The following is a 72,089-nucleotide window of genomic DNA, read 5'->3' as shown; positions in this document are numbered from 1 at the left end:
AAAATGAATTTTCAAGTTGCACAGATTGGGTCATAAGAACAAGCACTATGCAAAGGATGGATAGCAAACAAAGGTAGTCACAAGGTTAGGACTCAACAAGGAGGCGATCCGAAGATCAAAACATAGCGCAAAAGAACATAGCGTAATTGACAAAGACAACTGAGCAGGGGACTCTTTCTTAACTTCCATATACGCCTTGTGTCCACCAAGGTAATTACTAGATAAGGATTAACATGAGACTTGGTCTTGCCAAGCAGTAACATGAGATTCAGACTGATAACATCCAGAGACTTGAAAGAGTTGGAGACAAAACAAACGAGATTCGAGGGATAGAGCCAATGCACTGACTAGAGATTTAGTTGATAAAACAATGACATGATCTGCGAGGAAAAGGTTCCAAAGCCAGGGTAGATAGCGATTAGCAGTTGCACTAAATCATCAGTAGGAGAAGGAGCAATAAGGTCCAACAAGGATTTTTGAGCAGGGTCCTCCCACACAGGAGCGGGACAACCACGACACATGCAAGCATTCAAGGGAACTAAGCTTGGGCCTAAGGTCAAGCAAAGGCATGGATAAAGGTCTTCATAGCTCAACGTTCAAGGGCTAGCAACCACATGTATAGGCTTAGGTTCCTAAGAGAGAACTCAATTGGAAACGACAACCATGAGATTATCAAAACTTGGATGTTGTTCCAGGATAGCGCTCTTCCACACTCATATGCTTACCAAGGACAAAAGGGGTGACAACTACGACACTACCTAGATAACGAGCATCCACACATATATCCTATTCTTAAGCGAGCATTTCGAAACACTCAATCCAATTAGCTTAAGCGACTATTACTAAGCACAAAGCTCGCACATAACAAGTAGACACCTATAGCCACACCACTATACATAAACTTGGTAGTAAGGTGATGTTATCTTTTTATTTCCTTTTTACTGAGTAGGTGGATATCTCTACAAAATAAGTTTTACTTACATTTAGCTTTCAAAGGGGTGAAGTTTTTGCTAATTAATAACTTGTCATCTATTTCCTTTGGAAGCAAACATACAAGGCAAAACTAATCACCCACTACCTTCAAGCATAGCTATTCAAGCAGCATGGGACAAGGCATTTTGTCTAGCTTCACACAGGGAAGATAGTAACATCACATTGATCACAAGTTACTTAGTATTAGAATAAAGTGAGGGAAGCATATTTATGCACAAGCACAATCATGATGCATGCTCGTCCTATTTGTCCTCACAAATTTGCCAGCCTAAGGTGGCAATCATGTTCTATGTTAGTGGCATAACACGTACTCTCTCGATATATAGCTAGTCGTCAGCTACATTCAATCTACGCATTCATGGTTAGCGTACCTACAGGCAAACTCATTGCAGCCTATCCCCACAAGAGATAAATAAGCACACAATGAAAGCAGTAAACTAAGATACTCTCTATATATACATCCCTAGATGTACATACTTCGGTATCCATAGCTACCCAACAGATATACCCACAATTAAGTACCTTCATATATACATGTGTGTAACATGTAAATATTCTAGTAACCACTGCTAACTCTCCCCTAGACCTACAGTTGGACTGGTCATGCTCTCACTAACTCACACTTACCTGGGTGTAGAGGCAATTGAATCCATACATTACCATTCAAGCGAATGGCATCCATACAATAGCACGCCATATGGACAACGAAAGTAAAAACCCCCATGTTAGTACTTAGATAGCCACCTAATAGTCCTTAACTAGGCATAAAGGAGGATGTCGCTAGCATAGTTTTGCAAATAAGTTTTGACAAATTTGTCTGTAGCTAAAGTTTTAGTCAAAATAGGATTTTTAAAACCAAAACTTTATTTTTAAAACTATGTACATGATAGTATTATGCTTAATCTTGCTCTGATGCTAACTGTGATAGAACCGCCCAATTTATACAAGATCAAGTACGGCTATCCCCGTTTAGCACGTTGACGCGCACATACTTTCACTTATGTAAACCCGGTAGTCCGCCGAGTGTCACGAAGGACCTCGGTAAATCAACATCACAACCAAGATCGCTTGCTTAAGCAAATACACATCACATACGCAGAGTTGCAGCGGAAATAATATTACAAATGGGTTCACAAATAATAGTACAAGTTTGGGTTTCAAAACCGCTTAGTGAAAACAACATAGCTTTCAAATGATTACTTTAATATAAGTTCCAAATACATTGCTAGCATAAGTGACATCCTATGACAAAAGCATATAGATGAGAAGTAAATATAGAATCACCGAGCCCACCGGTGGTTAGCCACCATCTTCAATAGGCCAAGAACTTCACCTACAATATGGTGGGATAAACCCTGAGTACTTGAATATACTCAGCTAGACTTACCCGTCATAAACCAGAAATAAAGTGACACCAAGGATTATGCTAGGCTTTATTAGTGGATCTTGCTAGACAACCTCTTTGCATAAAAGCTTGAGTAATCATTAGTATTATTAACCTATACTAGCAGTGTCTTTTAGCCATTTCCTACCATCTATATTAGCACCTGTACTAATCAATCACTTGATTAAGTTGCAAACAATAATAACCATATTAGGTATTTCATGGCTCATTATTATTATCATCATCATCATCATCATCATTTAACCATATCTTTAAATTTAGTGAATCTACTGTTGCCGCTGCTCAGTCAGGTTCTCACTATCCAAGAGAGACAGCGATTCAAATCGATTCCTATCTAGCTAGAGGGGTATTCCTAACACAAACTCTGCTTCCCCCGTTAGGATCGCAATCAAGTCACCTTTGGTACAACTCAGGAGAAAAAAAGAAAAGTCATGGGTCTGGACAGCGCTATATTCTCAAGGGTAACACTCTGCTAGGAAGTGCAGGAGTTTAAACACCTGACCCTTGGACTCATGCTAATGTCCCCAAGCACATCCTTACTTCCTCTAGAATGCGCACGTCCCCCCGGCTCCCTGCCTGAGTCGAACTACTAGGCTTCACGGTCGAAACGACTTATCCGGCCAGCTAAGTGTTAGGCTGCATTCAACATGACATGAGGACGTACAGCGTATCGGTCCTTAAACGACATAGACGGAGTCACTATGTCCAACCCTACACAAGACTCCGCCCAGTCTTAATTCATTATTAACATGGTTCTTTTCAACGATAGCAAATATAGCCAACCGTGACCCACCTCATCCTAAAGCTCGTAGGTGACAGGAAATCACCTGACTTCTACCGCACTAAGCATTTAACCCATTCCTAAACTTAAATAGGATTCAAGTGCGATATCTGGACAAGGATAGATATATAATGCAACAATTGGTTCCAACCAATTCCTATACTTAATGCATCAGTAACAATAAAAGATACTCAAGATATTTGTAAAAACATAGGAGACTTAATATGCTCTGGGGCTTGCCTAGGATCCCACACTAAGTCAATGTTAGTTAGACGACACTCGCTAAGTCCTTCCATCTTCGGGATAGGTTCACCATGCACCTTTCTCGGGTTCGGCTCCAACATCCCATCCAGGCACGTGGTTCATCTAGCATACCTAATTGAGATACACGATGCAAGTACATGAATGCAGGGAATGGTAATAAAAGATGCATCACATAAAACATTCAAGACAAGCACAAGGCTACACCACATGACATGAGTACTTAGAGAGCAAGCCTATTCACATCAATGTCCAACATAGAGATAGCAAGTACATCAAGCATGGCATATTAGATTACTTAAGTTCTATTCAAATCACTTTAACTTACCAAGTTTAGACAACCTAATATACAATTGCTCATCTTCAGTTAAGGACCTAGCACCTAAACAATCAACAAGAACAATGCTACAAAGCATTCACATTTCAGCCAAACTAGGGACTATATAGCAGCATAGTAAACTGACCATAACTGGAGATTTACAAATCCAAATGACATGAAACAAGACAATTTGGAAATATTATGAAATTGTCTACAATTCATATTTAATCATCCCTAGCATGATTCCCAAATTAAAAGGGCCAAACAGTTACATTTATCAAATCTAGTCCAGAAATTCCAAGAAACTACAATTTCTGATGACCAACTTACAACAATCATAACTCACAAAATATTTGGCCAAATGCCATAAAATTTAACACAAGATGGTTAAGTTAGTTATGTACAACTTTCTTATTATCATCATAAGATGATTCTATAGATAACAAGGTCAATTAATCCAATAAATGCATCTCTGTCTAAAACATGGATAGAATCTGACATGCCAGTTTAAACAGCTATAAATGGAGTTCTACATGTCCAATAAATGGGGTTATAGACTTTTTAGAAAGCTTAGCAAATTATAAACAACTTTGTTGTAAACACCTAAAGCTAATTCTACTATTAAGGAGGCCCCACAGTGCCAACAAGGAAACCCTCTCTAGGGTTTGGGCAGAAACAGCCACAGAGATTTAAGCAAGTATAACTCAAGATTTACTTAACCAAAAATCATGATATTTAGCTTTTTGAAAATCTTAATAAAATTACTACAACTCATGTATTATCATAAAGTCATGATTCATAACTTAACTAAGCCAAATAAGTTCAAACATGCAGGCCTATTTAGAATAAGAGCAAAGCAACACTAGGGCATTTGTTATTTTATAGATCTTAAACTATCAATTCTAAACTCCTGAAATTTTTACCAGGCATCAATCATCAGCTGGTTAGCACTCCATAAAAATTTCACATTTCTTTGAGCAAAAAACTACATCTATGAAAACGACAAGGCACAACTAGTATTAAAAACCTAACTGCATAAATTGATTTTTATAGCAAACTATTTAAACTAAAGCATGCCATATTATAGACCTAGTTCATAGAAAATTTCACAAGGATTCCAAAAAGTCTTTATTTGCTATTTTAGGATTTTTCTACAATTTACTACTGATTTTCCAAAGTTTATCATCCAAATCTATAAAAATCCAAAGAAAAGCAATGTAAATCATGCATCAGGGACCCTGCAGTTTTTAGAAATTAAACACGAACAAAAAGATCCTTTTAGGTACTGTTCAACTGAGTCATGGATTCCTCACTTAACCCCCTATAAAACTTCCTATTCACGCGCGTGGTCCTTCGTCTTCTTCCTCACGACGGCAGCACAGGGAGCGGCCGGACTCACGGCTCCGGCCGGCTGAGGCGGCACCGATGGTGGGGAGTGGTGGCATAGGGAACCATGCGCACTGGTGCAGGGCTTCGTCATGGCCCATGGCGACCTGCAGTGGCCCAGCCACGCATGAGCGAGCGGCCGCAATGGCACAGCGTGCCGGTGGTGGCCCGAAGGCGGCAACAGTTGGCTTCCTTAAGCGATACGGAGCGGCGCATGCTGGCGAAGACACCACGGTGCACAGGAGAGATAGAGGGGGCTCAAAGGATGAGTGAGGGGCAGTGGCCGCAAAGCCCAGTGGCGATGTCCATGGCGGCGGCATCTAGGAGCATGCACGCGACGCTAGAGAGCGAGGGATGGAGAGTGGAGTGGCGAGTGAGGGATGGGGAAGCTCAGGCGCTCGGATGGAGGAGCTAGGGCACGACAGGGCGGCAGGACATGCGGCAGTGGCATGCGGCAATGGTGGGAGCACACTCACGCATGGTTGCCACGCACAGGCCACGCGGCATCCTTTGGAGCATTTCCGCGAACACCTGGCAGGTGACGGAGTGGGCATGGTGGAGCGTAGGTTTAGGCTAGCTACGGGCCGATTTGGTCCATGGGCCCAAAACAAAGTTTTCTGTACTCCTCCCGCTCTACAACTTTTATTAAGACACCCAGGTCATTAAAGCTCCAGGTTAGCAGTTAATCACCCTCCAAAATAGTAGTGTCATTATGTTGTCGACAAACAAGGAAATCCAAACTTGAGGGTCAAAATGAAGTCAAACTTAACCTAACTTTTTGTATGCTCTTCTCCACCATATATACTCCAACTTTTATTTTGGGGTCAAGTCAAGTTGCTTAATGAAAACACGAGAACGCGAGATGCCGATGTCGACGACGAGTCGATGATGAATTCTAGACTTAGAAAAATTCTAAGTACCAAAAACAGTTGCCGATTCAAAGTTTGAGCCTCGATTTAACTTAGTTCCAGGTTGATCTGGCTCTTAGTCCAAAAACAAAGTTTGATCTACTCCACTCCAACTTCAACTTTGATTTCAGGTGCAACTCCATGCAAGCACTGTAAGCCATATTCCAAACCAAGTCAAAGTAGCATCATGATAAAGCTTAAATTAGAGTTCTTGACCGATTGAGGCATTTTCTTGACTTCTGCTCAACATGAACCCTTCATGACTTTTGTTGTAGAGTTCAATTAGAGTCATTTGGGCAAGGTAGAAATGTTTGGTTGATGACCTATAATTCCATTCACTTAATAAAGCAATCCAAGAAAGATTTTAACTTATCATTTCATGTGACTTCTTGATTCCAAACTTCATGAAACTTTTCCACAGATCAAGGTGGATGTATGTTGATGTAATGTATATGAAATAAGCATGTTTAACATTACTCATGCATAATCATAACAAGGATCCACATCTAAGCAAAGGTGTATTGTCCAAGTTTAAGTTGGAGCTCACTCTTGTACATTTGATCTTTCACCACTTAACATGTCATGGTTGAGCTCAACTAGTAACAAACACTAGGGGTGTTACAGTGATGATCGACGGTGACGACTCCGGTGCCAACAGCTACCCTAACGCATTCCTCTTGATCTCTCGAACACACTCATGGTGATGGTTGATTGGCTCAGGCACAACAACATGCCCACTGGTGACCATGGCGGCATGGTGGAGCTCCGACGAGGCGGTTATGTGCAACGGTGAGCTCTCCGGCTACGCAAGCTACTCGTACACCTTCCTCTCACCCTCACAAACCTAACCAAGGGGTCGGTCAGGCGAATTGGCGCTAGCGGCGCAACTGCCCGCGACCATGGTGACCCGGCAGCACTCTAGCAAGGTAGAGGTGACCATTGGCAAGGTCACCAGTGGCACAAAGCTGAACAACACGCTCAGGGCGCTAAAAAACATGCCTAAAGGGTTTGTTGGCACACACGGCCTAGCTACTCATGTGACCATGGCCGCGGCAGCTCAGCAAAGCACGACATGCCGGTGCAGTGGCGCTCCGACCACTATGGCCTGGTAGAAGTAAAATAGACAATGGAGTTAGCTTCAGCAGCTCACTATGACTTTAGAACGGCTGCTGGTTGAGACAGAGGTGTGGTGGAGCTAGGTCACTGGCGTCGAAGTTGATGGCGGCGACGCAAACTCACGGACATGGTGACATTCCGATGCGTCTAGAGATCGACTGTGAAAACCATCAACACGATAACCAATAAGACACCATGGTAGAGCTAAAACACAAGACAGTCAGGAAAGGGAGGCGCCACATAAAGCTACTCATGGCAGCGCTATGAACATCGTTGAGGAAGATGATGGCCTGCGGGTGGCTCCGGCGATGAGGGACGGTATGGCTTGGCTCAAAAGGTGCACAAGGGTGAGGGGAGCATGGCTGCGAGATGAAGTAGATGGTGGGCGAGCAGTGGCAGAGGAATTTCTAGTGAACCGGTGGTGCTCAACAGCGATAGAAAAAGGAGAAAGACAAGCTCGACGGCTGGCATGGCACTTAAGGGTGATGGAGTGGCTTTGGGGCATCCAGCAGCTGCTTGAGAAGCATCGAGGTGAAGCAGCTACGTGTCATGCACACGAAAAGCAGCAAGCAAGGGCGGTGGCTGGCGGCAAGAAGCTCGGTGGCTCTGTAGCATCCTGATAGGGCCTCTTCTTCTCTCTTTTTCTCCCGATTCCAAACATGAACTCGAGAAGCTCCAAGAATAAAAGTTGTTCATCATACTTCAATCTTCAACTTTGCTTGAAGAATCTCCTCTCAATTCTAACTAGATTTGAAGATCTAGGCTATAGAAGAGAGGGAGATTGAAACTGATAACCTGAACTTTTAGTTAACAGTTAGGGTAAAGGAAAAAACAATTAAGTTGGTCCCTTTGGTGAAATAATTGGTGATTAATTAGTGAACAAACAAATCAACCAATAACATCATTATGAAGTACAAACTTTATACTTCAAAGTGGTGCCATTGCTTGAACAAGTTTATTTATGAAATTCATTTTAATAATTTCCCCAAAACTAAATCCAATGCCGCAATCTAGTCACTTAGTGAAAATGACTGTTGAAATTCAAGTTTGAATTCAAATTTGAGGCTCAAATTTTAAGGATTTGGACTTCAATTCATACTCCATACTTGACACTAGTGTAATGCACCTACTTTACACATCAAAGTTTATTATAGCATAATTTCAAGTATTTTAGTGAAATTCAAAAATAAAAAGTCACAAAGTACCTTAAAAAGGGTTTTTGGTTTAAGCACATTACATCACATATGCATTGCATTACTAACAAGTAAATATTAATTTTAGTGAATGCAAGACATGGTTAGCTACTATGGATAATTAACATGCATGATGATGACATGATCAAGTTTTAGTGATGTTTAACACTAGGGGTGTTATAGTAAACCTAGCCCATCATGTTAATTTTTTCTTCCATTTTGTACGCACAGTTAAAATAGAGAACATATACATGTGGAACCAAGTTATTTGAACCAAAATCACTCATGATTAGTGGGGGCAAGGTTACTAATCTTTCATCAGGTCCAAGATAACCATCGATTTGGTGGAGAGCGACATAATGACCTGGCTTTATATCATAAAGACCTAAACCTTGCTTATGAGAGTCTAACATAGGGGTATGCTAAGTTCCTAGAATGAGAGAACCGACTGATGGACCTGTAACACCCTAGGTGTTTGTCACTAGTTAAGCAGTGGGTTTGATCTCCAACATGACAAGTTTAGTGGTAATCAAGAGCTCTAGTTCAAACTTGTAAGTGGTGACAGAGGTGTTGGGATCAACTCTCTAAGAATGAGCCCCAACTTAAACTTGGACAACGCACCATTGCTTCTATGTTGACCCTTTTTAGAGGTATGCCTTAGTAATGTTAAAAGTGCCCCTTTTATGTGCCTCACATCCATTTCCATCTACATTGACTATTAGAAAGGTTTCATGAAGTTTAGAGCCAAAAAGTCACATGAAATGATAAGTTACATTTTGCTTAAATTGCTTCATTAAGCAAATGGAAACATGGGATGTCGACCAAACCTTGCAACCTTGCTCAAATAGTTCTAATTCAACTCATGAACAAAAGTCATGAAGGGTTCGTTTTGAGCAAATGTCAAGAAAATGCCTCAATCGGTCTAAAACTCTAATTTAAGCCTTATCATGATGCTATTTTGACCAAAGTAGAACTATAAGCTTTGTACTTGTTTTTGTGTTTGACCCTAAATGAAAGTTATAGTTTAGTTTGTGTGCAACAAACTTTGTTTTTGGATCATACTCATAATCAGCTTGGAAACAAGTGAAACAGAGGCTTGAAGATTGAATTGGCTACTGTTTTTAGCTCTCAACAATATTCTAAGTCTAGAAATTCAGTAGCACTGATGATTATTGTGTCGTGTTCTCGTGTTTTCATTAAACAACAATGTTTGGTCCTGAAATAAAAGTTGGAGTTTATATCTTGGAGAAGGACATACAAAAAGTTGGAATCAGTTTGACCACATTTGACCAAGTAATTGAAGCTCAAACCCAGCAAAGTTTAATTCGGATTAAGTCGCTGATAGTGCCATTTTTGGAGCTAATTATCTCCTAATCCGTGGCTCTATTGACTTGGCACCCTAAATAAGATTTGTAGAGGAGCTTGAGTACAGCAACTTTGTTTCAAGGCCCATGTCCAAATTCAGACTGAAAGTGGCCCAAAATTGCCTCCCATGCTGGCCACACCGTTGCCCGCCACATGCTTGGGGAAATGCTCCAAAGGGCGACGTGTGCCCTGTGCGTGGCGGCCATGCACGGATCCACGTGCCTCCTCCTTTGCAACGCGCCCTTCTCTTACTAGAGTGGATGTTGAGCTTCCCAATACGCTCCCCACTCCTCCCAGCTCTTCTCCTCGCTCTCCCTCGCTCCATGCTCACTCTTCCACCACCATCGCTTGTCTACAGCCTCTGTCTCCTCTCTGACCGGTGCTCCTCAGGCAAGCAGGAGATTGCTAGAACAGCCTAGCCATTGGCGTCGCTCCTATCACCGCCACTGATGCGCATGGCCTAGCCTCTACGAGCCACCTCCCGGCCATCCTCAGCCACCCGCGGGTGCGCGTGGGCCCCCTGGCACTCCAGCGCGCGTCGGGCCTTCCTCTACCGCCGGCTAGCCATGCCGTCGGAGGCAACAACCGCTGTTGTCGCTTGCTTCCATGGCTAGGAGACCACGGGCCACCTTGGGCCACACTACGAGCACGTGCGGGCGTGCCTCATAGCTATGCAGCCCGACTGGCCCTCCTCCTCCGCTGCCGGCCCTCCTCTGGCCAGCCCTAAGCCACCCCTGCCATGCTCTACTCTGTACGACGAGGAAGAGAAGAAGAGGGACCATGGGCAGAAATTTGAGAAAAGAGAAGGGTCTAACTTTGAACCCTAGACTCATATGAATAGTGCCTATAGGGACGTGTTCACTGGAATCGGTATTTGAGGAAAGTTTAGGGTCTCTGATGCAAATGTGTTTCTCCTTTATTGCTTTTAATTTAGCTAAAACTTTGGAAAATTATAATAAATCATAGAAAAATCATAAAATAGCAAATGAAGACTTTTTGGAATCCTTGAGAGTAGATCTATGCACTAGAGTCATGTTATGACATATTTTAGTAGAAGGTTTTTGTTGTTTTTATTTATCTATGTCAACTAGGGTTTTCAAGGTATAAATTCATATCTAAAGTTTTATTGTTCCAATTGCTATGAATTTTTTATGGTAGACTAATTATGCTATGTGTGTGATGTGTTAAAAATTTCATGCTCATTGGATGCAGTATGAGTGAGTTATTGATTTAACTTACTTGGTGCTTGATAAATGGTTTTAAATGGTTTATAAATAATTTTTATATGCAAAAATATGAAATGTGGTTCCTTTGCCTTGGCATCATAATATTGGGGCTTGAGAAACCCTAACATGGCTCTATGTTTATGGAAAATGTTGATCTTTAGATTTATCTTGCCCTCACTTATTTTTCTTGTAATAACAATTTGTCTTTTTCATAGTAATTAATATATAAAACCTAAGCATGTGAAATTTGTGCAATAGGCAAGTTTTGATAGTGCCTACCACTCATAAAAATCTTAGCCACAAACTAGCTTTTCTCATATATCACCAAAATAATATATATATATAAGGAGAAAGGGTTAGTAGAAGTGTATTTATAGATAAAGCTAGTAAATGTATTTTGGTGATGCTTGAGTGCTGGGTGTTTCAATAAAGTGTTGCTAAATATGTTAGTGGTGGTTGAAGTTCTTTGAATGGCTCATGTGGGTATGCCCTTCGTTAGCAAAACAAGTGAAATCTCAAAGTGTTATATTATAAAATGGCTGCACGTGCAATTTCTATTGTGATGCTAACTTTGTGAATCAAATGTTGTTTTCTGAAGACGTCCAGAGGATAACCTTGAAGAATAGGTCACCGACATAAACATTAATTGGTAGACTGCAAGAGGTGGTAGGCAAGTGACTACATTTGACTGTCCCTATAATGACAACGGTCATCAAGTGAGCAACTTATGTCATCCCCGTTGGATCGGAAAGGTACAAAATATTTAATGTTGGACTAGTTGTCCATTGGATAATAATCGATCATCACATTGTGCTTATGACCTGGCTATCCAAGACTCGATCTTTATGCACATGATGATCATACCATTGAAATCAACCCTCTCTAGTGTGACCCTTGTCTACTGACTTTGATGGCGACCATTTGTTTATTCATCGATCATAATTATTGTGGTTAAGAGTGAAGATTTGGAACTTTAGTGTTGAGAGACAACTAATTAGTTACTAGTTGGAAGATTAATATCTAGCTCGGTAACGACTCTTTAGTAGCTCCAAAGGCTATGTCTCACAGAACAATGTTAACCAAAGAAATAGCAAAGCCGGTCAGCAATGCAAGTGTTGCTTTCTTCTTCAAACCCTATGCTATCAAGTCAATTCCATCTGGGACAATCACACAGATAGTACAAGATGTTGTATCAGCCTCATTATGCATCTAGATGCCGCAAAAGGATTTGTTCAGGACTTTTTTGATAAAACCTAGAAGGATAGTCAGAAAACGGTCCCTTATCTTTGTAGGACTGCCCTTTCACATGGAGTATGCATTGTGCCCTGCAAAAACAACCCACAAGTCCAGTGCTTGTGCCTCGTGGAGTTGGTGTCTAAATCAACGGTTGAGATTATTTCCTAAGAAGCATGTAAGGAAAAACCCTAGCCTCTCTCCTTAGTGAGAAAGCTGCTGCTGCTATACGAAGAGTTAGAGAGTGCAGAACACACTCCACAACGCGTGAAGCAAAGGAAAAGAAGAGCAAGAAATCTATCCATAATTCATGGCACTAAACCGGTTATCCTTAAGCCGGTGATTAGAGGATCAAACATGGTTGGATTGTCATAGCTGGCATTAGAGCAAGATTAAGCATAATATTATCATGTACATAGTTTTAAAAACAAAATTTTGGTTTTAAAAAGCCTATTGACTAAAACTTTAGCTACAGGCAAATTTCAAATTTGCAAAACTATGCTCGCGACAACCTCCAGTTAAGCCCAATTAAGGACCTTTAGGTGGTAATAAGTAAACTGATACTGACTATGGGGGGATTTACTTTATTGCAATTTTTATTTCGTCGTCCATACGGCGTGCTATTGTATGGATGCCATTCACTTGAATGGTAATGTATGGATCAATATACCCCTACACTCAAGTAAGCAGATAAGTGACCACCACATAGTTTAATGGTGGAGGAAAAATCTGGTGTATTTACATTCTAGTGTAGCTAAGCTATTTAGTGTAATTAGTTTGAGAGCTAGCTGGTTTGTTAAGTAGTTTGGTTAGTGAGGCCCTTTTTTTAGTTTCTAAGAACTCACTAACTTAGCAATTAGCGACTTAGCCCTTGCTTGATATAGAGATCCTAGATAACTTTACTTTTGTTATATATATGTATGTTTGGGTTGGGCTAAAATGCAATTTTCTATAGGTATGCTAACCACGAATGCGTAGATTGAATGTAGCTGATGACTAGCTATATATCGAGAGAGTACATGTTATGCCACCGACATAGAACGGGATTGTCACCTTAGGTTGACAATTTTGTGAGGACGAATAGGACGAGCATGCATCATGATTGTTGCTTTATGCATAACTATACTCCCCTCACCTTTGTTCCAATAATAAGTAACTTGTGATCAAGGTGATGTGCTAGCTTCCTTATAAGAAATTAATGAGATATGCCTTGACTTATGTTGTTTGAATAGCCTTGATAGGTTATGCTATGTGATGTCACCTTGCTTGTGTCGTAGTGTGTCTGTGTAACCATAATGTCATGTTGTGCATGACCAAAAACTAGTTTGCTAAATATAAGTAAAACTTGTTTTGAAGAGATATACACCTACTCACTAAAAGGAAATAAAAGATAACAATACCTTGCCACCATGTTTTGCATGTTTATGTGTAGTTGTGTTGATATAGGTGAACACTTGTTATGTGCGAGCTTTGTGCTTAGTAATAGATGCTTAAGCTAATTTGATTGAGTTTCTCAATTGCTTGCTCAAGACCATGATCTATGCATGGATGCTTGTTATCTAGGTAGTGTCATAGATCACCCCTTTTGTCCTTGATAAGCATACGAGTGTTGAAGAGCACTATCCTAGAATAGCGTCCAAGTTTTGATAATCTCATGGTTGTCGTCTCCAATTAAGTTCTCTCTTAGGAGCCTAAGCTTGTACACGTGGTTGCTAGCCCTTGAACGTTGTGCTACAAAGACCTATATCCATGCCTTTGCTTGACCTTAAACCTTAGCTTAGTTCCCTTGAATGTTTGCATAGACCGTGGATGCTCTGCACCCTTTTTGTGAAGAACCTTGTTTGATTGACCAACCAAGTTAAGTTCTTGCTAACGCCAACCTTTGACCATGGTTTGTTCTTTGCCAGTTGTGGAGACCATACCCAAATCCATGTTGGACCTTCTGGTTGCCTCTCCCAAAGGTGAGCTAGTGTAATGTAATCTCTCTTGGTCGTGGCCTCAGAATCTTTTGCTTGCAAATCATGTAGCTACTGGGTTTATATAAGTGAAAGTATGCGCGTGTCAACATGTTTAGCGAGGACAGCCGTACTTGATCTTGTATAAATTGGACGGTTCTGTCACAGGACCCTCCTCCATAACTGATATCATAGATTGCTCAGGGGCTATACCCATCGGTTACGCTCGTGCGTACCCTTTGGAAGGAGTTAGGGAGAGCCCAAGCATGCCTGTGGCCACTACTCGTGGCTCAGGGGCTCGTTGTAGTGTTGAGATGACAGACTAGAGGGGATGAATAGTTCATCCTAAAATTATTCATGCTGACTAACCGAAACAAATACAAAATTAAAACTATCAGCCTAGCCAAGACTACACCCCTGTATCTAAGTTCTCGAGCACCTTAGAAACATCCTAATTAAGTGATAAAGGTGTTGGGCTAGCTAGAGCTCACCTAAACAATTCTAGGAGCAAGGTCACACAAACCTATGCAACTAGTACTTCAAGCACCGAGGAGCTCCTACACAATCTAGTAAGTAAAAGCACAAAGCTCCTAAGCTCACTAGCAATACTCAATAACAAGGCTACACAAGCCAAATTAGAGAGCGCACATTACTTAGCTACACAAACTATGCAATGTAACTAACAAGGCTACTCAAGCCAAATTAGTTACGCAAGAGAGCTACATCTATGCTGCACAAGAAAGAAGGTAACTAGCAAGCTACATAAGTGAACTAATTACAAGAGCAACTACACATGCACGATATATGAAAGTAAATACAAGCTTGTGTAAGGGGAATGAAAACTAATTAACGAGAAGAGCAAGGCTGACACGGTGATTTTTATCCTAAGGTTCACGTGTTTGCCAACACGCTAGTCCCCGTTGTGTCGACCGCTCACTTGATGGTTCAGTGGCTAATAGGTGTTTCACAAACCTAGCCCACACGTTGAGCACCGTAAGAACCTACCCTAAAAGTGAGGGTAGCTCAATGGCACGCTCTATTAGAGTTGCTCTTCGTGGCTCCCGCGGGACAAGCATAATGCCCCTCACAAATCCTTCTCTGGAGCACCGCACAAACTTCTTGTGGGCTTCACAATGGAGACCACACCACCAAGCCATCTAGGAGGTGGCAACCTTCAAGAGTAACAAGAAATCCCCAATCACAAAGATTACCTAGTGCCACCAAATGCAAATCTTGAATGCACACATGAGGTCTCTCAACCTCTCACAAAATTAGCACTAAGCTTAGAGAGGGAGAAGAAGGGAGGAGGTGTATCTTAAGCTCTCAACCTTGCCCTCATAGGGCACTCAATCTCTCATAGGAATTTTAGCACAAACCATGGGAGAGAGAGAAGAGAGGGAAGAACACTAGCTCTTAGATGCAACAAAGGGAATGAACTACTCCCTTCGTCCTAAAATAAAAGTCATTCTTGCTTTCCGAGAAGTCAGCATTTTTCAACCTTGTCCACTTATGTATAAAAGAATATTAATATTTATAATACATAATTAATATCATTAGATAGATCGTTGAATATACTTTCATAATAAACTTATTTGGAGATATAAATGTTATACGTATTTTCTCTAAAGCTAGTCAAAGATAAGAAAGTTTGATCTATACATATCCCATAACGATCTTTATTTTAGGACGGATGGAGTAGCCAGGAAGAAGGAAGGGGTAACCAGCCTAAAAAGCACCTAGCTGGCACAGTCCACCACTTGATAGGCGCACGGCACCAGCCAATCCCCCCAATGGCTACAGCAGCCTGCCCACACTCCAAACACAGACATGCGGCCAGCTACTCCAATGGCAGGAAACGGTGGAACGGCAAAGGGACGTGGCCTAGCGATCCCCCGCATAAGCACGAAGCTTCCTAGGAAGCTTCCTCCAGTACCACTCGCACGATCAAACTCGATGAGTCCCTATGGCCAATCGCACATATGCAGCACCTGTGTGCCGCTCCTCTGCCTAGCAGAAAAAAGCAACGGCTCTCCTTTCCTGCATGCACACATGCAGCGGGCCCCACACCAAGAATAGCAGTAGCAATGGCACCGCGCACCCCATTGCGCCGCACGTGCGAGCGAGTCAACGAGCAGTGCTAGCCTACGCGGCTCCTCCACTATGTGGCCTAAGGCCGAGCAGCAGCTACTCTCTTCATGGTCGACGGGCCAGCCCAAGTGGCCACTACGTTCTAGCTCCTACATGCCTACTAGGCCACCTAGTGCAACAGGTGCCAGTGGTAGCAGCCCAGCTGCACAGCAGGCCGATGGGCCAGCCAAGTGCCCACGTGGCTAGAGCCCAGCACAGGCGCCACAGCCCATCTACGCGCAGAAGCACCCAACAGCACCTTTTCCTTTTCTTTTTCCACCCTTTTCTCAAGTGCTATCTCCTCCCTAATCTGCCAAATAAAATTAGCACTAGATATAGCTTTCTACAAATATTTTCTAGGGATTTCTCATCCACCTCACCACGTCATTAAGCGCAATGCATATGCAAATGAAACTCACACTTAGTAGCACTAGATAACTGTTGCAATAAAAGATTTTCCCACTTTATAGTACGGCTATCTATCCTAAACCCGGCCATAAATTTCTCTACACACCTATGATCGGTGAAATAAAATGCCCTATAAGTTATACCTTTGCCATGCACATTCCATCCATCTCCTCCAATGTCGATGCAACACATGCACCAACACGATCAACAAATGATATGATCCACTTTATATCATCATGTGACCTTATTGGTTCATCGATCTTGACCTCACTTGCTCTTCACCATAGCCTTGGTTCATTGGCTCCAAGTCTTGATCAAGCTTCCCCGCCACGTAGTTTATCGCTTCAAAGCCTTCGACTTGCCCTTCACGCTTGCAACCGGTCCATCAAGCCAAGCCTCATCTTGATCTTCTCCACCTCAGTCACATGGCTCCATGTCATGTCTCAAATGCAATGAGCTCCTTCATCACATATTTACATGTGGACTAATTCCCTGTGTATCTCACATAAACACATATTAGTCCATATAGGTTGTCACTCAACTACTAAAACTAAACAAGGCCCTTTAACTCACTAGGGCCCTAGACTATCGAGCAATGGTAGCCTGACCCAAACTCTGACCCAACACATGCTCAGGCCAGCACTTGGGTATCGCGAACCGATGTCCCGACCCATATGATGCCTACCAGTTGAAAGGTCCCTAGTTTGGTTTTGGAAATTGAGTGACAACCTAGGTGGACTAATGTGTTTAAATGTGAGATACACATGTGATTAGTCCATAGGTACACTTGTGTGAGCAACACATGCCATGGAGGTGAATTGGCTTGGATATGTTGCAAAGCTCACACATGTGATGAAGGAGCTCATTGCATATGAGACATGACATGGAGTCATGTGGCTAAGGTGGAGAAGATCAAGACAAGGCTTGGCTTGACGGACTGGTTGCAAGTGTGAAGGGCAAGTTGAGTGACGACTTGGCGCCGATGGCAAAAGCAATAGTGAAGAGGAAGTGAAGTCAAGATCGATGAACCAATATGGTCACATGATGATATGAAGTGGATCATATCATTTGTGATATGGTTGGTGCATGTGTTGCATCAACATTGGAGAAGATGGAATGGAATGCGCAAGGCAAAGGTATATTTGTAGGGCATTTCATTTCACCGGTCAAAGGTTGTGTAGAGAAGTGCATGACCGAGTTTAGGTTAGATGGCCATACTTTCAAGAGGGGCAAACTTGTTTGCATATCGGTCATGTAGTGCCACTCGAGTGATATAACTTTGCATCGTTACTAGGATCGAGTGGCGTGATGAATTGAGTGACTAATCCTTTAAAATGTTTGTGAAAAGCTAACACACATGCATAAGATGGTGGACACTTGGTGGTTGTTAAAGGTCACTAACGCTTATTTTTACCATCAACATTCCACCCAAGAGCATGATAAAGTGAGGTAAAACACCATCACAAATGTTGCATTTTGTTTATAATTCACCTAGTTCCACTTGTGCTTGTAGAATTATTTGTATGCAGGAAAATATAGCAAAAATATGCAAAATGGTGACAAATATGAACATAGGGACCAAGTGGACATGGCAGTGGGGCCAGGGGCCCACATGCCATGCTAGCTAGTCCCACAAGGGCGTTGCCTGGTGTGCCATGTGGCCTGGCCACGTCACCGATCTATGGGAGCTACTCCATAAGCAATGCCAAGTGTTAATCTAAGTTAGTTTACACCGATGGACGAGATAGAGTTGACGCGGATCCACCGGCCCACCATGATACACTTGGGAGGATCCAATGACCTACAAACCACCTTACCTGCCGAATTTCAACATGTGCTAGTCCTACAACTGCCTTTGGGAGCCAACCAGCACCGGAGGATCAAGAGGCGATGGATCCAAGGGTCAGCCGGTGCCCCCTAGCCGTTGCCCAACACCCTGGGGTGCCCACTGACCTCCTGGCTACCTACAAGTACCCCCTCACTCTACACTATAAATATGGGATGTGGAGCTCGGTGGAGAAGTGCCCCCATTCAATTCCAAGCTCCCCAAGCTTCTCCAAGCTTTCTAGCTTAGCTTAGCTTTAGAGTAGTAGTCTAATAGTGGAAGTAGAGCAAGAGCAAAGCTTCTCTTAGAGTCCGAAAGAGTATTTTAGGTCTAGTATAGCTCTTTTGCAATTCTTTCATTAAGTATTACTTTATTTAGTACTTTATTTCTAGTTCTTTATTCTAGTATTATTGCTTTGCTTTGCTTAAGTACTTGTTCATTATTGTTCATCATTAGTTAGCTTAGGTGCTTATTGCTTAGCATTAGTAGCATATGTTATCTTATTATTAGTAGGCTTTCATTAGTACCGGTTCCACCATTTGGTTAGGGTACTTTGATCTCATTTCATCAGAGCTTGGATCGAAGTAGTAAGCCTATAGATTAAGCAACATGCTTAGGCTATAGATTACCTGTGGATACGGCTAGGCTCAAGCCAACCCATGGGAGGTTTGAGTGGTAGAGAGACACAAGTGCTAACTCGCTTTGCTGTAGATGGAAATACCAGACATGTCCGGTATTAGGTCAGCTGTGACAACTTCTGCAGTGTTCTCGGTTTGGTTCATCAGGAATTCTGACAAGTGTCGGGAGTTTCAGAGTTGGAAGTTCTAGCAATCATCATGAGTTCCGATGCCTCGCAGCGCCACTGACTTAGTGACCGTTGGAGCTGTACATGCAATACTGATACTTGATGTGTCCGGTATTCCCAATGGCTCTATAATATCTAGTTTTTCAAAGGGGCTATAAATACCCCTTAGCCTCCACCTTTGGAGGCTGCTAATTTTGCTAACTTCCATACATGTTTTTGAGCCTTGAGAACACTCTCCAACCCTCTCTTAGTGAGTGATTGATCCCATTTGCAAAATCCATCTTGTCGGTTGAGTGAGATTCAAAATTGAGAGCAAGCCATCCTTGAGCACTTGTGCATATATGTTGATATTGTGATTTGCTTTTGTTACTCTTGGACTCTTCAGTCCTAGATGGCTAGGCATCACCGGAGACCACTCAAGAGATTATGGTGTGCCTTAGAAAGTTTGTAACGGTTCAATTCCACCGCCACAAGGGAAGGGATCAACTAGTGGAAGGAGGAAAAAGAGTTGAAAAAGGCTCTGGCTAGAGTGGCCTTCGTGGTCCTCTAGAGCTGACCTTCGTTGAGTGCTCATAGCCCCCCAACAGAGGGTAGGACTCGACGGAGTTCAAACATCAGTAAAACAAATATAGTGTCTTGATCTCGCTTCTCATTTGGTATTTGTGATCTTGTTGTGTTGCCTGAGCTTGTGGGCAGGTTGTCAGTGAGTACCTGTAGTTTGTGAGCAAGGAGGAATCAAACCGAGCATTTTAGAGGCTGATTTGACCAGCCTGTGAATACCGAACATGTCCGGTATCAATACTGGACGTGTTCGATATTTCTCACCAGCACCAAAGTTATTTACTCATTGCACTAATCTTTGTGTTGAAGGCTTGTGGCTCTTAACCTTATTCAGTACTTATTATATTCTTTGTGGTTGACTCATGAGGGGTTCATTTATTTGATTTGGAATTTCTAAATCGTCGAAAATTCCTATACTAATCATTTCCGCATTTTAAAGGGTTGAATTTTTAGAAACACCTATTCATGCTCCCTCTAGGAGGCATCCTCGGTCCTTTCAATTAGTATCAGAGCAAGGACTCACTAAAAGCTTCATCGCCATGAGAAAAGGATGTCGACACCTAACGAGTCGGAGCCCATACTTCTCCAAAATGATGGTTCAAACTTTCTATCTTGGTCAATTCATATACTCAATGCTTTTAGGGATATTAGTCCTCTTGTTGAGCATATTGTGGATGCAATCATCCCTCTTCCCATAGTTGATTGTAGCAACTACAAAAATATTCCAAAAGAGGAAGAGAGATGTGTGCAACTCAATGCTCAAGCAATTAATGTCATGTTGAGTACATCGAGTGCAGAGGTTCTAGATGAGGAGATCTTCAATGGACAAATACCTCCAGAGAGTGCTCATCTCATTTGGACTAGACTTGTTCATTTGTATGGAAAGTCCAAGTGTGATGAGGCATATGAGTATGACTTAATGGAACACATGTCCATTGAATCTTTATACAATGGAGAAACCTCAAGAAACCAGCGAAGCATCAAGCTAGAGCAAGAAGTACAAGCTACAGGTGTTGTGCTATCAAGCTACTCATACTGGACGTGTCTGGTATCTTACCGAACGTGTCCAGTATGGCCCAGGTAGCAAAACAGCAAGCCAGTTCTTGTGACAATGACCAAGCTCGATGGCAGCCAAGTGATGAATCATGTTCAATGCCTCAAGATACTCATCACTTGTGTCTCATGGCCAAGAAAAGCAAGAAGAAAGCTTCCAAGAAAGATCAAGTAAAGAAGATAACACAAGTAGATGATCAAGATGAAAGTGATGTTGAAGTTGAAGACAACTACAACCTTGATCATCTCAACCGCAAGGACAAGCTCATCATCATGAAGATAGTTGAAAAGAATGATGAGCTAGAAGAAGAGAATGAGAAGCAAGAGCAATCACTTCAAAAGCAAGAGATGTTTCTTATTTCCAAGTTAGAAGAACTACAGGCATTAAATGAGAGGTATGACAAATTGTCAATTGAGTATGCTTTAGTTACTAACTCCTCTTCTAGTGTGTCACAACTAGAAAAGGACAACATTGAGCTCAAGGCAAGATTAGATGAACTATCAAGCAAATATAATGTTCTCTGAGCTAACTATGTTCATTTCAAGTGCTCACATGAAAAGTTAGTAGAATCACATATCATGAGTGAGGTAGCTCATGAGGTTATGATCACGTCGGTAAAATCATCTCAGAAGTGGAAAGGCTAAGAAAGGATGTGATTCAATTGAAGGGTGAGGAGAAAGCACAACCTTCTCAAGATAGTCATGAAAACATGGTTAAGAAGCTTGAGAAGGGATCACATCGTGCTTCCTCCAAAACCCAACAAAAGAATCACATTTCAAACAATGCCAAATCAACCAAGAGCAAGAAGCATGGAAAAAGATTATGCTATGGTTGTGGATTGTATGGACATGAGTGGGCTATGTGTCCACACAAGAGTTGGTCCAACAAGGTTGAAGCCGCCGAACAAAAAGCTTCTACCAAGGTGGCCAAGCAAGTGAAGAGAGATGAGCCGCAATGAGATGGGGCACATGGTTGATAGGTGTCCCAACAAGCAAAACAAGCATAGAGTAAATCAAGGATGTATATGCTATGCTTGTAGAAGAAAGGGGCATCTAAGCTATGATTTCCCAAATGGTGAAATTCCTAAGTCGAACACATTTGATTATGATAATGTGCTTAGGAAGGCCACAAATGGAGTTAGCACTAGCAAGGTGATGAGTTCACCGCAAACTAGTGTTAAAGCCATTTGGGTGCCTAAGCACTTGTTGACTAACTCAAAAGGACCCAACATGAGTTGGGTACCAAAGTGTGCTTAGGATGTTGATGTAGGTACTTGGTGATGAGATGAAGCCTTCGGGGTGCTTGAGCAAGCAAATTGAAAATATTCACTCAAGCTACAACCAATTCTCATCATAATCTCTTATATGGTTGGCCCGAAGGAAAATAAATGATCATATCCTCCACATCATTCTCACATTTGGTAACAAGTACCTAAACCTTATAGGATAGCCACTTTGCTTGTAACTTGCTCAATAGCTCACAAATAGGCATATTTGTGAAATGTTGAAAGTGGCCTATTTATATCTTTTGAGAGTCCTAGTATTTGTCATATGGTGCTCTTAATGGCTCTCTAGAAAAGCATTTTATTTGTTGAGATGTAGGTATACAAGAAGTACTAAAGCCTAACAAAGAATCACAAACAAAACCTCACTAGTTCTGGTTCTATCCTGCACATACAGAACAACAAACACTATTGCAATTGAGTTCTTGATCCATGTGAATACATATATTTCAATTATCTTAGAAGCTTGAGATTCATTATACCTAAATGGTTTGTGAGTATTTCTCAACACAATGTAAAATATGGCCTTTTTACCCTATGTGTTGGTCAAAATGGAAAATTGACTCCCTCATATTCATAATTGAATAAAATGCTTGTGGCAAGTTATTCAAATTACTTGTGGCACTTATTAAGGGGAGCTCATATTTCTATTTTGTACCATCGTGGACTAACATTTTCATCGAGCATTCTTTGTAGTCCTTTGGATGAAAATTGATTTCATGAATGGCATGATAATTTGAGAGATGAAATAAGCGTAATGATTATCATGCAATGTATTCTCTTAGTGGAAATCGTGTGGGCTCAAGGCAAAGGTATGTATTTACATTTATGCATTGTAAGTGCATCTAAGGCCCTTTAAATGGTAGAATGTGCATTTATGTGACATATGATAGATGTTTTTCAAAATCCCTAACTAGCATGTGTAGGTGGTGTGAATTTGAAAAACTATTCGATTCTTGGTCCTTATGACCTAGTCTTGTCATGTTGTGATTATAGCTCTCCTTGATTGATTGATTGGCTAATCACACATGGCATGGCTCTCTTAAGTCCACAATCTACTATGTCTCGCTAAATCTCTCTCAAGCAATCAAAATCCTGTATGTGCCTAATATTTGGAAAAGAGAGAATCAATTCATGCATTTGGATAAGAAAGGTGGTTGCATGTAATTTGGATCAAGGATAGATATCTTTTTGGATTAAGAAATAATAAAAAAAGGGTTTGGAATCAAGAAAATGAGTTTCGGAACAAGTTAGGCAGACCTCGCAAATACTAGATGTGTTCGGTATTGATATCGAACGTGTCTGGTATCCATGAGGGACATAAACCCGCATACCCCCTTGGCCCTGGTTTGAGGCCCATTCACTCTCTCCCAGCCTCAACTACCTGCATCGCCGCCGCTAACCCTTGCTCGTGCCCATGAGCCATGCTCGCCACACTCTGGTCTCCTCACCACCGGCTAGCCTCTCCTCATCGCTAACACACCTCCTCCCTATCACGTGCCCTCGCCATCCATCATAGTAGTGCAACCACCCAGCCACAACCACTCTTGCCGACCTCACCAGTGCCCATGCAAGGAAGAATGGGGAGAGGAAAGGAAAAAGAGAAGGGAGGAAGATTGGAGCCCCTCCACATCAGGATTGAAAGCTGCATTACATTGGATTGAAGCTCCTCATCTTCTCTACTCACCCTAGGTATTCAAATCCTAGACCTCTTCTGATCCACTCATTGTTGCTTCAAATACAAATTCCCTTGGTAAAAGTACTGCATTGGTGATGAAGAAGCTGCCCTCAAAGTTTGGATTGGAAAGCTTGAAGATTGATCTCGAGGCCCACTGGGTATGCATACCGGACGCATCTAGTATCGGCCAGCAGTGTAGGATTTCCTGTAGTCTTGAGTTGATCTTTAGTCCAAAGCATCTCGACATTTGTGATTGTTTGTCCAAATTATTTTTGTGAACCTTAACCATGGATGGGATAGGTGATTGCAAGATTATGGATAAATGATTGTATATGTAGGTGATTATATAAGAGATATTGTTTGGGCATGTATCTAAAATTCCTTGTAAACCATTTTGGATATAGGGCAACAAGGTATGGTGGGACACATGGATGGCAAGATCTAGCCTCATTCCAAGGCCAATCATGATCACCGTGCTTTTGAGAGGCATAAGAAGGCGAAGCAGGACCTTCACCTAGCTTCAGTCAACAGGAGAGCAACAGGAGACCCATTAGTGCAACTAGGGGTGCTCCATAGTACAAAGATAGTGGTGATGACAGCAGTCCCACTTCTGATGATGATACAGATGATTTCAGAGTTGAGCCTAGGAAGAGGAAGAGCACTAATAGAGGGTTAGGTGATGACAGCTTAGATGATGATGAGATAGAGGAGGAGGAGGAGGCACCTCTAGTCCAGCACCCACCTTAGGGAGGATAGCCATCCCATGGTATTCACTTTGGTATGCTTGAGGTACATCACACTCAGGTACCAAGCTATGTTGCTAGAGTGAACTGCAAAGTAAAGGGTATGACTGAGAAAGCTAGAGAGCAAAGGAGGATTGATCCTAGGAGTCTGCCAGAGAGTTGCCCATATGATCATCGTTTCACACTATGTTTTAGTTTGATTATTATACTAGTGTGATTATTTCTAGAAACCCGGTTGTGGCAAAGTCTCAGTGGATTGATTAGATGCATGGCAGTGAATTGAAGAAGTGATCTCTTGATGAAGCCATTGCCATTTGTGAGCGCACATGTATATATGGGCTCATGGTGTTTTAGTAGGATTGGAACTTTGATGTTATAGCCCAGTTCTATGCTACACTGTATGTTGAGGAGGATGTGAAGCATATGCATTGGATGATGGAGGGTTCATGGTACAGTGTTGACTACAACACCTTTGTAGCTTTGCTTGGTTGTTCAGAGGAGGATCTTCAGCAGGAGAAGATTCACTCTGAGGGCATATTACCCCCCCCCAAGAGACTTGCTTACATGTATAGGAGTGGCTTAGTGGGGAAGGTGAATGGCCTTCACCCTACCTACAAGTACCTAGATAGGATGTTCAGGAAGACAATAGACTACAAGGGTTGAGACAAGGGAAACATTATAGATTACTCCAGGAACCTTCTCCATAGGATGGCGCCAGATGCACAGCCTTTTAGTATATTTGACTTCATCTAGTCTGAGATCAGGAACATTGGTGAGAGGCCCCTCAAGGGCTATGGATTTGCTCTATACGTGATGTATATGATTGAAAAAGTGACATGACACACATTTGAGTATGACAAGAAGCATAAGGTCCTAAAGATAGTAGCTGATCTACCAGAGGTTGGAGTGCCTCCACCTGGTCTAGGAGTAGGAGCAGCAGCAGCAGCAGAGGTAGATGCACTTGATGGTGGTTGTTGATGGTAGATAACAACCATAATAACCCATCAATATAACTTGTATAAATGGCTAAAATAGATCACTAATGTAGACTTAGGGGTTTAAACTGACAAATTCCATGAGTTTTGATGAATATATGTTTTCAGTAGGATTTAATCAAAAAAACCATCAAGGAGGACCTATTCGTCAAAAGAAATCACGGAATTCCACCGCATAATCGACGTGGGAAGACTCTAGAAGACTCAAGAAGGTGAATCACCAAAGCAGAACATGTGTCTCTGACACATGGGGCCACCCGGCCCCACCTAGAGGCCACCTGACCACTATGGGCCCCACCTGTTAGCCTTGTTGTTATGTCGGTTCTCCACCACCTTAAGGATTGCATCTCCACCGTTCTTTAAGTTGGTTTGATCCAAGGGCTCACATTGGGTGCTCTGAGCTATATATACCAGCATGCACCCCCTCAGGACATGCCTCATTTGATCCTAAGAGCTGAGAAGCTAGAAACCCTAATTCATATGTCCACTAGGATCAAGGCTAGCAATCAAAAGAAGATTAGTCCTCAATGGGATCTATTCTTGTATTAGAGATAGTGAGATAGAGTGAGAGGGAAGAGTTAGGAGGAGTCCTGGCCTATCGATGCTCTCTCTACAGCTTGTACCCTGGTGGAATCTAGCTCTTCTTGAGCTTGCTTTTGAGATTTCTCTAGTAATTGACTTCTAATTCAAGTAAGCATCTTGTTCATATTATTCTTCAGGTTTGTGACTCTCTTTTGAGTACTTTAATACTTGTAACTCTTGGGTTAAAGTAGTATTCATAGTGTAAGCATGGTGCTTAGACTTGATTACTCATGGATGTACCCTATTTTCTAGATCGGTGGTAGCTCGCGAGGGTGACTCTTATAGCCTCATTGAATCCTTTGTAGTCCACCTTCCATTAGTAGGCCTAGCAGGACATTGTTACTATAGGAAACATACTCTACCTGTATTTTCTCTAGTAATATCCCCAGAATTGAACAATAGAAGACAAAGCTTACTAAAGTTGGAACAAGAAGACCTTAGCAGTCTCCTCTATGCTCCTATTATCTAACCTTGATTGTAAAGTTGGGATAAGTAAGATTTGGTTATTCTCATACATGTTTCCTCGAGTTCGATATAAAATTGGGTACTCCCAGTGAAGTGCTACATTGGTATAATATCCACGCGCTTGCGGATTATTCTGTGTGCATTAATTTATACCAACATTGGTGTAGTAGCAGCAGGAGCACCTCCTCCACCACGTGCTCCTCCATGTTCCTCTAGATGTTGTTGCAGCCCTCCTTCGCCTATTCACAAGATGTTTAGTGCTATCTTTGGGATGTGTAAAGATATTAAGATTAGGCAGTGGAAGGAGAGAGTGGCTAGGAGGAAGGACACGCTAACACTCAAGCAGATTTCTCAAAGGTTTGAGCTGGACCCTCCTAGGTCTCCTATTTTAGATGGGGACTCCAGTGATCCAGAGACTGAGGAGCAGCAGCAAGTTAGGTACGATAGAGAGTTTGTTGAGTTTCTTCAGCGACAGGAGCAGCAGCAAGCTCAGCAGGAGCACACTACTAGGAATATGCACTTCTATGATGATCAGTTTTCATCACTAAAGGAGCCAAATTCATCATAATTTTACTTTTATGATGAATTTATGATGAAAAACGGTTCGTCATAGAAGTCGCATCATTCTTGCATGATAGATCTATGAAAAAAAATGATCATCATAGAACTACTTTGGCATGCGTGGCAGGGGGCAGCCACGCTGGCGGTTGCTTCCGTTAGAAATGCTTTCCACATGTACCTTCTATAGCTGATTGCATTGGAGATGGTTTGGGTATGTGTCCCCTTTTTATTGGACAATGTGGCCATCTCTGATTCTTGCACATTTCAGGTTCTTAATGGACCACATGTCAGCTCCCTATTGTTCCACATGTCTATTTTCTATTAGCACATGTGTCATGTTGTGGTTGGGTCACATGTCATTTCTTCATTAGACCATGTGTCTTATTTTGATTAACCCACGTGCCATGCTATGGCCATTTCATGTGTCAAGCATTGGTTTGTATTTGTGTTGTATTTTTATTTGATCACATGGTTTGCCCAGATTCTACCACATGCCCAACAATCAATTCATCATAAAAGTAATTCAAGATCGTCACTGCTGCATAGATTAACTACATAATTATTCAACAATGTCTACATAATTATTCAGCATGACAATCAAATACAACAAAAAATTATTGTTTACACATCAATAGCAACCTGCTGATAGTTTCACCACATCAAACCAGCACATGAGTACACACATCAAACCATAAATGTTCACTGCATCAAGCCAATAGAGTTGATGATTGAGAGTTACTAGAATAAGAGCTGAAGCGCATGATATCCTCACGTAGCTTATTGTACTCCTATTACTGTATCTTTAACTCCTCAAACTCCCTTTCAGTCTTTTTTGTCTTCCTCTTCAGTTCATCCACTTGTTTGAAGAGGTTAGTGAAACTTTCCTGTTCAGCAACAAGTTATTCCCGAAGCATTCTCTTCGCCGATGTCTCTATTCTGGCGGAGCTTATCGGGATACCAACATTCTTTCAAAAAAGGGTGTTGCCACTGACCTGGGAGTGGACCTGGCTATGGGAGAGGCAAAGGACCATGGGAACAACATTAGCACTTGTCATTGGTTCGTGCCCATCAGCACTTGTCATTGGTACGCGGGATGTCGAGTAGGTCATGATGGTGAAGACGCTACCGCCGAAGACATCGCCGCCGGCGAGCTTTTTGCCGGTCAACCGCCGCTCTGCTTCGGTGTGGTGGACCTATGGGGTCAGTTGACTCTCATGGCCCGTGCGTCAGTCATAGCAGGGTGTATGAACCGGGTGCACCTAACAGCTGAGCTCGATTTGAAATTCGATTTTCTTTATTTGTTATTCTAGATTTTGTAGCAAACTTCAAAAATTCATATCTAGGGCTAGGAGTATCGAACTTGAGTGATCAAAATTTTGTTGGATTCTTTATAAAGTGTACTATTTGATAAAAATATGAAACCTACTATTTGGGATATTTTTTGGGAGGAATTAAATTGAGCTAGATAAGTGCTTTTAAATTTGTTTCCATCTTGTAAATTGGATATCTTGAGCTAGGGAAGTGAAAAAATTATCATTCTAATTTTACTGGTCTTGTGTTGACATGCTCTAGCTAGAAAAAATGCTACACCTATAGTAGGTATACTTGGAATATGGTCTTCCTATTTAACTTTGATTAATTGCTAGTTTCTAGTGAAAATAAATGGTGGTAAAAATACATAACTTATGATCATGCAAATTTTTACACAGTGTTATAGTGCTAGGATAAAAGTAAGAAAAATATGAAATCTTTTGTTTGACACTTTTCACTAGGCTAAACTATTTTTGCTAAAATAAGCCTATGCAACTTGTCATTTTTGTAGAGATGGCTATAGTTATCCAAATGGCATGAAATTTGTACAGTAGACTTTTCGGGTCATATGTAGACTACTATAATTTTCTCAGAATTTACTGTGCACTTTTGTTATATGTTCCTTATTTCACCTTAGTATCCACATAAATTAATAAAGGTATTTAAATAATTTATTTGGGCTTGACCATTATGTTTTCTAAAGTGTATATGATGACTATGAACTGTTGGTACCATTGGTTGTGCCTAGATTTGATTGCTTGTATGCAGTGAAATATTAATTGCTCTATAATTCAATTATAGTGACTGTTTTGGACAGTTTCTGTTGTTAAGTAAATTGCATGGGTAAAATGATGTTTGCTGTGAATCTTGTCCATAACAAAGTTGTAGATAACTTACTTATCTTGATTGTGTCAAATTTTCATGGCAATAGGCTAAATGGTTTGAGAGCTATAGCTGTTAGTAGTTGGTCTTCAGAAATGCTTATTCTCTGGAATTTCTAGACAGATCTAGGAAATTGCTTTGTTTGACCTTGATTGCTGTTGAATCATCTTGAGATGACTATAAGAAAGTTGTAGGTAGTTTTATAAGCTTTCCAGAAGTCCAAGATCATAGTATTTGGTTGAGTAGAACTCCAAATATGGCCAAAGTAAGTAGCTATAGTTTACAGTCCAGGAAATGACTAAGTCAAATTGTAATTGTTTGTCTTATGTGATGCTTGTGTAGATGCTTAGGCTAATTGAGATTAGTTGTTAGCTGCATGGTCTAAGCCTCTTACTAATGATGAACAACTTTACCTTAGCTTACTAGAACTTAGTGAGTGTATGTTTCTTATACTATCGAAGAGATATGCACCTACTTAGTAAAGATCGACTAGAAGAAACTTATACATCTACTTGGTCAATGAATGTTAAACTTATCATACATCTTGCGAATAACCATGCTCATGCGTATACACTTCATCAGGTCATCTCATCTCTTATGCATTCATGATACTCATTTGTGCATATGCATACAATAGGTTCCCCGGAAGGAGTGACGCTACTCAAGTTTGAACCCGAGCATCAGGAGGAGGAGCAGGTAGCCTAGGAGCAGGAGGTTTAGGCAGAAGGAGGAGTTAACGTGGAAGATCTTCCTGAGTCTCCTGACCACCAACCTTCCTCGTTTCTAAAAGGCAAGCCCCAGAGCATTCTAAGCCTCCTATGTTTTCTAAATATCAACTTGAGTCCTTTTATATTGATGCATTAAGTACTAGGGGTTGATTGGAACCACTTGCTACATGTACTTTCCTTGTCCAGACAAATATATCTTAAATCCTTTGTAGATCTAGGATCAAATATATGCTTAGCCATGCTTAGTCTGATAGAAGTCGAGTGATTTCCTGTCACATACAAGATATAGGTAGATATCTGGTCATAGTTGGCTATAATTGCTATCGTGGAAATAACCATATGTTAATGAATAAAAGGAGACCGGGTGGGATTGTGATAGAGAAGCAATAAGGCATGGAGGTCTTGGTGCCTATTTATCTCCATCTATGTCGGTTAAGGACCGATTCGCTGTACGTCCTCATGTCATGTTGAATGCATGCCTATCACTTAGTTGGCCGGATAAGTCATTCCGACCGCAAAGCCAAGTAGCTCAACTCAGGCCGGAACCCGGTAAGTGTAAGTGCACACACTTAAGGAAGTAAGGATGTGCGGGGAGCTAGTGGAGTGAGTCCAAGGGCAGGCTAGGCCTGAACTTCCTGACAGACTGGTAGTATCCCTAAGGGTGCGGCATTGATCGGACCCACGACTATACCGGAGTTGTACCAAAGGTGACCCGACGTGACCCCGATGGGGGAAGTATGGATTTGTGTCAGAAATAACTCCCTAGCTGGATGGAATCAATTTGAGTTGCCATCTCTCCTGGATAGTGAGAACTTGACTGAGCAGCGACAACATAGCATTAATTGATGGAACTTGATGGTTATGATGATGCTCAAATTAATACACCGGATATGGTTACTAATGTTTGTTAGCTTAATCACGTGATTGCTCTCATACAGGTGCTAATCTAGAGATGCTTAATTGAATAGGTATTCAATTTGATGCTAAAGATATTAAATCTCCAAGTTATGTTACTTAAGCTTTTATGCAAAATGTTGTCAAGCTAACTCCACCGATAAAGCCTTGCATACTCCTTGGTGTCATATTATTTATGGTTTACGATAGGTAAGTCTAGCTAAGTACATTCTCATACTCAAGGTTTATTTCCTCTTGTTGCAGATGATATGATGTATCATGGGTACTATAAGAACTGCCTTCATCCTATCGTGGATGAGGACTAAACCATGGGGCATGGTACTCCTAAGTTATCCTCTCTGTTATGCTTTTGCTGGAAATGACTGTGGTACTGGCATGTATTTGAACTAAGTGTGATGTTGATGTCAAACTACTTTGCTTCCGCTATTTGAACTTGGTTTGTAATAACTATGTGAACTCCGATGTATGTGAGATACTTGTGAACTATTTGTGAACTGTGATGTAACATGTGACTTGTTATGTTGAATCATGTACAATCTTGGTTTGTATGTTGGTTGGTTTGAGATCCTTTGTGATTTCACCAGACTACCAGGTTTATATGGGGTCAAGTATGATGGTTTGATCGCTTCGGTGAATGCTATTATACTTGAGCTCTTATAAATTGGACGGTTCTGTTACAGCTGGCATCGGAGCAAGATTCAACACTAAACTTGTCATATGGGTATTTAAAACAAAGGTTTTGTTTTATAAAATCCGTTTGACAACTTATAGCTATATATATAGGTGTGTTAAAATCTGAATTTTAAATTTAGAGTGTGCCAGTGGTCATATCCTTTATGCCCAGTTAAGGACTATCAGGTGGCTAAATAAGTACTAACATGGAGGTTTTTACTTTCGTCATCTATACGGTGTGCTATTGTATGGATGCCATTCACTTGAGTGGTAATGTATGGATCAATTGCTTCTACACCCAAGGTAAGAGTGGCAAGATCACAAGGGTGGGCGTGCAGTCTAAGGGGAGAGGTAGCTTTGGTACTACGGTATATATATGTCCCATATATATCTACTAAGGTATTTAATTGTGGGTTAGCTTTGATACGGCTATAGATGCATATTTATATGTATGTATGGCACGCATTTACTTCTGGGAAGATTTGATATGGAAGTATATGTATGGGTATATATATATATGGAAGTATTTAGTTGAAACCTAGAGCCCAGATTTACATTTTGGCATGTACAAGAATGCATTGTGTGATCGCTAAGTAATATAACTAGTGATGTTGTGTTGTGGAAATGAATTATTAGGCCTCTATTTTATTGTATGAATGTAAATTCTCTCCAGAAATTTCAGTTTGGCATAATTATATAATTCCTATACAATTTTTCAAACATCATCAATAATTACTTGTGGTTGCAATTCTGCACATGACGAGCACTCGTAGGAGAGTTGGGGGAGATGATGCGGGTGGTAGTGGTTCATGTGACAATGACAATGAGGACCTCCCACCACCACTGCATCCCACGCTAGCGGAGATGATGGCCCAGCTCATGGAAACTGAACGTTCCATGGGAGAAGTGATGCGCGGTCTTGCATAGAATGCTAGCCATGGACCGGGAAGGGACCAACGCCAAGGGCCTGAACCTAACCAGTTCAGCGATTTTAAGGACTTTCTTGACACCAAACCTCCTATCTTTAAAGAAGCAGATGAGCCATTGTAGGCAGATGAATGGTTGAATACAATTGAACAAAAGTTCCATCTCTTAATGGTCATAGAGCACGTAAAGGTAGAGTATGCATCACCACAGCTGCAGGGGCCTACAGGCATTTGGTAGAGTCATCATCAATCCACTTTGCCTGAGAATGCTCAAATTACCTGGAACCAGTTTAAGGCTGTATTTAGGGAACATTATATTCCCTCGGGTCTTATGAGCATGAAGCATATAGAATTCATGAAGCTAACATAGGGTACCAAGAGCCTAACTGAGTATCTACACGCCTTTAACAACCTGTCAAGGTATGCCATAGAGTTTGTTGACACTTATGCAAAGAAGATTGTTAGTTTCAAGAGGGGGCTTAGTCCGAAGCTGATGAAGACTCTAGCTAACAGCAAGTGTGCCACTTTCAATGAGTTTGTTAGGGATGCTTTAACTCAGGAGAATGAGAACATCTATTCAGCATCTAAGAGTCATAAGAGAGCTTATGAAGCAGGTGCATCTCAGTCAAAAGCTCCTATTGCTATGAGACCTTAGTTCCGCCCACCTGCTCCAAAATATAGACCACCTCAGAAGAAGGTACAGACCAGTTAGACCTAGAAAGTGTATCACAAGGCCTTTTCTATTACTCTACCAAAGGGTAGCATAGGACAAGGAAGCTCCAGTGTTCCACCTAGCAATATGCCATGCTAGAACTGCAACAATCCTAGCCATTGGGCAAGAAATTGTCCCTATCCCAAGAAGAACAATAACCAGAAGCAGGGTAATCCAAATGCACGATAGGGACACATGCACTATACCACCCTAGAAGAGATCCCTTCAGGTGAAGTTGTTACTGCGGGTATGTTTCTTGTGAACCAACACCCCGTAGTTGTTTTGTTTGATTTTGGAGCTTCACATTCATTTATGAGTCAAATATTTGCATCCAAGCATGATCAGAGGGTAGTTACTGTAGATATGGGTGGTTATTGCATAAGTGCAGCTGGAAATAATATCTCTACCAACCAAATAGTTAGAGATGTGCGCATCTCAATAAGCAACCGAGAGTATACCTCAAATCTTGTAGTATTGCCAGGGTTGGGGATAGATGTAATCTTGGGTATTAAATGGATGAGTGCCCATGGAGTTCTCCTTGACACTTCGACTAGAACCATCATGTTGAGGGAACCCTAGAGTAACAATACATTCCTAATGCCACTTCCTAAGAGTTTTGATCTCCAAAACTTAGCATGTGCTATTCAGACCACGACCCTCCTTGATATTCCGGTGGTATGTGAGTTTTTGGATGTGTTTCCAGATGAATTGTCCGAGTTGCCACCTGATAAGGATGTAGAGTTTAAGATTGAGTTATTACCAGGTACAACACCCATCTCTTAGAGGTCGTATGGAATGCCACTAAATGATCTAGCCGAGCTTAAGGTTCAATTGCAAGAGCTTTTAGAGAAAGGTCTCATTCTACCTGGCTTGTCTCCGTGGGGTTGTCCCGCCTTATTTGTGAAGAAAAAAGACAAATCCTTGCAGATGTGTGTGGACTACCGACCACTTAATACTGTAACGGTCAAGAACAAATATCCTTTGCCTTGAATTGATATCTTGTTTGATTAGCTGTCAAGGGCTAAGGTGTTCTCCAAGATCGATTTGAGATATGGTTACCATCATATTAAAATCAGGCCAGAAGATATACCTAAGACTGCTTTCTCCACTAGGTATGGCCTATATGAGTATTTGGTCATGTCCTTTGGGCTCACAAATGCTCCTGCATATTTCATGTATCTGATGAATTTGGTGTTCATGCCTGAGCTGGATAAGTTCGTGGTTGTGTTCATCAAAGACATTCTAGTCTATTCAGAAAACGAGGAGAATCACTCGGAGCACCTAAGAGTTATTCTAACTAGGCTAAGAGAACATAAGTTGTATGCTAAGTTTAGCAAGTGTGAGTTTTGACTTCAAAAGGTACCTTTTCTAGACCACGTGCTGTTAGGAAATGGGATCTCTGTAGACCCCTCTAAGGTGCAAGAAGTTATGGATTGGAAGGCCCAACTTCAATTCAAGAGGTTAGGAGTTTTCTTGGTTTAGCAGGTTACTACCGTCGGTTCATTCTGGACTTCTCCAAAATCGCCAAGCCAATGACAAGATTGCTTCAGAAAGATGAGAAGTTTGTGTGGACTCTAGAGTGTGAAGCTACTTCATGTTGTTCATCTTCATTTAACTAGAATATGTGAGCAATGCTCACACTAGCTAGTATGTGTTCATGTTGTTTAATTTAACTAGTATTTGGAATGTGCCTACTTTCTCAACAGGTGAACATGGGTGTGATGGCATCCTGAGCCTTGTTGGCCCTATAGCCTAGTTCTTCATCCATGGCCATGCTCGGAAAGCATCCTCGCGAGGCATCCACCAATGGTGGCAGCCACCTATGATTCCATGCCATGTTGTGCCAGTCAGTTTGGTATAAGTCGTTTGCATTCTCAATCCAATCGCGCTCCCCCTTATCCTATATGGGATTGAACTTGGCTTGCAATGTGCAGCACTTTCTCTATGATGATGCCATCCCCGGTTGTGGGGCTTACCCTTTGTGTTGCCAGAGAGTTGTCCCATTAGCGCTCATCGTAGCCGAGCCCGTGTGTCCCCGCATAGCCCTCTGGTTCTGAAGTGGGTGAATTATCAGAAGAGCGTGAATACTCAGACGACGTAGACTACCATCAATTACCGCACAGTCCAAGCATTGTTGTTATTGTCTAGGTTGAACGCCGAGATGCTGCACGGTGAGCTGGATGCCGCACGTGACGCACTTCAAGTTTCCAAGAATGAGGCCTCCCAGGCGTGAGCCAACTAGGTGATTGTCAAGGAGCAGGCCCATAACATGATGAACCTTCTTATGGAACTAAGGACGTGGGTCCGGACCCTACAGTTGTGTGCACAAGCTGCCTGTGACATGGCCTTCCCCGTGGAAATAGCAGACAATCCAATCACCATAGAGGAGCCGTGGTGACTGAAGCCGTTCGTTAGGGGGCTGCCACGATGCTGGCTGCTGCCCAGCTTCAGATTAGCACAGCGGTGAATGTTCGAGTGGCGGAGCAGGGTTTTCCACCGAGATCGAAGGACGATCGATGACATCACCAATCTAGTCGAGAGTTCGAGCTAGCCACCAATGTCATCTTAGCGAAGGTGGATATGGAGCTGATCCTGCATGCTAGCCTCAACCCTACCTATGGGACATATCAGTAGTATTAGTAGTCATGAATAGGTTTGATCTGTGGGACACCATTGCAAATATGTGAACTCTTATTTGCGTGTTGGTATTAACTTTTGTTGAACTTTGTATTAGGTGGGTTAAACTCGGTTGAGCATGGTGTAGCTCAGGTCCTTTGGTCATTTTGTAGCTAGTTTGTAGCCCCTATTGATTGCTTTTTGCTATAGATTTCTTACTAGTTGTCTTTGATCTAATCTATAATATGCTAAACATTCATGACTTCCTTTGATCTCTGTTGAGGCCAACTCGTGTCTTCGATAAAATTTGTTGACCTTGAAACAACCATGGAGCGAGAAGTTCATCTGAACAAGTCTCGCCTCTATCTAATGCAGAATGGAGGAGCCATAGCTATTGACTTTTACTGCAAACGCAAGAAAGTCTGCCCGCTGAGTATTTGATATCGTAGGATAGAATAAAGTGTTGTAATGGAGTAGCAATCAGTCTAACCTCGTCTGCTATGACTGCTTAGATTGGAGTGAAATAAGTATAGAAAAGACCTATCACAACCACACCAGGCATTTAGGTGTCAAGCGTGTCATGGTGGTCAAAAGCTCTTTCTCTCGATTCATTTCTTATGTCCAGCTTTCCTACCGCATTCGTTTCACTCTCATCCCCTTCCCTCATCCGATAGCATTGCATCAATTGTCTACCTTCAGGATCCCCCCTTCCCTCACCTGTTTGCATTTTCCCAACCTTCTCTCTCACAACTTTTCCCCCGACCACGTCTCTCTATGATATTAGACAAAATGACATTTATCTATTTCTTGTAAACAGTATGTTCACCTGATAGTCCAAGCAGCGTAAATTTGAATGGGCCAAACATGTAACTCTTATACTCAGCTATGAGTAGAACTTTTGCCTGATCGGCTGTGCTACAAATAGGAGCTGCACCGTCTATGGCTGCATGCATGAAGTAGTAAGGTATTGGGTTCCTAAAGCGATAGCTTCAAAACACAACCGAGGGTATGCAGATGAGTAGAACCTATGAAACCATGTAGCCATCTCTAGCTAGCTGCTGCCCCTTGGCTATCACGAGCCTATGACTGCTTGGAATGGACAACACTGTATACTTCACCAGATAGTACTAGTAAGGATGAACGTCATGCAGTCACATTAGAAGCCTATTCTAGCCCTAGCGTCCCTATGTGTACAAAGCCTAGCCTCGCACTACTTTGCAAAGTCCCCACCTCTACCTCTCCATCGGTTCCCATGAAGGTTGTCCCCATGAAGCGCTCTAGGTCCTCGAGGAACCATGGCCGGGCTCCGGTCCACGCTTCCTCTGATGTGCTGGTGCACCCCACATTGATGCCTGTTCGTACCCTTCTTGACTACTGGTAACTGTCGCGCTCCCGCACGTCATCTCCTAGGCTACCATTTGTCTCCTAGTCACCCACGATGATGATGATGATGCCACCGGCACCGGTGGTTCTCTAACCACCACCGCTCCTAGTGTGGTCCACCTCGCCATCATCGTGGGCACCGTCGCGGTCCCATACGCCATCCCCTAGGTTGGCATTGGTCTCCCCATCGCCCACAACGACAATGTTGATGCCATTGGCACTAGTGGTTTGCTCGCCACCACCGCTCTCGGTGTGGTCCACCTCGCCATTGTCGGTGGCACCATCATGGTTGAGCTCACCATCGCTGGATTCGCTCCCAGTGCCCCAAGGTGGGAGCAGGTCTCCTGCAATGTCACAGTCATGCTCACCATCCACCAAGGACATGTCCGAGGGCTCTACAGAGGTGGCCCCAGCATGGTCTAGCTCATCTTCGTCGGATCAGCTCCCGACACCCCACGATGAGAGCGGGTGAAGTGATCCTCTGATTTGACATGGCAGAGAGGTTTGCTGGTTTCAACCCAGGTAGGTTTACCTTGGAGGTGTTGGATTTTGATCTTTCCTATTGCGACCCTTGTTGCATGACTTGCTTAGAGCTGTGGGATGGCACTGCTCATTGAATTAATTAGTAGTATCAAGTCATGTAAACATTTGTAGTTAGGATGAGTATACTGCCTGGTGCTCATTACTACTACCAAGTCATGTTAATCATCTGTAGTTAGAACTAGTATGTTTATGTAGTCGTCGTATTACTAGTGTGGCACGTTTCTCCTCTTATTATGGTCGATGAAGGCATGTTTATGTTGTCTAAACTCATATCGTTGTTGTACTCCACACACACACACACACACACACACACACACACACACACACATATATATATATATATATATATATATTATATATATATATATATATATATATATATATATATATATGAAGCCTGGCTTGATGTTATGTTATCTTTCTAGTAGCACTGCTCTCCTCTTATTATGCATGTAGCCATGCCTAGCTCTGCAAAACCAACCCAGGAATAAGTGCCTAATCTTTTATGCCACCAAAGCACAGTCCGGCCATGTTGTATTAGACGAGGCTAGACCATATATTAGGTGTTCGGCCAGCTCTTTTATCTTGGACATACAAAATCAACAACCAAAGGGCAGTCCGCCACCCTCGTTTTGCCATAGGCCAGACTTGCAAAAAATGGTGCAGAAGTGCAAGGGCAACAAGATGAGTTAGGCGATGGTTTGAACTTAGTTAATTGTGGTATGTGTCTAGATGTTAATAATGCTGATGTATCTTAATCCGTAATTGGCAGTGCGCTTGTTTATTCAGTGTTTATATCAGTTTATTCATTTTGTCGCAATGTTGTTCACTGTTCAAAGAAAGCCATTACCTGTGTGACCTCATCAAAAGCACATTCCAAAATACATGAAAAGCACTTGAAAATAGTAAAAACTGCCATTATATTGATTCCTAATTCCTAATATTGATCTAGGTACACAAGGTGTAACAACCCAGGTTTTCCAATAACCAAAAATCTGAACTTAAAATTTTTTCAAACAAAACCCATGCAAGGTGAGTGTGCATACTAGGAACCCACCCATGTAGTTGCACAAGTATATCACAAGCTAGCTTGTTTGAGCATGTTGCATTTTAAATTCAACTTGTGAGTTGCTTCTTCATGATTTTATGTGATGTAATAAAATCAACTAACCTTTTAATAAAATTGTTGTGTGCGGGTTGCCAACCTTGGGCTTGGACCCTAATACCCTAGTAGACCCCTAGATGACCCCATAAGGGTGTGTACATGCTTGGGAACACATGTATACATGCATAGGAGCCCAAGGTGTAGTGTAGAAATAGAAATAGAAATAGAAATAGAAATAGAAAAGGAATTAGAAAAGGAGGAGAAAAAGGAAAGGCCAAAATAGCCCAAGCTGCCCGAGCTGGCCTAGCATCGCGGCCCAGCTCCCCGCTCGCACATGCGCCCGCGTGTGCGACCGCATGGCCTAGCAACGACCCATGCCCATGCCCCCACATCGTGACAAGCCGCCGCTATTGTTTCCCCTGTAGCCGCTGATGTGCGGACCCACTTGTCATCCCCTTTGTTTCCCCCCTCCTCTACTTTTCTCATCGAGGCAGAGCACCTCGCTGATGCGGGCATCCGAGGCCATGCCTGGCATCACCGCCGTCTGTGCCTCCAAGCCATTGGGCGCCAACGCTTGGATGGATGCCACGTCCCCAATCCATGGCACCCGCGCATTCCCCAAGCCGCGCCGTGCCGTGCTAACATCATCGCCGTAGCCCTGTCATCGTGATGCCACCCCATCAGCCTTTTTGACCGTACACCACCCGAATTCAGAGCACCAGCGCCTGCACGACCACCCCGTGCTCTCAAAACCCTAGCCTAGAGGTTGTATCCACCCTCCATGTACCCCCACTGCCCTTCCCCAATGTCTACTTCCCGCCATGACCGAGCTCGCATAGGAAACTATAGCCACAAATAGGTCTTTTGCTCTACCCTTGCATTCCACTAAAATAAAGTAAACACAAAGCATAGGGTGGGAGCCAGTGGCCAGTACAAATCATACTTGATGTTCATGCGCTCAAGTTTGGTTTGAGAAGATGGAGTCAACGCCCGCTGCCTTTCTACTTGATGTTGTTCTAGATGTTGCATGCTCTGAGTGATTCCGCCAAGTGGCGATGTAATAAAGAGTAAACCTTGCTATTTGTACTCTCTTTAAGATAGGTATTCGATGTATGACTTTGATATTGACTAATAATTGATAATGTGATGGGATGATCGCTTGGGATTATCACATTATACTTCAAATTTGTGGATTTCCCTTCGAGGAAATCAGGATCGTTACAAAAGGCCAACCAAGGGCTCGCATGGTGGCATGGATGGAGCTATGGCGTGTGCGTGGATGGAGCTATGGCGTGTGCGTGGATGGAGCTATGGAGTGTGGATGGCGGCAAGATGGAGCACTGGAGAGACAGCGTAGCATGATTGACTTACGTTGATTGAGGAATAGGTAGGGGAGGCAGCCGAGCGGAGGCTACAATAGGAGTTTTAAATACCATCTGCAAACTAGCATGGGAATTCCAACGATGACACGGATCAAATTACTGGGTGGGTGGGCGACCGCACGGACGAGACGGTCAGTTTACTAGGAAATGCAGAGTCTTTTGGTTCTCTTTCTAATCTGCATGTTTTTTTCTGTTTAGATTTTTTACTGCACATGTAAGAAAGTCCACCAGCTGTACATTTCATCATGTAGGATAGTATATAGTGTCATCTGTACATTTCATCATGTAGGATAGTATATAGTGTCATATGTACATTTGAAAGTCATAGCAAATTGAGTGCATTTGTTCATACTACCTCTAGGCCGATTTGTTAGGCGCACGAGATGAAATTTCAAATATGAAGGAACGGAGGAAGACTGTGAAATTGCATTAATTAAAAATATCACGTCCAAGCCTTTATTGGAGCCGTCCCCCTGGTGTCCATGCATGTATGCATGCAGCCTTTAGTTAGAACGAAACAAAGATGAGCTCAGCTTCCATCGGGAGTTAATTGTAGCCTTGTTTCTAGGATATGCCTAATAATATGGACTTTTTTCTAAAACTTGCGGGTGCCTAATAAAGCGGCAGCATTAACCACAACCCAGGGAGTGCAGTCGATCAGAACCTATGAAACCATGTAGCCATCTCTAGCTAGCTACTGCCCCTCGGCTGTTGCGAGCCTATGACTGCTTAGATTGGAGTGCACTATATACTTCGCTACATGATAGAAGGTCCGACCATCTAAAATATTCACTACTCGGATACTTGTAATGGTGAACCTCATGCGGTCACGTTAGAAGCCTATTCTATCCCTGGCGTCCCTGTGTATACAAAGCCTAGCCTCACTCCCATTGTATAGCCATCTCTAGCTAGCTAACTACCTTACTGCCCCTTGACTGTTATGAGTCCTCTTCATAGCCATACCAGACTTTCAAGTCTCAAGCATGTCATGGTGGTCAAAAGCTCTGCTTCTAAGATGCACTTCTTGTGTCCAGCTTTTCTGTGCATTCACTTCACTCTCGGCAACCGCGCAAGGTCTATATGGGAGAAACGTCCACCTTCCCTCAAAGATTCTGAATTTTATTTGTTTCTTTAGGAATTCAACGAATGTATTCATACGAAATAGGTTTCCTTGTATAATGTGAGATGTGTCTGGCCTGGTCAAGTTTACGATGATCGAACTTTCTTGGGGGTGCTGTAAAATTTGAATAGCTATGTGGATCCTTCGTTAGGCATTACATCGACGTGAGACTTGATCGGATGAATTCCGTTATGCATGTTTACCAAAACTATAGATCAGAAAGAGAAACATAAAGAAACCTGCAGGCAAAACCATCCAACAATAGCCAGAAACCAGCTACCAAATGACCAAAGGACCTAATCTACACCATGCTCAACAAAGTTTAACCCACCTAATTAATACAAAATTCAACAATATAGTAAACACAGACATGCAAATAAGACTACACAAATCAAAACCTCTGTATATTTGAACGTGTCTGACATAAAATGCAAGGGAAGATACATAAGGAAGAGTAACAACATATGGAAAGAGTAACAACATATACTCCCTCCGTACTCCCAACATAAGGTAGATACATCAAATGCAACATGAGATACATCAAATGAAACTTTATTTACTCCTCTACTCGTCACAGGTATCACTGTCCTCGTTCTCATCCTCCTCGTTGGTATCAACATTGTCATCGTCCTCGTCAGCGGTGATGCGGTTGGCCACCTGCTCAGCATCAGCATGAACCAGGTTGTGTAACAACCCAAAAATCCACACACCAAAAATCACAACTATAAAATTTTTGTTGTTACCCCATGCAATGTTGAGTGACATCTGTAGGAGCCAACCCTAGGTGTTGCATTAGTTGTAAACCAACTAAACAATTTCATGAGCATAGCATGTCATTTGTTAATTATGTTTATTTAAATACTGACAAATAAAACATAGCATACATTGTTAACTCAAATGGTGATTTGGATTTTCATTTGTTTTATGTAATGCCTAACAACTCCTTAAGAAATAAACCATAAAGTAATTATTAATCAAACCAAAGAATAGATGCTTAAAGAGAAAACTATTTCTATTTTGGTATAACAAAACTACACCTATTTTTGTTATACAAAATAGCTTAATAAAGTTCCTAATATATATAAAAGAATGTTGTGGGCCTCATATCTAAAACTCCAATGAATAAGGTACACCAATTTTGAATTCAAATTCCAAATCAATTTGAATTTAAACAAAGGAGAAGAAAAATAAAACAGAAAAAGGAAAAGAAAAGGAGAAGACCCGCAGCTGGCTTGGCCTGCTCGGCCCGCTAGCACGCAGCAGCAGCCGGAATAGCTAGCCAGCCCAGCTTGCACGTGCAGCAGCACCCGGCCCCGCAAGTAGCCCTACTTGCGTGCAGGCTAGCCCAACTCACGCGGCCAGCCCAGCAAGCCAGCCCAGCGCGCTGCTCATGCCCGCGCGCCTTCCTGCTTCACTTGCTGCCACTGCCACTGGACCCCACGTGTCAGCCACACCCCGCCATAGTGTTGTCTTCCTCCCCACGCCAGCACCGCCTTCGACCGAGACCCGACCAAAGTGATAGGCGTGGGCCTAGGATCACGTGAGTCACCTGGCCCTGTCCCCTTGGCGCCGCGCCCATGCAACCTCCGTGCCAACCACCCGCGCCCGTGATACCATTCGATGCCCTCGACGCATCGCCAGCCGTCCACCCCGTCTGCCATGGATGGAGCTCAGGCACTGGGGCTATAAAGCGACGCCAGGGTGCCCTAGGGGTTCCTCAGCCCATGACGCCGCCGCTCGGTGGCCCAACAGCCCACACTGCACCAAGAGAAGAGGGCCGAGAAGGAGTTTGGAAGAGGGAGGTGAGCAGAGAAAGCTCGGAGGCGCCGGTCACCGAAGCCGGAGTGCTGCCCTAAGTGCCTACCCCGACAATGCACCTCGCCACCGCACCACCACCGAATGCCGCCAGCACCGCTCGGTGAGTCTTTTGGCTGAGACCTCCTCCTAGCCCTTGGACGTCGTAGCAGAGCACGCACACACCACGCTCATGACATCGCTGTCATGGCACGGCCACCACTTGCGCACCCAGCCGCCTCACCAGACTAGGATGTAGCCGTAGCACCACCGTATGACCGCAGGGTAGCCGCGTAGACCGAGACCCCGTTAGCCAGCCACAGCGCCTAGGCCACGAGCACTAGATCACTGGCTGGAGCTCCACCATGCACCACCACCGCTCACGGACTCCACCACGCCTTTTGGTCATCGTCGACACTTTACCCTGTCGCCTGCTAGCCGTCTAAATAGGAACGGGGCACCAGGACCCCTAGAACAGCCTCGAGCTACCCCGCCGGCGAGCACCGACACGACCAAGCTGCCGACCACCATGGCCAACACCCTGGGAAGCCCTGGCCACCACCTTGACCTCACCACCATATTCATCGAGACCTAACGAAGCTTTTCCCCACCTTAATTGGACGCCAGCACCGCCGTAGGAGCTCGCCGGAGAGCCCACCACCGGCGGGAGCACGCCGGGGATGGAAGCAGAGGAATCCTTCCTCGCCGGCTGCACACGCCTACACCCGATGCACATGGACTCGGTCCACCGAAGACCCAGTCAATGGTCCATGGACCATGAACATGAGTTCACCGTGAGCCACGCGGTGTGGGCCGAACGGTGGATAAAGCCCAGTGGAGGACCTTGGCTACGACGTGGTAGTGCCACAGCATGCCGCATGGTGGGCCAAAGCCCAGCCCATATCCAGGCCCAACCGGCCCAGTTCAGACCCGGTCCGTGTTGATCGTTGACCGGTCAACATTGATGGTTGACCTGGCCCCACATGTCAGCAACACAGAGACTCTGGACCCACATGTCAGTAAGTGATGTCATGCTGACATCATGACAACATCACGCGGGTCCCACCTGTCAGTAACAACACAGCCGAGGTGACGTCATGATGACATCATGGTGACATCAGCTGCTGACGTCACCTGTCAGTGACCATGACCCATTGACCGTTGACTTGCCCATTGACTTGACATTGACTTTGACCTGACCCACAAGTCAGTGACCTAAGAGCCTCTGGCACCACTTGTCGGAAATGATGACGTTGATGACGTCATGCTGACATCAAGATGACATCAGCAGGACCCCACTTGTCAGCTCAGAGCTGAGCCGATGATGTCAGCTAATGTCATGCTGACGTCAGCATGCCACGTGGACTAGCCATAGCATGACACGTGTCAGCCCAGGATTAATTCAGCCTTTTTCATTTTTAGAGATGAATTAAACTTTGGAAATTCATAACTAATTCATACGACCTCAAAAAAATACAAAACCAGGACCAAAATTCATCTAAAATTGAGCTTTACGCAATGAACCCATGCTTGAGTGTATTTGGCTCTTTTGAATTTTCATTGCTTCTTTGTACTATTCTATAAATGTCGCTAACGCGACTATAATGCGATCGTTGCAGACTCGAAGGAGAACCAGATGGACGAGGATCGTGAGTACCATGAGGAGAACGGAGACGACTACACTGAAGGTGCCACATCCCACCCAATCTCGTAGTACCTATTACGCATGGCTAATATAGAACTGCTATTGCTTTACTTTACTGCTATAATTATACTATGATAGGACTTGCATGGTAGTATGCTTACTTGATGGCCTTTACCTTGACGCAACCTTACCCCAGCATACCCTGCTATTAGGCTAGACACACGCTTACTGCTACATTTCATTACTTATAGTTCTACTACGCTTATACTACATTAAATGTGTGGTGGAAACTGGTGTTATCTGGACTATGGGGAGAGTGTTGCGTGTGTGACTTGGGTGTGTGGAGGGTGAGGGTTGTGTCGACCAAGTTGGAGTATACGACGAGCCTAGGGCAAGTCTTGCCATGGGGTGCTACCTAGGCACCCTTGGAAATGGATACCTATGGTGGGTAAATGGTATATGAGGTGGTCCTGGGTGTGACCCTATGATGGGAGGAGCCCGGGATGGAGGTGCTATGGTGGCATGATAAATGGAAACCCTGATGGAGACATTCTGGCTTGGTCATCCCTAAGGACTTACTAGTACTCAGATTCACCGGGAAGCCTTACGTACCACTCGCCCTATATGGTGCGGGACGGTCGGACTACTTGGTAGGATATTGCCACTACTGCTAGGTTGATAGCGGACAGTGTAAAGAGGTATGGGGCGCGGAAGATTTCCCCCACACCCTTTCGAGACTTCATGGAGACCTTGTGGACCCGGCTCATGACTCACAGTTTCAGCCACCCTAGACTAGACTTGGGGTGTACCAAGGCTGAATGGTAGAGTGGCATTATCCTAGGCTAGCAAGCGATCGGAATCAGCCCAGTTGACGACGATCAGCGAGGAAGGCAGATCTTGTGGTTATGTAAAACCTCTGCAGAGTGTATGGTTGATCGATCGATACATGTGCCGACTTGTCGGCTATGGACCTTTCCTTGGTTTTGCTTAAACTAGATAGAGAGATGAGTCCTTCTCTTCTTCCCCTGCGAGAGAGTGTCGGTCATAGCCAGGGGCTACGGGCCTTGAGACAGTGCCGAGAGGGAGTTGGCCTATCGACTAAGCGATGGTATGGTGATAGTGTGGAGATGGTGGTATATCGATCCCAGGATCAAAACCTGGCTCTGGAAAGGGAATGGGGTGGAATGTGTGTGGGGATGGTGTTAAAACTTGACCAACTATTATTGTATACTTAATATGCTAATACATAGGAAACCCCAGCCTTATAGGTTCCTTTTGATTATATCCAACTTGCATCCAATTTCCACAAAGCAATGCTCAAAGGGTGGGAGTGGCCAGTACAAATCGTACTGATAAATTTTGGCACACAGGTTCTGCTGAGGAGTATAGCTTCGAGGAGTTTGACGGTTGAGGGGTTCGTGCCTACGCTCGAGTTTGGCGATCTTATCTTCAAGCTGTTCTGAATGAATGCTACTTTTGATTCCACCAATGTGGTGATGTAATAAATTATGTAATTCCGCACTATTTGTACTATGATATTATCGTTGTATGGATGTGGTATTCGACTGGAAATTTGGGTAATATGATCTACAACGGTCTTATTACACTTCGACTCTGTGGATTTCCCTTCGCGGAAATCAGGTCGTTTTAGGTTGCGCTAGTGCTTCTTGGTGTTGTCGGCGGTGTTGATTCCCTACGTTGCGACGCTAGTGTCAAAGCCATCTATCTAGCTTCGGTAGTAGGCGAGGATGTACTCTGTGTTGTTCGCGTGATTCTTCTTCAAGTAGGCTCTTCTAGGACATCGACGAGTTAGTGAAAAATGAAGACATAACTGCTCACCTTTTCCTCCCGAGGCGGGTTGAGGGTGCCCAAATTGGTATTCTGTAGCACATGCCCTATCTTTGAGAAAACCTTACTCATGATGCCAATGGCCCAATCATCTCTATCTCTAAAGGGATCCACCGGAGCTTCATCTTGATTCACCACGGGCATGGCATCATCCCCTCCCGTGCATGCATCATAGAAGGCTCACCCTTCACCATGGCATTGCCTAAGAGTGAAGTAGGTTTAGAGAAGGCAACCGCACATTCTTGGTGATTTTAGATCTACAGTGGAAATGGGATGGCTTGGGGAAGGAAGGAAAACAACAGGATCACGACAATTAATATATCACTACTATAGAGGAGCCACTGGTGTTTTTTATTTTTTGGGAACAAAGAGGAGCCATTGGTGTTGAAATGTTACTGCACACTCAAGAGAGTCCGACCTCTATAGGTTTGAATGCATCTGACACACTGGAAAGACCTTAGCTTACATTACAAACAAGTTAAAGTTGCTACAAAAATAATGACAACATCCATCCAAGAGGAAATTAACATGTCCATAGACAATCAAACAACATTGATCCATTTAAACATGTCATGATAGAGAGATACATCATGGAACTTTATTTACTGCTAATGACTCCAACTCCGAGAACAATGTAACATTGGGAAGATAGTAAGGTCTGCAGATGTTTTGTGGCAGGACATCCTATCTAAAAAACACATTGTAACGTGTTGGGATGACATGAACTTTTCTGCTATCCATGTTATATGCGATGATGTCATTTTCCTCCCCAACCCCAACAAAGAGAAGCAAATTCCATTCTGGGTGAACCGTTGAGTAGTACTGATCAACATCTTAGTAACCAAATTCAATGTTAGTCTCCGCAAACATGTCCAGAGTGCTGATAGTATGCTTCAATGTCCATTTATTAGTACCATAGTCTTCAAGGATCCAGATGTTAAGCTTGGGTATATCACTACCATGAATAGTACATACACACAAGTGACCCTAAGCTTGATCGATGGAACCTTCAGAACGAGCGGGCAAGGAATTTTCATACATGTCTCACCCTCCAAATCCACAGCAAGTATTTGAGGGTAAAACCCCGAGTACCACATAATGTGCAGACAACCGTTAAGAAACATAGTTTCTGATGATCTCATATCTTCTGATCTCTTAATTGTCACACAAGTATTCCTGCCCCATTTAGATTCCTTATAGATCCATGATGTAGTTTTAGATGAGTAGATGTCCACACCCATGCACTCATCACCCTGTTCCTCTTTGATATATTCAATCACATGGAAGTGCGAGGAGGCTTTTGAATCGAACCCCAATCGAGCTTAACCAACAGAATAGATGCTAGGCGGTAGTTCCTTGAACTCCTTGGTTATCGGATTGTAGACGACATAGCAGTATGATCCATCAGACCCTCGGCACCAGCAAAGGATGAGGCCATTGTAGATATCTAAGATAGCTACATTGGCCAAGGTGAAGGGCAAGAAGGACAAGGAGGGGTATTCACCGGTGACTCTGCTGTAGCATCTATAGCCTTGGTCAGTGTCGTAGAAGCCTACCACAATCTAGGGAAGCACCTTATGGTTGTTGTAGTCCTTAATGAAGTGGTTCTAGGAGCGATGGACATATTTCCAGTAGAACAAGGAGTAGGCAGGGAGGCATCGGAGGATCTTGACAACAACATCGTCTGTGAGGCTGGCCAGTGTGATCCTCTTGTTGGGGGCCTCCTCCATTTCGTTAGTAATGAGATCACTGAAGAGGAAAAATAATCCAACCAAGATCCAATAGTGAAGTCCACAACTCATACCAAAGTGCAACTTTAACAACCATTAATAATTTTCATGGTATGACCTCAAACAAATTTAGAGTAGCACCATATAGATATATATAACTCAAACTAGAGTAGCAGTTAATGGAGCTATAACCATTACAATTCCAGCTAAATCAAGTCTATCCATCTCACTTATAATCTATACATGAGCTCAGAGCTTCTTCCATAGGAGATAGACAAAGATTAAGAGGATGACAATTACAACAGTTTTGAAGGCAGAAGCAATGGGCCTATTTGTTTGCCTAGACAGATAGGTATAATCAAGCAAGTACTTGGCAATTAATAGGCCTTGTTACACACATGCATTTATAGTAACAACATTGAACATATGCTTAGACAATCAAACAACATTGATCCATCTAAACATGTCTTGACAGAGAGATACATAATGGAACTTTATTTACTCCTCTTCTATGACTCCAACTCCGACAACAATGGAACATATGGAAGATAGTAAGGTCTGTAGTTGATTTGTGGTAGGATGCCACATTTCAAAAACGCACTGTAACATGTAGTGATGACATGAACTTTTCTGTTGTCCATGTTATATGCGACGATGTCATTTTCCTCCCCAACCCCAACAAAGAGAAGCAAATTCCATTCTGGGTGAACCGTTGAGTAGTACTCAACAACATCCAAGTAACCAAATTCAATGTTAGTCTTCACAAACACTAGCAGAGTGCTGACAGTATGCTTCAATGTCTATCTATTAGTACCATAGTCTTCAAGGATTCAGATTCTATGATTGGACATATTGCGACCATGAAGAGTACATACACACAAGTGACCCTAAGCTTGATGGATGGAGGATAAAGAACCACGCGGCCTAGGAATTTTCCTCCATATCCACAGCACGTATGTAACACTATGAGTAGTCCATAATGTGTAGACAACCATTAAGATACACATTTTCTGATCTCTCAAATGTCACACAAGTATTCAGTTCCCATTTAGATTCCATATAGATCCATACTGTAGTTTTAGATGAGTAGATGTCCACACCCATGCACTTATCACCTTGCTCCTCTTCTATATATTCAATCACATGGAACAGCGAGGAGGCTATCAGATCGAACCCCAATCGAGCCTCACCAACAGAATGGATGCTAGGTGGCAGTTCCTTGAACTTCTTGGTTGCCGAATTGCAAATGACATAGCGGTATAAACCATTAGCCCCTCAACACCAGCATAGGATGAGGCCATTGTAGATATCTAAGACAGTTCATTGACCAAGGTGAAGGGCAAGAAGGACAAGTAGGGGTGTTCACCGGTGACAGTGGTCTAATGTCGATGGCCTTGGTGGGTGTCATAGAAGAAGCCGACCAGAGTCTGGGGCAGCACCTTATGGTTGTTGTAGTCCGAGATGAGGCGGTTCTAGGAGTGTTAGACACATTTGTAGCAGAACAAGGAGTGGATGGGAAGGAGGTAGAGGATCTCAACAACGGCATCATTCATGAGGCTGGCCAGTGTGTTCCTCTTGTTGGGGTCTCTTCCATTTTGTCTATTGAGAGCTTGCTCAGTAATGAGATCACTTAAGAGGAAAATAATCCAACAAAGATCCATCAGTGATCGAAGTCCTCAACTCATACCCAAGTGTAACTTTAACAACCATTAACAATTTTCATGGTACTAGAGTAGCAGTTAATGGAGCTACAACCATTATAATTCTAGATAAATCAAGTCTAACCATCACACTTATAATCGGTACATGACCTCAGAGCTTCTTTTCCATAGGAGACAGACAAAGATTAAGAGGACGACAATTACAACAGTTTTGAAGGTAGAAGCAATGGGCCTGTTTGTTTGCCTAGACAGATAGGTATAATCAAGCAAGCACTTGACAATTAACAGGCCTAGTTGCACATAGGCATTTACAATAAGAACACTGAACATATGTAGAAAACCAAGACATCAGCAGAAAATCAACCAGTGCCACCTCCTAGTTCTTTTCATCATCATTGGCCTAACCAGATCTCAAACGCTAGAATGTTTCTTGTATAGCTCATGTTCAAGCAAGGATCAAAATAGTGAAGTGAATAGGAAAAGGTGAGAAAGGGGACCTAGAGATCAGATGTCACCTCTAACGCGGCACACAATGGACATGGACGCCAATGTCACCGTGCTCCATCAGGAAGCCCCATTGCCTAGCCTCCAAAAGGATGCCTGAGCTAGCACAACACACCAGGGATCCTCCGCTACCACCGCCACCACCACAAGTCCAATGGGCACAGATTTGTTTCCACTTGTAGTGGATATCCAATATATAGGTCAGCTTGTAGGCCATCCACATAGAGAATATACTACTACAAGGACTCCAAAGACATGTCAACATAACCCGACATATAGCACAATGGTGAAGATGGTCCATTCCTTGCTCTAGGTCCGAGGTTCGACTCCCAGGTCCTAGTGTTTTTTTGAATTAGATTTTATTAAACACCGGCGACACACAAGTAGTTGGGTCCCATAGGTCGGATGGAGATGGAGAAAGGTCCCACAGGTAGACTAGACACGTAAGCCATCGGGTCCCACAGGTCGGATGCAGACGGGTCCCATAGGGTCGGGTCCTACAGGTCGGATGTAGAAGGGTCCCATAGGTCAGATGCAGAAGGGTCCTGCATGTACACATTGGATAGATAAAGGACCGATCAGAGAATTTTATGACAAATTGCAAGCATCACAGATGAGTAATTGTAGGTCCTACAGGTACACGTCGGACGCCTAGTCCCATAGGTCAGATGTAGAAGGGTCCTGTAGGTACACGTTGGATGTAGAAAGGACCAAGCGAAGACTTTTATGATGAATTGCAAGTGTCACGGATGAGTATAAGGGCTGTCCCACAGGTACACATCGGATGGAGAAAGGACCAAGCGAAGACTTTTATGACGAATAGCATGCATCATAGATGAGTAACTGCAGGTCCCATAGGTACACGTCGGATGGATAAAGTATCGTGTGGAGATCTATGATGTAGTCGTTCATTACATATTGAATATTGTTCATCATAGATGTGTAATTAGTTCAATAATGAAGTCATGTTTGTCACAGTCTTAAAGGAGATCATCACAAATGAGACGCGTGAGTGATCTATGATGAAACCCTACGCTCTTATATGATGTTTTTTATGAAGATGCCTGATTTTGTCATAGAAAGGGAGGGTTGTAGGATCATCACCACCGATCTATGATGAAACGGAAATATTCATCATAAAAAGCGCTCTTCTATGATGGTTTTGGATTCATCATTAACATTTTCATCATAGAAGTGGATATTTCTAGTAGTGGCAGCAGCAATTGGAGCAGGCACCATAGCACCCTGACACCTTGCCACTTTAGGCTAGAGTGCCTTCTGACTTTTAGCCACGTCCTAGTGTAGGAGAGCAGTTTGCTTTAGACTTTTGGGGTGACCTCACTGGTTGATATGGCTACTTTGGGTTTGGTGGCTATGACCCTTTTGGTGAGGGTGGTTCTTGTCCACTCGGTGCTCCATGCTCAAAGGATGAGGATGATGGTGGACAAGATGACAAAGATGATGAGGAGTGATCATAGCTTTTAGATACAGCTTGTAGCCCCTTTGTGCTTTATTGACCTTCTGACAACCTTTTGTGGTGCTAGATGACAAAGGGGGAGAGAGACTGATTAAAGCTTTAGGATGGTTCATTTGTTTAGCTTTTATACTTGGAGATATGTACTGTAGCTATAGTTGTCTTTGTCTTTTGAGCTTTATTGATGTATCTTGAGTTGAGTTGAGATAGATTATATGAGCCTTATCTTTGTATCATATATGAAATGAAACTTGTGCTTCATGGATGTATCTTTTGAGACTCGTGTATCATGATCTTTATCTTGTGATATATAATCTATCTTAGTGGTTTGTGGACTTAAGAAAATTTGTGATGAGTGCTATGTGTGATTAATTTGATGCAATTATTTTCATAAGGACCATGCATGTTTTAGAGTGAAATTGTTTGATGTAATGTCTTTATATTTATTCTTGTGTGATATATCATGTCATATGCATCACGGTTTTTATTTTGTCACACACATTTGCACCCCATGGATGCAATGATTTAGGGGAGTCTCCTATGTGTTTTTAATATGTGCAATTGACATTTGAGGTCATTTTGTGAATTCTATTCATAACCACATATTAAGGGGGAGCCTCTCATAAATCATTGAACCCAAAAGCTTAAATGTTTATTTCTTTTTGTAAGCTTTAATCAAGTTGTCATCAATCACCAAAAAGGGGGAGATTGAAAGTGCATCTAGCCCTTTAGTGGGTTTTGGATGATTGAATGACAACATGATTAAAGGTCTAACCTATGTGTTAAGTGTTGGGCAGGAAATGGGTTATCTCACATGTACTTGATTAAAGCCAAAATAATGTGTTGTTGTATAAACAATCTAGTTCAAACACAAGACAACAATGCAAAAGATATTCATGCAAGGCTTACTCATTTGTGGGATTTCTATGAATAATGTGAAAGCAACCATGTTGATATTTTTTGATTAATGAGACATGAGGGATTGCATATGGAATGGTCTCACATTCTAAAGCTTGCTATATTGAAAGACAATTATAATTGAACTTAATGGATAATTCAACACAAGGTGTGACTTGATGGCTTGAGATGGTGAAGATAGCAAAGAAAGGCTTTGAGGTACTAAGAAAGGGTGAAGGGCAAGCGATGACTTGGCAACCCAGGAACCTAGCTAGGGCAAAGAAGGAAGCACTTGCATTTAGTCGAGGTACTAATCAAACCATGATGGTCATATTAAAGTGGAGGATCAAATCTTGGATGAATTATTGAAGTGACTTGATATATTTGAAGTTAACTCACATTTGTTGTTTGGAATCAAGTCATACGATCAAGATGGCTTTGCTCAAGGAGAAAATCAAAGTTAACATGATTGACACCATCACTTGTCGAAGATCAAAGGCTATGGCATTTGGTTTGAAAGAAATCAACTCAAGCGACTCAATTCCATTTTCATTTGATCTTGAGTTAATAGGTATGTAGTACTATTAAGAGGGATGCATCATGTTGATAGATGATTATTAATAAGTGCTCAAGACAACTCATGTGAGGTTTGAGTGGTAGAGAGACACGAGTGCTAACTCACTTTGCTGTAGCTAGAAATATTGGTCGTGTCCGGTATGATACCGGACGTGTCCAGTATTAGGTAAGCTATGACAACTTCTACAGTGTTCTCGGTTTGGTTTGTCGAGAGTTCCCACAAGTGTTGAGAGTTCTAGCAATCGTCGAGAGTTCCGATGCCTCACAGCGCCACTGACTTAGTGACCGTTGGAGCTGTACGGGCAATACCAGACATGTTCGGTATTCCCAACGGCTCTATAATGGCTAGTTTTTCAAAGGGGCTATAAATACCCCTTAGCCTCCACCTTTGGAGGCTGCTGATTTTGCTAACTTCCATACACATTTTTGAGACTTGAGAACACTCTGCAACCCTCTCTTAGTGAGGGATTGATCCAATTTACAAAATCCATCTTGTGGGTTGAGTGAGATTCAAAATTGAGAGCAAGCCATCCTTGAGCACTTGTGCATATTTTGTCGATCTCATGATTTGCATTTGTTACTCTTGGACTTTTTAGTCCTAGATGGCTAGGCATCGCCAGAGAGCACCCAAGAGATTGTGGTGTGCCTCAGAAAGTTTGTAATGGTTCAATTCCACCGCCAAGGGAAGGGATCAACTAGTCAAAGGAGAAAAAGGAGTTGGAAAAGACTCTGGCTAGACGGCCTTCATGCACCTCTAGAGCTGACCTTCGTTGGGTCACTCATAGCCCCCTCAACGAAGAGTAGGACTCAACAGAGTCCAAACTTTGGTAAAACAAATATCATGTCTTGATCTCTCTATTCATTTGGTATTTGTGATCTTGTTGTGTTGCCTGAGCTTGTGAGTAGGTTGTCAGTGAGTACCTGCAACTTGTGAGCAAGAAGGAATCAAACGAAGCATTTCGGAGGCTAATTTGAACGGCCCATGAATACCAGACGTGTCTAGTATCAATACTAGACGTGTTTGGTTTTTCTTACCAGCACCAAAGTTATTTACTCATTGCACTAATCTTTGTGTTGTAGGCTTGTGGCTCTTAACCTTATTTAGTACTTGTTATATTCTCTGTGGTTGACTCGTGAGGGGTTTATTTATCTGATTTGGAATTTCTAAATCATCAAAAATTCCTATACTAATCATTTTTGCATTTTAAAGGGTTGAATTTTTAGAAACGCTTATTCACCCCCCTCTAGGCGGTATCCTTGGTCCTTTCATTGTTTACCTACCTAGGATACACTTAGCCTTTCCTTTAGCAAACCTAACCTAAATATAAGTTCTAGCCTTCCACCTTCCTGTGGGAAAAAAATATAGATTCGACACTCGGTACTCACCGAGCAAAGTGCTACGTGATAGTTCTATGCGCTTGTGGAATTCCTCGACTAGTCATTTAGAAGTATCAACAAGCATTTTTGGCACCATTGCCGAGGAAGGCAACTAGCCTTGGATTTATATTTTTTATAGCTTTGCTAACTGGGCTTTTAGTTATCCTAAGTAGTTTATCCTTTTTTCCTCATACCCTATCATTACCTTACAAGATCATGGGCGACAAGTCCATTCATGATTTTTCTACACCCTCGCCTGCTAATGTAGCCACCGGACCCAATGTTATCAATGGGGACATTAACTTTGAGATTAAGCCAGCATTAATTACAACGGTTCAAGCTAGAACTTTTTGTGGGAAAGCCCACGAGGATGCAAATGCTCACCTTCGACACTTTTTGGAGATTTGTAGCACATTCACTATAAAGGGAGTGAATCAAGAGGCTATACGTCTTCACCTTTTCCCCTTCTCTTTGTTAGGAAAGGCTAAGCAATGGTTTTACTCTAACCACAATGCTGTAGATACCTAGGACAAGTGTTTCAATGCTTTGCTAGTTAAGTTTTTTCCTATAAGGAAGACTAATGATCTTCGCAATAAGATCTCTAGTTTTCAACAACTAACAGATGAGTCGATTCCCAAAGCTTGGGAACAAATGCAAGAGTATGTCTCTACATGCCCACACCATGGCATGGAAGACTGGCTTTTGATCCAGAACTTCTACCATGGATTAGTGCCGTTAGATAGGAACCATTTAGATGTTGCTACTAGTGGAGCATTCTTTTTTATAAGTGTTGCAGATGCAAAGACACTGATTGAGAAGATGGTTTCCAACCAAGGATGGAGCGATGATCGACTCCAACCCCGTAAACGAGGTATGCATTCAATTAAAGAAGTTGACATGCTTGCAGCTAAGATGGATCTATTCGCAAAGCGAATAGAACATTATGAGAAGATGAGTGCCCAAGAGATACTCAAAGCCATAGATTCCCACATGACTTGTGAAGTCTATGGAGATGTTGGATATTTGAGAAATTTCTATCTTGTGACCTAGGAGGATCTCAACTTCATCAACACCAACAACGGGTTTCATCCACAACAACATCAAGGCTGGAATCAGCGCTCCAACAATGAAGGAGGTAACAATTATTACTCTTCTCAACATGTAAATAATCAAGGTAATAATAGTTATGCTTTCCTTAAAGATCTTATTTATAGCAATGGTAGAATGACTGATAGCATAAATAAAAAGTTGCATGCCCATGACAAGTTGTTGGAAAATATAAATGCTAAATTGGATGAGTTTTCTTTTGCCTTAAAGAATCAACTTAGTTTCAATAAGATGATAGAAACCCAATTAGTTCAAATAGCTGCTGCCATACCATCCTATGAAAAAGATAGAATTCCTAGCAAACCTGAAGGAAACATGGAGACAACCAACCTCGGCAAGGTATGACTTTTTTGAAAATGGTTGCGGATTTCCTATTAAGAAAGGTGATCCTGGGAACCCATCATTACTTGCTCCATAAGACCCCACACTTTTTATAATGCCATGTGTGATCTAGGCTCTAGTGTTAACATTATGTCTAAGGAAACTTATGATAGATTGTTTTACACTACCTTAGCTCCAGCCTTAGTTTACCTACAGCTAGTCGATCAATCTACCCGTTATCTTGATGGAGTAGCCACTGACTTATTAGTCAAGGTTAGGAGTGCTTATGTTCCAACAGATTTTATGATCTTAGACATGGGCAACGACAAGGATACACCTTTAATCCTTGGTCGTCCTTTCCTAAATACTACAAATGTTTGCATATATGTGGCTTCCGGGCAAACCCAATTCCACTTGGCTAGAAGAAAGGAAATATTTGCTCCTACCTCTAGACAACCCCTCTTTGATGAGAAATAGGAAAAGAAGAAGCATTCGAAGGGAATCAAGATGAAGAAACCAAAGCCAATTGAAGAACCAGAGAAGCCTATCAAGAAGAAGAAGAATAGAAAAAGATGGCGTAAAAGAAATATCTGTCCTAAAATTCGTCATCCCCTAATCCTAACAAGGCCTCTGAGGTGGAACAAGAGGAAACACCGCCACTCAAGGAAGAATAACCTTGAGCCCATCAAAAAGGTAAGTTCTCTATCCTTGCATATTTACCGCATTTTAAGTAGTTGCATCTCATATTTCAATTTCCCATAAAATTGCTTTGCATTACATGATTAGTAAGTTGCATTTAGCTACTCTATGTTAATAAATAAAGTCAATAGTAGCTATGCAAGATAGGATAGTATTTGCATTTAAATAAAATAAACCATAAAAACATATATAATAAATAAATATTTAGTAAGTTATCTAGTGGTAATAGGTTTAGTCATTTATGCATTCTAGTAGTAGTAGTAGTTAGTCAATAAAGAAAGACTCAAAGAGCCACCAGAAGACATTCTGTAACAACCTAGGTTTTCCAAATAACCAAAAATCTGAACTCAAAAATGTTTCTAACAAAACCCATGCATGGTGAGTGTGCATACTAGAAAACCACCCATGTAGTTGCACAATTATATCCCAAGCTAGCTTGTTTGAGCATTTGCATTTTAATTCAACTTGTGAGTTGTCTTTTCTTGATTTTATGTGATGTAATAAAATCAATTAAACCTTTTAACCAAACTTGTTGTGTGTGTGTGTTACCAACCGTTGGCATTGACCCTAATACCCTAGTTGACCCCTAGTGGACCCCATAAGGGTGTGTACATGCTTGGAAACACATGTATACACACATAGAAGTCCAAGGTATAGCATAGAATGGGAAATAGAAATAGAAAAGGAATTATAATTAAGGAAGAATTAGAAAAGGCCAAAGCAGCCTAGCAGCCGCTGCCGGCCCAGCTGATGTAGCCTAGCTTAGCCTCGAGCTTGCCTCCATGTGTGCCCCATAGAGACTGGCCCAGCACCGTAGCCTAGCTCCCTCCTGCGCCCGCGCCCGCGCACGCGCGTGGCTGAGCTGGCCCAACCCCTCTCCTCCATGTCATGACGAGCCACTGTCATCACCTCTCGCTGCACTTGATGGGTGGGCCCACCTTGTCATCCCCTTCCTTGTGGTCTCTACTTTTGCACCAGAGCAGAGTAGGGCGCCGAGGAAGAATCTTCCCTACCAGCTGAACATAGCGAGGCCATTGGCCACGAACGCGTGGATGAGAGCCACATCCACGATCCGCGATGTCTATGCCTACCCTAGTCTACACCATGTCGTGCTAACGCACCCGCCATGGCCCCAACCGATGACACCACCGCTGTTCTTCCCTTAACCATTGTAGTTTTGAATTGGGAGCACCAGTGGGCGTGCAACCACCCCGTGTGCCCCAAAACCCTAGCCCTAGGGTCTTGATCACCCTACACATGAACTACCCTCTCTCCCTACCGTTCGCCGATCGCCACCGCATCGCCGCTACCATGGCTAGCTCCGCCGGAGCCCGTAGGGTCATGTCTAGGCACTTAGCTACGTTCGCCGGAGCACCCAGAAATTCTAGGAGCCCCATTAGGGTTGTGACAATGTCCCTAGCACCCTTGCCATCGATCCATGATGCCGCCATCCACCGCGATGCCTATGCCAAGTGCTAGAGCCACCAAGGCACCACGTTTGGCCCACGGGTGAACTCACCATGAGCCCATGAAACCATATAGTCTCCTAGTAGCCTCGCCAAGCCACCCTAGCATGAGAACACATGTGCTCACCGCCAATGAGGAGTGCCACCGCGATAGGAGAAAGAGCTATCGTGCCTCTTCGACTGGACCTGCCTGCGCCTAGTTCACCATGAGCTGAAGGGAGAAGAGGGATAGATGGACGTGGTCTATGGACCTACACTGCCTGGACCACCATGAGCCACACATGTAGACCAAGCCTAGTAGGAGCCTAGCTGTGCCACATGGCCACCGGCTTGGGTGACATGTGTCTGGGCCCGATCGGCCCAGACTGGCCTAACTCGGTCCAATATCTAGCCCGTTAGGCCTAGTCCGAGCCCAGTCAACGCTGACCATTGACCACGCCCCACATGTCAATGACCGTATTCCCCACGTCCAATCAGAATGCGCCATGTGTTAGCCTCTAGATTTTCCATTTCTTTTTCTTTTTCAAAATATGAATTAAACTTAGAAAATTCATACGACTTCAGAAAAATATGAAACTAGAGTCCAAATTTTTCTCAAAATGAGCTCTACATCATAGGCTTATGTGTGAGTGCATTTGGATCTTTTGAATTTCTGTTGCTTCTTTGTGGTCATCTATAGGAGTCACTTATCGTAGTTATATGTCTTGTTTGGCAGACCTAGAGGAGCCATAGACTGAGGAGCATGACCCTGACCACACTAAGGAGCTTGGAGATGACTTGTAGGATCTCTGGTTGGCCTAGAGGGGGGTGAATATGCCTATCAAAACAAACACTCAAACTTTTATCAAATTCACCCAGCAGCACTGCCGCTCTAGAGGTTGGCACTGCTAGGCCAGAACAGTGGCACTGCCAGACCTGCAGACAACTTTGAATCATAGTTCAAAATCCGTGAATGAAAACTGAGATCGAAGAAATTTCCTAGCTTACTATAGGTATGACAATCACGGATCAAGAGCAAGAAGTGGTAGGAACACCACACATAAGTAGATCAACTAGAAACCCTAGTAATCACCTCAACCACAATATGTCATGCAAGTAATATAAATCAAGCACAAGTGACACAATGATTTATCTCGTGGTTTGGCTTGCCACCAAGGCTTACCTACCTTCACACTGTTGAGGTTAGCCACTAAGGCTTAGGGCTTTCCAACCCTTCCTCGTTCTCAACTCAAGAGACTTAACTCTTGAGATGAGGGATGAGTTTACTAGCTTCAAGAGATGGTTACAAACCTCCTAGGGCTGCCACACAAGTTGGCAAGCTCCATGGGCGATGCTCTATTAGGCTAGGAGCCAAGCTCCAAGAGTAATAAACAAAACCACCGGCCAAAACATGAACCAAGTGCTCTTTGGAGTTGGAGAATCAGTGGAGCTACTCTCTAATCCAGTTTTAGACCCCTTTCCCTCAAGGATTGATGGGGAAATCAATGGATTTGCTTGAGGGCTTGAGGTCAACAATGGAGGGAAAGAGAGAGCTCCTGCTCTATTTTGGACGTGCTGAAGTGAGGAAGAAGAGGCAGAGAGCTGTTGAGGAGAAAGGGGAAAGGTATATATACCCCCCAGCCCCCAACGGTCACCGCACCCAAGGGGTCGGGTGAGACAGACCCTGTGGCGGGTCAGGCAAGACGGAGCATGTGGCCTCAAGGTTGGGCGAGATGGAGCCCGCACCCAAGGGGTCAGGAGAGACAGAGCCCACGGCCTTGAGGTCGGGTGAGATGGAGCCTACGGCCTCGAGGTCGGGTGAAATAGAGCCCACGACCTTGGGGTCGGGTGAGACCTTTTAATATGTCTCGAGCCATCTGGGGAAGTCAACGTGGGCGTTAACTTCCTTATGCCATGACTCAATGTGGCAGTACCTCTCTTCAAGTGCGGCAATGCCGCACCACGCAAGATAGCAAGGGTAATAGTGAAGTGTAGACTGTCTTGGCTGTGAATCTGAAGATGCATGTGGTTGTTTGAGGACTTGGTAGCACATATTAGCTTAAGCATTGTGTCTCCCTTTATAGTACGGCTTTTCCTATACTCAAATTCAAAATATAAAAGAATTTAAACCTTCTTTGAGTTTGAAGCCATCTACATTTGTAATTGGGGGCTCCTCTATTTCGTGTAGCATCCTTGAATATAACTTCCCTGCTTGTCATCTCAATAAATCTCAATAGTTCTTTAATTGCATGGTCATTATCACCAAAACCCATAATTATGGCTTGATTGCACTTTCAATCTCTCCCTTTTTGGTGATTGATGACAACCCAATTAGAGCTTACAAAAGATATGAAATAAATATTGAGATTTTCGAGCCATGGGTGTAGAGCCTCCCCTTAAGTATGTGAATAGAGAATTGAATTCTCAAATTAGCATAAGAAGCCAAGATTCACATTTTAGTGAAAGTGATGGGGCTCCCCCTACATCCATTCTCCTGTGGGGTGCCGCATACTGTGTCAGGTATGTAAAATGTGATGCAAATGACAGTTTATGCACAACATGGTTTGCTATTACAGCTCGGTGCGGCACTGCCGCACTTGCTATAACAGTACAGATCAAAATAGACACCACACAACATGTGATACATATAAAGATATACATTCTAGCACAATTGTATCACAAGCGACAGCATAGATTAATATATGTCCATATCCCACACATATAAAAAGTACTTAAGTAGCATTATTACATAAATAGAGTTTCTAATGGACTCTCAAACTCTCACTTAACAAAGACTACTCTAAATGGATACGAACATAACTCTAGCTGCAATAATCTCCATGTCGTCGAAAAAGTTGTTGACCCCTCTAATTTTCTCCCCGTTTGGCATAAAGCACCAAAAAGAGAAGAAAAGAAGAAAGACCAACACTCCTCATCCTCTTGGATAGTGTCCCAATCGACATCATCGCCACCAGTAGCTCCACTAGCACCTGTGATGTCCTCCTCTCCACCACCATCATCATCATTATTGTCATCATCAGAGGAAGAAGAAGACACCACCACCCTCCCTTGGCGATGAGTGGTCGAAATGTGGTGCTCATGCCTGGTGCTCCTCCTGATAGACTATAAGGTGGATCTCAAACTGGTGTGTGGATTAAGCTCTAGCTGCTCCTGCTCTTCCTCCTCCTCCTCCTCCTCTAAATCTATCTTAGAAAGACTAGGGAGGTCATCTAACCTCGGCGGTGACTAAACTAGAGAAAGAGGTGGCAGCCTTGCTTGCTCTCTAGCCTCCTGGTTGGCTTCATGGTTCTCCAACCGGTCCTAATATGCGATCCACAATGCATAAGTGCATGTGGTGAAGATGGCCTTGATCTACTTCCCAAATTTCTCCATCTTCTTTTCCTTGCGAGGCCTAGGAGGCCTAGAGCGGGATGACTCAGGCATGTCCTCAACTGATGGAGAGCGTCTCACTGCCCTGCTAGCACCTGCCTCTTGGGTCTTCTCAATTTTGTAGACGGTGCGAAGACCATCTTTCTCAAATCTCTAGCCAGAGACCGTCTCAATCATAAGACAGCAATAGGCCATGGCAATGCCAGAGGTGGCAGCACGGCTGGACAGAGGCACAGCGGTGGCTGCGTGAGCGTGCGAGAGGAGAGGTGGCGGCTGCAGTAGGGATAAGGGAGAGAGTTACCCTAGAGGCTAGGGAAATAAGAGGTAAGATGGGCCCCCATGGTAACTGCTATCGCGGGCTAAATTTCAATTGAAATTCAAAGTGCGGCACTGCCACAGTCCACACGTGGCACTGTCACAGTGCGGCACTACCGCAGGGCAGGCGCAGCACAGCCGCACTTCCCAATACTACAAATTTAGCTACTAACTAAATACCTCTATATATATAGGATATGGACACATATCTCAAGCACACTATGATCAGCAATAAATAATCAATACAAACAATGCCCATAATGCACTTGTTTCTTATGATAAAACATTTTAAGCACAATATTTATACTTTTGAAATTCATTTCTCCTATCCATGCTAGTTTATCAATCAAGGTGTGCTATAGTTCAAATCACCTTACGAGAATCAAGTATATTTATCTCACTACGCAAAGCACAAAACCTTGACTCATCAAGAGGCTTAGTAAAGATATCGGCTAGTTGTTTTTCGGTGCTCGCATGACAAATTTCGATATCTCCTTTGGCTTCGTGGTCTCTCAAGAAATGATGTCAGATGTCTATGTGCTTAGTTCTTGAGTGGCTTATAGGATTGTTGGCTAACTTTATGGCACTTTCGTTGTAACACAAGAGTGGGATTTTTGTGAAGTGACATTTGAATTCTTGAAGGGTTTGCCTCATCCAAAGTAGTTGAGTACAACATGCACCGACTGCAACATACTCGGCCTCGGCGGTGGAAAGGGCTACATAATTTTGCTTTTTATAACTCCAAGACACTAGAGACCATCCAAGAAATTGACATGTCCCCGAAGTGCTTTTTCGATCTAGCTTGCATCCGACGTAATCAGAATCCGAATACCCAAGTAGATCAAACCTAGAGCCCTTAGGATACCACAAGCCAAGGTTAGGAGTGTGTACTAAATATTTTAAGATTCTCTTAATGGTCACTAAGTGACACTCTTTCGGGTTAGCTTGAAATCTAGCACACATACACACACTAAGCATAATATCGGGCCTAGATGCGCACAAATAAATTAAGTAGAGAGCCAATCATGGAGCGATATACCTTAGTAGCCATGGCTTTCCCTTCATCATTGAGATCTAGATGTCCATTGGTTGGCATGGGAGTTTTGATAGGCTTGGCATTCACCATGTCAAACTTCTTGAGCATATCATGGGTGTACTTCGTTTGGCTAATGAAAGTTCCATCCTTCACTTGCTTGATTTGAAATCCAAGGAAGAACTTCAATTCACCCATCATGGACATCTCAAATCTCTTGGTCATTATCCTACTAAATTCCTCACAAAAAGAATGATTAGTACTACCAAATATTATGTCATTGACATATATTTGGCACACAAATATATCTTTGCCAACTTTGTGAGTGAAAAGGGTAGGATCGGATTTGCCTATTTCAAAGCCTTGTTTAAGCAAAAATTCCTTAAGGCACTCATACCATGCTCTTGGTGCTTGCTTAAGCCCATAGAACGCCATTTGAAGTTTGTAGACATGGTTGGGAAACTTGTGATCTTCAAAGCCCGGTGGTTGCTCAACATAGACAAGTTCTTGAATAGGGCCGTTGAGAAATGCACTCTTCACATCCATTTGATATAGCTTGAAGTTGTGATGAGCGGCATAGGCTAGAAGCATTCGAATTGCTTCAAGTCTTGCCACCGGTGCATATGTTTCTTCAAAGTCCAAGCCCTCTATTTGAGTGAAACCTTGAGCAACCAACCTTGCCTTGTTCCTTGTCACCACTCCATTCTCATCTTGCTTGTTGCGGAAGACCCACTTAGTACCAATGACATTGGTATTAGGTCGTTCCACCAAAGTCCACACTTGGTTTCTTTCAAAGTTATTGAGCTCTTCTTGCATGGCCATCACCCAATCTAGGTCTCCAAGTGCTTGTTCTACCTTAAGAGGCTCCAAAGAGGAAACAAATGAGTAATATTGACAAAAGTTTGCTAAATGTGAACGAGTTGTTACCTCTTTTCGAAGACTCCCAAGGATGTTATCAATGGGATGATCCCGTTGTATTGTTTGCCTTAGCCTTGGATGCTCAATGGCCTCTTGTTCATCTTTTGGATCTTCATCATCATCTTGCTCAAATATAGGTTGTAGGTTTTGTCCATGAGCTGGAGTCAAATCAGCTGCTGCTGACTATGTAGGTGTGGCACTACCACGCTCTAGAGTTGTAGCAGGTGTTTGCTATAGTGTAGCATCAGGTACATCAGTGGGAATTGGTGCAGCAGCAACTTGAGGAACCTCCACTTCATTGGCTTCATCTTCTTGTGGTCTAATATCACCAATTGCCAATTGCTTGATTGCTTCACATGGTGAATCCTCCATTCCTACAACACTTGAATCAACTTGCTCTACTTGAGAGCCATTAGATTCATCAAATGTCACGTCTACCACAATCTCAACTCTCCTAGAGGTTTTGTTGAAGACATGGTAGGCATGCTCATTTGATCCATAACCAAGAAGAAAACCTTCATCAACTTTAGGTGCAAACTTAGAGGTTTTAGGTTTCTTGTTAAGTATGAAACATTTGCACCCAAACACTCTAAAGTAAGACACCTTAGGCTTGTTACCTGTTAGAAGCTCATATGAAGTTTTCTTCAACTTCTTGTGTAGGTAGACATAGTTGATGGCATGGCAAGCGGTGTTGACAGCGTCACACCAAAATATGTCGGACATCTTGTACTCATCTAGCATTGTCCTTGCCATGTCAATGAGTGTATAGTTCTTCCTCTCTACTACACAATTTTGTAGAGGGGTGTATGGAGTTGAAAACTCATGCTTGATGCCCTCTTCATCAAGAAACTCCTCAACTAGAGTATTCTTGAATTCGGTCCCATTGTCACTTTTCACTTTCTTGATGGGAAGACTGAACTCCTTTTGAGCTCTTCTAACAAATATCTTCACCATCTCTTGAACTTGGCACTTATCATGCAAGAAAAATACCCAAGTGAAACGGGAATAGTCATCAACAATAACAAGACCATATTTGTTACCCCTAATACTTAGGTAGGTGACCGGTCCAAAGAGATCCATATGTATTAGCTCCAATGGTTGCTTGGTGGTCATGATGCTCTTTGGTGGGTGAGGTACTCCAACTTGCTTTCTGACTTGACAAGCGCTACAAATCCTATCTTTCTCAAAGTGAACATTTGTTAGTCCAAGGATGTGTTCATCTTTTACAAGTTTGGCCAAGTTCCTCATCCCAACATGGGCTAGTCGGCGATGTCAAAGCAAACCCATGCTAGATTTTGCCACTAAATAAGTCTCAAGCTTAGCTTTACTTTGTTGAAATCAACTAAGTAAAGCTTATTTTTTAATTGACCCATAAAGACAATAGAGGAATCCTCCCTTCTAAAGACTTCCACACCCTTATCTGAAAAGAGATAATTGTAGCCCATCTCACACAATTGAGAAATGGACAACAAATTGTAACTCAACGAATCAACATACTCTTTTCTCCGATCATATAATTTGTACATCCACTATCAAGCACCCAACTAGATCCACCGGAGGAGTATGCCTACAAAACAAGTTTAGTTGCAAGATTTAGGTCCCTAATTTGACTTGGGGCCTTGCATGTTAGTCACAAGAATCTTAGGAACCCAAATAGAAGTATTCCTATATATGTTGGTTTCCTTTCCAACATATTTTGCAACCACTTTCCCACTGCTGTTGTTCCTCAAAACAAAGCATCATGTCAAGCTTTGTCGAGGTGCATAAGTCTTCGGTTGATAGACATACTTATTCTTGGTGGCCCACACTGATTCCTTAGGCTTCTAGAAAATATGTTTCTCTTGGTACACCTTCTTCTTGGGCTTAGTTTGATCAGGAACAGAATTGGTAGCCTTCCCATTTTTGCAGGGCGTGACACTACCGACCTTCACTATGGCACTGCCACGGTCTATGTAGGCTAATCTATACCAATTTTGCCCTTCCTCTCAAACTACACACACTCATAACCATTCACTATCCTTCTTCCATTTGTCTTGGCAACATTTGTGTGTCCAAGCCCATGCTTGATTGAGGGATGCCTTCCTTGATTGAATTGTGGCCCTTTTGATTCATCATTCTTCTTGTCATTGGATTGGGTCTCACCCATCCACCCTTTTCCAATGATTTCATTGAGCCTAGCAATCTCCTTTCTCATAGCCTCCATGTTTGCAAGGTTAGTGGAATAGGCATTCAAATCAAGATTAAAACATTTTCCACAACCTTGACTAGTGGAGGGAGTAGAGGTTTTCTTTGCCTTAGGGAGATGTGAGTTGCTATCCCAAAGAATGCTATATTGCATCTCAAGTTCTTTGTGCTTTTCGTCTAAGTCACAATACTTTTTCTTGAGAGCTTTATTTGCTTTCTTTGTGATAGCATGGTCCTCTTGCTCTTTGGCCACAGCCTTGCACAAGGATTCCACCTCACTTCTCTCTAATGCAAGAGCTTCTTTGCTAGCAATGTAGAGATCCTCTTGTTGAATAAGAGTCTCTTCTCTAGATTCTAGCTCAGCTTGGACACTCTCTAAATCCTCCATTAGCTTAGTGATGAATAATTTGGTCTTTCCATCCAAATTTTTAGTTATCATGTTTATTTTTTCATCACTAGATTCATCATCACTAGAGCTATCACTTATATCACTACTAGAGATATCACTAGGAGGTGGAGGAGATTTGGCCTTTGATTTGGATTTTACCTTCTCATGTTTTGCCATGAGACAAGTGTGAGGGGAGTGGTAGTCATCATCGAACATGTTGTTGAAGAGACTTGGTGTAGGGGATGACTTGTGAATAGCAATAGTTGCAATCTTCTCATCCTCTTCACTTGTGCTCTCTTTAGTTGAGTCATATTCATGCCCAATGTGAGCCTCTCCCATGTACTTCTTGCTCTTTCTATGGTTGGCCGTCTCCTCTTTCTTGTCCTTCTTGTATTTGTTGTCCTTGATCTCATATGGACACTTGGCAATGAAGTGATTGGTGCTTCCACAATTATAGCATGTCCTCTTTTTCTTGTTTGGAAAACATCTTTTCACTACCTTGTAGCCTTGCTTCTTTAGCCCCTTGTGAAATTTCTTCATAAAGAGAGCAACATCATCAATCTTCTCATATTGATCATCATCATTTTCACTTTCACTTGAAGATGATGTGGCCTCTACTCTTTCTTGAACTTGCTTGCTTGCTTTGGGCTTGCTAGTTGAAGCTTGTTGGTTGAACTTGGACTTGCTTGTAGAGCCTTGCTTGATTGATTTGTTGGCCTTGAGAGCTATATCTTTGATCTTGATGCCCTCTAGCTTTGCTTGCAATTCTCCAAGTTTCTTCCTCTCATTTGCTTCTTGTCTTTGCATGTCAAAGGTCAAGATCCTCCCAAGTACATCATTTGGTGTGAAGTACTCAAACTTCTTCTTGTCTCTAATTAGAGTCACTATGGTCTCATTTCTAGGTGAATAAGCCTCCAACATAATCTTGACAACTTTATGATCATCTAGCTCATCACAACCATAGACTCTAATCTTGCCCACCATAGTCATCAACCTATCAAACATCTCTTGTGGCCCTTCTCTATCCAAGATTACAAACTGGTTGAGCTTTGACATCAACAAGTCAATTCTTGTCTTTCTCACTTTGTCAACCCCTTCATGTGCTAGGTGCAAAGTGTCCCATATTTTCTTGGCAACATCAACTCCAATCACTCTATTGTACTCATCACCATAAGGCACTAAGCAACACACTTGTGGCTTGACCATTGAGGTGAATGATTCTCATCTCTTCTAGTGTTGGGTTCTTGGGATCAATCGGTGGCTCAAATCCATTGCAAATAATCTCCCAAATGCCAGGGTGAAGACCTATAAGATAGGCTCTCATCAAGTGCTTCCACTTGGCAAAGTTCGTCCCATTAAAATGAGGTAACTTGCCCGCAGGCACATTAATGAAAGACCTCTGATCATGGTTAGTCATAGGAATAGAAGAATAGTTAAATTATACGGCGGCATATTTGTTGTTGCCGGCCTTGCCCTTTGCTTTCTTCTCCTTCTTGTTCCCCTTCAACACTTGGTATGACTCATCATCATCTCCATCTTCAAAACTACTTGATATGCTTGATGATGCACTTGTTGCCTTCTCTTCTTCTTCCTTCTTCCTAGCTTCTCTTCTTTTTCTTCTTGCTTCTCTCTTGAGCCTTCTTTCTTATTTCTTTTGCTTCTTCTCCTCTAACCGCTGCTCCTCCTTCTTCTCTCTTGCTTCTCTTTTTAGCTTTTTTTCTTCTTTCCTTCTTCTCTCATTCTCATTGAGAGCTCCTTCGGCATCTGTAGCCTCAAGATGTGGTAGCATGGTGTTGCTTGATGTCGATGTGCTCAGCTCGCTACTGTCTGTGTCAACATCCACCCACTTCATGCCACTAGTTCCTCCTCTAGGCTCATACCTCATGCGGTGAAGCGTATATGAGGTAACCAGCTCTAATAACACTTGAAGGATCTCTGGTTGGCCTAGAGGGGGATGAATAGGCCTGTCAAAATAAACACTCAAACTTTTATCAAATTCACCCAGCGGCACTGCCACTCTGGAGGGCAGCACTACCGGACTACGACACTACCGAGCTAGAATAGCGGCACTGCCGCACCTGTAGACAACTTTGAATCATAGTTCAAAATCCGTCAACGAAATCTTAGATCAGAGAAATTTCCTAGCTTACTGCAGGTTTGGCAATCACAGATCAAGAGCTAGAAGTGGTAGGAACACCACACACAAGTAGATCGACTAGAAACCCTAGTAATCACCACAACAACAATATGTCATGCAAGTAATATAAATCAAGCACAAGTGACACAATGATTTATCCCGTGGTTTGGCTCGCCACCAAGGCTTGCCTACCTCCACGTTGTTGAGGTTAGCCACTAAGGCTTAGGGCTTTCCAACCCTTCCTCATTCTCAACTCAGGAGACTTAACTCTTGAGATGAGGGGTGAGTTTACTAGCTTCAAGAGATGGTTACAAACCTCCTAAGGCTGCCACACAAGTTGGCAAGCTCCACGGGTGACGCTCTAGCCAGCTAGGAGCCAAGCTCCAAGAGTAACAAATACAACCACCGGCCAAAACGTGGACCAAATGCACTTTGGAGTTGGAGAATCAATGGAGCTGCTCTCTAATCGAGTTTTGGACCCTTTTCCTGTAACAAAACCGTCCAATTTATAAGAGCACAAGTACAATAGCAATCACCAAAGCGATCAAACTGTCATACTTGAGCCCATATAAACCTGATAGTCCGATGAAATCATGAAGGATCTCAAACAAACCGATGTACAAACCAACATCGTACATGATTTAACACAACCAGTCACATGTTATAATAGGTTCACAAATAGTTCTCATACATCGAAGTTTCAATGAAGTTATTACAACCCTAATTTAGAAGTAGTGGAAGCAACATAGTTTTGAAACAACATCAAGATAGTTCAAATACATAGCCAGTTTAAGATCATCTCCAACAAAAGCACATAGATGAGATGATAAGGATGACCATGCCCTTGCTCTTACTCTTCATCAACTATAGGAGTTATGCAATGCTTGCAGTAACCATGGTACATCGCATCATCTACAACAAAAGGGAATAAACCTTGAGTACGAGAATGTACTCAGCTAGACTTACCCGTCATAAACCAAAATAATAAGACACCAAGGAGTATGCAAGACTTTAAAGGTGGAGCTAGCTTGACAACATTTTGCATAAAAAACTTAAGTGCATAACTTGAAATATATAATATCTTTAGCTTCAAGTTATCCCTATTCAATTAAGCATCTCTAAATTAGCACATGTAGTAGAGCAAGCACTTGATCAAGCTAAACAAGCATTAGTAACCATATCCGGTGTAGTAATTTGAGCAATCACCATAACCACCAAGTTTCAATTAGTGCTTCTACATTGCCGTTGCTAAGTCAAGTTCTCACTATCCGGGAGAGACGGCGATTCGAATCGATTCCTACACAACTGAGGAATTTATTCCTAACACAAACTGAGGCACACCAGTGCCAAGGTAGCCTCATGTCACCTTTGGTATAATTCAGGTATAGTCATGGGTTCGATCAGCACCACACCCTCAGAGATTTTACCAATCTGCCAGGAAGATTAGGACTCGAACCCACCCTTGGACTCATGCCAGTGGCTCTCCGCACATCCTTACTGCCTCCAGTGTGCGCACTTCCACTTATCGGGGCCCGGCCTGAATTGAATTACTCATCTTTGCGGTCGTATCATCGGATCCGGCCAGCTAAGTGCTAGGCATGCGTTCAACATGACATGAGGACGTACAGCGAATCGGTCCTTAGTCGACATAGACGACGATAGATAGGCATCCAAGACCTCCATGCCTTGTTGCTTCTCTATCATGATCCTGCCCAGTCTCCTTTATTCATTGACACATGGTTATTTCTATGCTAGCAAATATAGCCAACCGTGATTAGTTATCAGCCTATATCATGCAGGTGATAGGTAATCACCCGACTCTACCGACTAAGCATGGACAAGCATATATTCAATCATGGACCTACATAGGATTCAAGATATATATATCTGGACAAGGAAGATAAATGCAGCAAGTGGTTTCAATCAACTCCTAGTACTTAATGCATCAACATAAAAGGACTCAAGTTGATAGTTTGAAAACATAGGAGGCTTAGAATGCTCCGGGGCTTGCCTTTCACAAAGGTTGAGGGCTGATGACCTAGGCACTCAGGCAACAATTCACTATCGGGCTCACCTTCTCCTGGGGCCTCCTGTTGCTGCACTTCCTGATGGTCTTCCTAGGGATCAGCCTCGTACTCCAACACAGTGACTTCTTCTGTCGCACCTATTGCATGCACATGCAAAAAGTGAGAATCATGAATGCATAAGAAGGGTCATGGATGACATGACATGATAATGCACATGGTTAAATGATGACTATCATATTAGGTCATTAGGATGATAACAAAGTTGAATTCTTATTTACTGAGTAGGTGCATATCTCTTCTCTAGAAATTTCAAGAATCCACACTAAGTCCATTTCTAGACCACAACACAGCAGCTACAAGTTTAGATCTTAACTAGAGTTCTACTCAACCAAATGCTATGACCTTAGACTTTATGGAAAGCTATTAAAATTGCATACAATTTTCATTTAATCGCCAAAAGGTGATTCAACAACTATCCTAGTCAAAACAGGTAAACTTGCCAAGTCTATCCAGAAATTCTAGCGAGTAAGCATTTCGGGAGACAAAATTCTAACAGCTATAACTCTCAAACCATTTAGCCTATTGACTTGAAAATTTGACACAAGCAATATAAGTAAGTTATCTACAACTTTATTATTTACAAGATTTAAAACAAACATCACCTTATACATGCAATTTACTTAACAACCAAAATTGTCCAAACATTCACTAAAATTGAATTATAGAGCAATTAATATTTCACTGCATATAGGCAATCAAATTTGAGCACAACCAATGGTACCAATAGTTCATAGGCATCATACACACTCTAGAAAACATGATGGTCAAGCCCAAATCAATTATTTACATGCCTTTATTAATTTATTTGGACACTAAGGTGAAATAAGGAAAATATATGAAAATACACAATAAATTCTAAGAAAATTATAGTAGCCTACATATGACCTCAAAAGTCTATTGTACAAATTTCATACCATTTGGATAAATATAGCCATCTCTATAAAAATGACAAGTTACATAGGCTTATTTTAGCAAAAATAGTTTAGCCTAGTGAAAAGTATCAAACAACAGATTTAATATTTTTCTTACATTCATCA

At 42.6% G+C, this 72,089-nt stretch overlaps 1 non-coding gene across 1 annotated transcript; it reads right to left on the bottom strand.

The window, feature by feature from the left end:
- Positions 1–55,610: 55,610 nt before the first annotated feature.
- Positions 55,611–55,717, bottom strand: LOC136455692 (small nucleolar RNA R71). Its single transcript, XR_010759172.1, has one exon. It is a non-coding gene; the product is annotated as a small nucleolar RNA R71 (small nucleolar RNA).
- Positions 55,718–72,089: the final 16,372 nt, after the last annotated feature.

The sequence above is a fragment of the Miscanthus floridulus genome, chromosome 5, assembly GCF_019320115.1.
Source record: "Miscanthus floridulus cultivar M001 chromosome 5, ASM1932011v1, whole genome shotgun sequence".
In the NCBI taxonomy this organism is placed as follows: Eukaryota; Viridiplantae; Streptophyta; class Magnoliopsida; order Poales; family Poaceae; genus Miscanthus; species Miscanthus floridulus.
Note: the sequence above shows the minus strand (reverse complement) of the source record. Positions and strands in the feature narration are given on the sequence as shown.